This window comes from Thermobia domestica, chromosome 4, assembly GCF_964235325.1.
Source record: "Thermobia domestica chromosome 4, izTheDome1.hap1.1, whole genome shotgun sequence".
In the NCBI taxonomy this organism is placed as follows: Eukaryota; Metazoa; Arthropoda; class Insecta; order Zygentoma; family Lepismatidae; genus Thermobia; species Thermobia domestica.
Genome location: NC_137457.1, coordinates 52,731,479 through 52,803,567, shown reverse-complemented (window position 1 = coordinate 52,803,567; position 72,089 = coordinate 52,731,479).

The following is a 72,089-nucleotide window of genomic DNA, read 5'->3' as shown; positions in this document are numbered from 1 at the left end:
AGTTTCTATGAGCAAGAATTATTAAGAACTACATACACAGATGAGTTCCATTTTGTAAAAGTATCGCGTAAGAAAGGTAATAAAGTACTAAATATATGTTAAATGGCTAGGGTTTGCTGATTCGCAGAATAGTAGGATAGATGAAGATAATGTTGTAGATTAAGATTAGTATGTTTTATGATTATTATTCATAAACGGTTTCTAGGATTCTGTGGTAGGATATCTAGCAGAGGATGAACATCATTAAGATATTTTTCATTAGCAATTTAAAGAATGAGATGATAGTGAAAAAAGCGATGACCGGGATTCCCGCAACCGCTCCACTATAGGGGATTCCTACTACATCAACATATTTAGAAAAAGTAGTTATTTTGATTGTCAGGTGCCCCTTCTAAGAGCAAGACCCATAAAAATGGAATAAAACTACTTTCTTCATGAAAACTAGAAGCATTATGGATAACTCTTGACAGTTAAACAATATTTGCTACTAGGAGATTAAAAGTAATTTTTTGTATGTTTTATTTGGTGATTTTAAATAGATCATAGCTATGGAGACAAGATATTATAGTCCTATTAGTTTTTGCGAAGATGGTGGTAAAAGATTTGATCACCAGATAGAAAATAATCAATCTAATTAACTAATAGAATATTATAGTGAAAAAGCAATTTCGGGAATTCCAGAAAAAAACTCTATATTGAAATTAAAGAATCAAAGGACTTTGTAGAACATCATTCTGCAAACGAATAATCATTCTTTTGATGATAGGGATATCTCTATATACATCCTATAAGCAGACACAATTATAACAGGAACATGTGTAAGAAAGAAGTATTATTAATAATCTCATCTTGAATTTCCATTGATTTTTACGATACGTTTTATAAAGTATTGTAGATTATTTCACTCGAGACTTTAAACAATGTGAAGGAAACATTGAAAAGTTACAATTACACATAAAACATATCGTTCAATCAATGCATAAATTAAAAAATCAAAATGTGGAGTTAAAGAAAATAGTAGCACCATATATCAATGATATTTCAAAAGATAACTGTCTGATCATATACAAGAATCAAACTAAATGATCATATTCCCCATTATGCTATCCGATATCAAAAAAGAAATCTACATAAACCCTTACTAATGTATACGATAAATATCTAAACGTCGGAATAATATACGAGGAATATAGAGATTCTAACAGTGTTAAACTGTTGGAATGCAGCAAGAACCATATACTAGTAAAGGTAAGGGTAATGAGTTTTCGACACCACAATCAGAGTGAGACCTAGTTAAAGAAGTTGATTATTTGAGTGATTGGTATTTGTGTGTTTAAAAATTTTGTATAGGTGGTGGTTAGATTATTATAATTTAATGTTAGTTAGCCAGAATTCCTGCCAGCTAAATTCGTTATATTGTAACAATCCAAGAGGTACAACGAGAAAGACCTTTTAGCTTCCATCTACTAAGTTATGTGAAGACGTTGGTAAGAGATTTGCTCATTGGCTAGGAGTGAAAAGAGCTAATAGCATATATTTCAAGAGCCGGAATTCCGGACAATGAAATTTAAAACAAGTAAATAATGCAGGTAAAGGAAAAAGGATACTTTAGCGCTACTAAGTTGTGTCAAGATGGTGGTAAGAGATTTAAACATCGGTCAGAAAATAAACAATCGCAGGAATTATTGGAATACTGTAATAAAAAAGCGCTCACTGGAGATCCGGTCATCGCTCCACATACGTAAAAAGGAATTCAACTTTGAGCGAAACATATCTTGTTAGCAGATTTATACAATTAAGAGCAAACATATGTAGAAACAGAATGTATTTCCAGCATGGACATCGAGTTTCATGATGTTCCTAATGAAAATCAAACATGTTATGAATTATCTCATAAGAGTGAATATCACATTGTGTCTCTCAAAGTTGTTTGTTTAAAAGAATGTGGTGTTGTTCCTAGAATTATCATAAACAAATCTGCTGGCTATGATCTCTATTCTTCCGAGACTGTAAGAATAAGTACTGGGTATACTCATTTACTTAAAACCGGAATTAAGATGGACATAAGAAAAGGATACTTTGGGAAGGTTCTTTGTAGGTCAAGTTTGATTTAAGAAAAGACATAAATGTGTATGCTTGTGTTATAGATAGTGGAACTCACGTAGATGTTACGGTAGTAATTTAGAAAAGAACCTCGATAATATTCGTTCTATATGTGAACTATTTGGATTTAACCTTCCCTTTAACGCCATATTTTTTGACATTCTTTAACACATGGATTCCATTGTGGACTACCTTGGTCGGTAATTGCAATGACGTTTTTCTGGTATCCCTAGACACTAATAAAATAGAAACGGAATATATATCATACTTGTTTTAATGGAATACTACGAAATAAGCAGCTTGATTCCATTACAGCTTAGATTATATAATGTTAGATTTCATAATCAGTTCCCCTCATTGTTAATACTCATTATTCTGAAATTAATATTTTAACTGAAAATGGTCACCTTACAGCTGCAAGATTAACATCTAAATTGGCGTGACTCATGTGGATGTTCCTTGCAAATCCATTTCAAACAAGTGCTGACTGAATGTCTGGCTCTCTATATCCTTATCTTGTCTGTAAGCAGAATCGGTATCTTCCACTTTTCTTACCAGTACATGTGAAGATTTCTGAGTTGCAAATAAAGTAGCTCCTATTCCCAGACACGCAGCAGCAAGAAAGACGTGTTTCCGGCGACAAAGAGTGGTTTGAAGTCTTGTATTGATCCATGTTACTGCTAGTTTTGTAACTACCAGAATGATTTTTTCTCAAAATTCGGTTCCTTATCGTTACGTTGCTGTCTATGGCACGAAAATGCAAAAGCATTTAAAGCTGCTATATCAACATAGTTAACAAAAACGAAATGGTCTCCTTCTTGCAAATCTGGAACAAGAATAACTTCTAACCATTTTATCTACCAGAACAACACCCCCTGTCGTTTCTTTGTAATGTAATATAATTTCGGGCTTGTTATGAACTCATTCGTCTCCTTTTGCTTTATCATGATGCTATGTGGAAAGTAAGACGACTTTTTTATTTGGCTTTGGTATATATGAAACCATTGCGAATGGAAAGCTGAACAGAAGTAAAGAAGTATTCTTTACGTCCTTCATTTTTTTAGCAAATATTCTGGGATATCAAGCTTTTTAATCCCCATTGTTATAAAGAGGGTTATGCTTGGTTCCATAGGAAATAATGCAAGTTTACAATCCGGAAATAAATTGTCAACTGTAACCCTCGACCTATTCCGTGTAAAGCTAGCCTAAGGTCTTGCACCACTATGGGACCTGTCTTTTTTCATAAGTTTCACCACTCTTCCTAGTGTACACTTGTAGATTAAATGTATAAGGGTCTACTAGAAGCCACAAATTTTTGCAATATTTTCCAGGCTTTGATTTCATGAAAGCCCGAAAAAGACATTTCCCCTGTAGTCTACAAACAGCTCGCTAACTGTCACATTTTCGTGTGTGCAAAAAGCTTCTCTATAGTTAGGGAAAACATACCGGTTACATCCCTAATTCATTCAAGTTTATCAGTCTCTTTTCTTTGGTTCCACGCTATCTTGTCATCGAAACAACAGAGAAATAGAAACTCTGTAAATCAGCTTCGGAATGATGTGGTGTCAAATAAAGGGCAGAAATATGTCTGATCAGTAGAGTATATAAATCTGAAATGTGGACTTGACTCTGATGAAGAGCACCCATAGCAAGCAGCAATCCATACAAGCACGTATTTCGTTTGGTTGATCAGGATTCCTAACATCCCATTAAAGTGTTGCTGTTTGACCATCTTCATTTGTATGTTTCACTACAGTCTTCAAAATAGTGTCCGTAATAAATAACTCGAAACAATCTCGTTCAGGAGAAACACTAACACTGTACCCTGTGAGTCCTGGTTTGCTTGAAACAAGATTATATGCGCGATGCCGAGAAGGAACGGGTTGTTTTGTAAGTCCACACACAGCTGTTTTTGATAAGGATAATTATGTGTAACTTTAATCTCAAGAGCTTACATTAAATGCGGAATTACATTAGAAATAAATAACTTCTACTTCAACTTATAACCCAGTAGAGTTATAAGGTGAAGGGGAAATATCACAAAGAACATTAGTACTAATATACATTACACCACATATTTTAAACATTTTATCTGACGTAATTGGAAAGAAAGTAGTCAAGAGTATTGACGTTGGTATTGCAGAAGTAGCGAGAACAGGTACATAAATGCAGAATTCATAATTAATAAAAAATAATCTCTATTAATCAACATTATTCTTCATTTGTCTACATTAATCATTCAACCACCGTGTGTTCACTAATGGTGGAATATGAAATAATCTACAGGTATGTTACATATCTCATTCTAAACCTGAATAGGAAGGGGAATGTAAATCTCAGAAACCACAATAACTAGAAAAATGGAATAATAGTACTAATAGTTGAATAGTGGAAAAGTTCTAAGTTCACATAAAAAAAATCATAAATATTTCATACAATATAATAATTAATAACATAGAGAATAATCTTTATCAAAGAAGATTCAACAACACATCTCTCTCTTTATGGAACTATAAACTACAAGCACAAGTAATCAAAATATTTGTACCTTACAATGAGCAAATCCATTCAGTAAAACAGAGAATTCGGAAATGTTGCTGGGAACGTTTAGGCGTAAATGCATTAAGGGCTAGTGGGATACTCCTAAAACATTTGTACTTTGTTATGCTTCCCGTTGGTCCTTTAGTGGGCTCAACGAGAAGCTTCATGAAGAATATACGTAGGTAGCATATCCAACTAAATGTCGGGTTGCATTTTTCCCAAATATGGAACTACATTCACCATCTATTGTGTTATGCCTTACATAGTCTTACATACTCTGTACTAGGAATGCTGGTGAGGTGATTTCGTTGCTTTTTCCTTCAAGCTGAGGTTTTTGTATAAACTCGTATTAGAATCAAGTAACAATGCCTTCATGTTGTAGGATTTGAAATTCAGCCGATATATCTGATACTTTAAATGGAAAGAAATATCGGGCGACTGTAAGTATCAGAGATAAGTTTACTTGGAATGCGGTAGAAGTATATATTTGATTCTTCTTTCCTTTATTTAAACCTATACTGCCTGGAATGTGAATTGACTGAAAAAATTACTTTCCCAGTAAAACAGATTTATTATACACAAAAGAGTAAGGTTACCATAAGTATACTATAAGTTGCTGGTTACAAAATGATTTGAAATTGCATAATTAATTTTTAGTGCTAGCCAGAGGCTACCTATCCGCACGAAGGTTGTGCCATCTATGGGAAGATGATTTTTAGAAGAACGAGGGAGGAAAATAATAAGGGTTGGTCTATGGGATGGGATATTTTAATTCTGACTGTAAGGAAGAAATGGTAAAATAGGAAAGGAAAACTTGTGATTGACAGTTTTATTGATCCATTTATTTATTTTTATTTATTTATTTATTTATTTATTACGCACACTTGTAGGCAGGACATTGTGATCTTTGGATCACAATCATGAAGTAAAAGTGAAGGTTGATGAACATGATGCAGTGAAGTGCGAGACACAGCAGATATACGATGGCCATCCAGAAAGTGGCATGAAGCGCTGACGAATCGCGGAACTTCTGGGCAAGGTCAGACCGCGTCAGTGGCTTGTCTGACTGCTCTGTGTGAGATTGCGTGAAGCTAGCAGTGCCTGTGTTGTGTCTGTGCTCGTTTATAATGATTAAAGGAATTGAGAACCGCGCTAGTTGTGAATTGAGGGCCGTGATTAAGTTTCTCAATGCACGAAACGTTCGACCTTGTGAAATTCATCGCCAATTAAAAGAGTTGTATGGAGACAATGTGATGGACGAGTCGTCTGTTTGGCGCTTGTGTCGCAACTTCAATCTGGGGAGGGGGAGTACACACGACGAGGAGCGTTCAGGGAGACCATCTGTCATTAGAGACGAACTGCTGAGGTCAGTAAACGAATGCGTGAGGAGCGATCGGCACGTGACAATTGATGAACTCTGTGAACAGAACTCTGTGAACATTTTCCTAATGTTCCTCGAACAATTGTTCATGAAATTGTCAAAGACCATCTGCATTATTCAAAAATCTTTGCAAGGTGGGTTCCTCGCATGCTCATAGATAAGCACAAAAGCAAGCGTATGGCTGCAACACTGACGTTTCTGGGACGTTATTCCGATGAAGGAGACTCTTTTCTGAATCGCATCATTACAGAGGACGAAACATGGGTTCGTTATGCATCACCTGAGAGTAAACGACAGTCCATGGGGTGGCATCACGCTCATACACCAACCAAACCAAAAAGATATCAAGAGAGTTCCGTCCACCAGGAAACTAAAGGCAACCATATTCTGGGATCGACGAGGTGCACTGCTCATTGATTTTATGGCCCGTGGAGATACAATTAATGCTAATGCGTATTCTGAAACATTAAAGAAATTAAGGCGGGCAATACAAAATTGACGGAGAGGTCTGTTGTCTACAGGCGTAATTCTCCTTTATAACAGTGCCAGGTCCCATGTAGCTGCGAAAACACAACAACTTCTGCAGCAATTCAAGTGGGAAGCCTTCGACATCTCTTTACGAAGCTTAAAGACTTTCTGGCGGGAAAATGATTTGACAGCGATGAAGAACTTAAACGAGGCGTGACTACATATCTCAATACGCTGGGAGCGGAGGACTATGACGCTGGAATGCAAAAACTCGTCACACTGTATGACAAATGTCTCAATTTTCTTGGTGATTATGTGGAGATTGTAGTGTAAAGTATGCTCTTTCCAATAAAAATGAGTATATTTGTTAATATCTACTACTGTATCTTTATTGCACAAACGGGTACCACTTTCCGGATGGCTCCCGTAGCACAGGTAATGTTAGTAAACAGATGTAGATTATCTTCACGCTTGGGAGCTATTCCAAACATTGATGAAAAACAGTGGGAGGCCATATTAGTAACAGAGGTGTTACAGTGCAAAAGATGGATAGATGAAGGATGATATATTGTCGGTCTTCAATGAATTGGAAGAGAACAACTTCAATATAAATACTGAGAAAACTTACTAGCAGACTACTAAGGAAAACACAAGTCACGATAAGCATGAATTAAATAATAAAAAACGAAGCCCGACCATAACGCTGCCCCCCAAATTTTTGTAGGTAATAATTCATATCTGTGAAGAGTCTAGAAAATTTTCCCCTTTTGTCTCCTTTTTACTTCTACTTTCGCCTCCGCCTCTGCTTGACTACCTTCTTGGTCATTTGTGGTGAAATGGCCGGGGAACGAAAAACAGCTCCTCTTGAGTAAAAATTCAGCATCATGTATAGTATGCTTTCTATCACGTCCCAGAAAAGGGAAAAGTGAGGGACTATTTTGTATTATTAGCTTCCAACAACCAACAGTTTTAAAAAAAAAACAATACATTTACATAGTTTGTGGAATGCTAAATACTTTCCTTCTGTATTTTTCTTGCTTTATGCAGCGCTAATTATATTCACTTTGATACACGCAATATACATATTATTATTCCCTGTTCTGTGACTCATGGAAATAGCCAGGAAGCTAGGGGCACAATTTGACCAAACCAATCTTATTATTAGAGGAATATGATTGTTGAGTGTTTCTTTTTTATTTTATTATTTTTAATTCTACCTCCGTTTAGGTGCATCATCCAACATTCTGTTACCCGTTTTTCGACTGCAAGAAACGCTGCATTGCCCCAAATTCATCGTCCGATTGTACGGACTTAATCTGAAAGTGCAATTAGTAAGTGCTGTGAACGTTGATGAAGCTGTTGAATAAGGAACTGACAAATATTCACTTTTAACCCTGAAGTAGTTGTCTTGTGTTGTGACTGGTGACTGTGAGGAAAGTGGAACAGAATATTACTTTGAACTCACGTTGAAAAACGATAATCTTATGACATCAGTTTCTACAATCTTCCATAATGGTTTAACATGAGATTTTTCCGATTGCTTAGGTTATCGGTAACTGGGTTCCTACTGGTCTCCAAAATTACTCCCAGTTGTTCAGGAAGACAAACGGCGTGGCAGAGCTTTGACATACCTTAAGGCTACAATGTGGTGCGAGAGGACTTTTCAAACCAAATCGTGGGAAAACAGGTGTTTGCTATGTCTCCTTGGAATCGAAGCAACAATCAAGGGAGAGGAGGCACACATTATATCGCTCAAACCAAAAGTTTAAAACGATGTCACAAAAAAGCTCATATGAATAGTATTTTATACATGAAAGGCATTTTGATAATTGATTTCGTACCCACGGGTGAAACTATCAATGAAAAACGATACTGCGAGACTGTGAGAAACCGTTTTACTCTTCATAATAGAAAGAAAAAGAAAATGAAGTGAAATATTTATGTTTTAAATTCCACGGTTATGACGGTTAGGCTAAAGGAGACTGTGATAATCAGAAATGAATGAAAATTGTAGAATGAAGAAAGGAGTAAACTGGAGAACCCACGAGCACGGTGTTTGTCCACCACAAATTCTACAAGGAGCGAGTTTTCATCAAACCAGGAACCTCAAGCACCGGAGGTGAACGTTCTACCACTGAGACTCCGCGCCTCAACAAAACGAAAGGAGAGGAGTGTTTAGTAAAAGAGTTGTGTTCTTCAAAACAATGCTTGTAACCATTCTGCTGGTGCTACCCGAACGTTAATCTGACAGTTCGGTTGGGAGCAATTTGACCATATGGAGTACAACTCGGATTTGTCGTACTCCAACTATCATTTATACTTACACCTGGAGTCTGAGCTCGATGATAAGAGCCTTGAAAGTGATGACAACGTTTAAAACTGTAGAGTTATAGGTTTCTTCACTGGTGGGATGTTTATATGTGGCACTAATGAAGAAGTGGCTAACCTGCTATGACAAGTGCTATTAACCATTGGTGGAAACTATGGCGAAAGATAGTTTAAGATGTGATCTTAAGTAAACATAAATTTCTCTTGGACGAATAAGGGTGGGTACTTCTTTTCCAACGGCACTCTCTTTCCAGACACAACTTTTATATATATGCCTTTATAACTTTTTGAGATAGACGCATAATAATTGTCTGAAAGTTCTTTTGGCTTCGAACCAGAGTATACTACAAGTAATTTAAATTTATGTCATAAAACAGCTGTTTCTTCTGGACGACAGTCTGCAGTTGGAATTAACTCTTTACATCATACAAGTCGATTTTAAGCAAACGTTTAATGAAGATGAACGTAGAAATACCAATTTTAATTTCGGTGTTAGTATTACAAAGTTCTGGAGAATGACAGTCCTGCAGATTCAATAGTGACTCGGAGAATTTTCAACTGAACAATCATGGACTAGTGATGTGTGCAGATTGAACAATAAAAATTCCTGAGCAACAGCAGGTCATTGTCACTTATCTTCCGCAGTTCATTGCTGCCATCATTAATTTACAGGCATTCGTGTTAAGATAGAAGAGGCTTTAGATAAAGGACAGGCATCAGCAGGATTGTTTATTGACTTTCGCCAAGCCTTTGATACAGTTAACCATGACATTCTGCTTAACAAACTTAGTAATTTAGGAATTAGAGGAGTTGCATTGCAATGGTTGAATGATTATTTATATGGACGAAACCAATATGTTGAGGTAAACAGTTTCACAAGTGCAGAACAGACAATTACATGTGGGATACCATAAGGTTTCTGTTTGGGGCCTCTCCTATTTTAAATATATTTATAAATGATGTAGCAAATATAAAACTAAATGGTACGTTAGTATTATTCGCTGACCATATGTATGTATCATACTAGTGGAAAATAAAAATGCATTAGAAAATATAATACAGCAGGATCTAAATCTACAGCAGGATTGGTAGAATTCCAATAAAGTTTAACTAAATGTAGGAAAAAACATATAGAGAGTGGTAGGTAACGCCACCGACAAACTTTGGGAGGTGCTTCTTTATATGAAATGAAAGAAAAAATTATAATAAACATGGCGCGAAAAACATTTCCTTTCAGAGTTATGAACCGTCGAAAATCGAAAAATCACGTTTCAAACCACCCTGATTTAGAAGCTATAGGACCTATCCCAAGCGGTTTAGGGAATTACACACGAACTAGTATACACTCTATCTAAATATTCGTGTTCTACCGTTGTCCGTTATCGGCGAAACGAACTGTAAAAAGGAAGTGAAGTATTGAGATAGTCCTGTAAGAACTAATGACGCGTTTGTTTCGCCGATAACGGAGGATGTTAAAACGTGGATATTTAGATAGGTCGCATACAAGTTCCTGTTTAATGTCTTAAACCGCTTGGGATAGGTCCTATAGTTTCTAAGGCAAGGAATTTTGTAACATAATTTTCCTTATTTTCGGCGGTTCATAACTCTGAAATGAGACGTTTTTCGTCCTATATTTATCAGATTTTTTCTTTCATTTCATATAAGGAATCATCTCCCAAAGTTTGTCGGTGGAGTTACATACCACCCTGTATATAAGTTTCCATAAGAAACCATATATCCATGCAGACCATAATATAAATATTTATTTGCAAGGTCAACCAATAAGGAGATTCACTGAAACTAAATACCTAGGAATAATAATTAATAAGCATCTTGAATGGGGACCACACACAGCATTGTTGTATAAAAAGATCTTACCAATAATAGGAGTGCTTAATAGATTTAGAAATATATTATTGCCGAACCTTAAAAAATACTATGCTTATGCACACTCTCATCTAAATTATATGAACATATTATTGGGACGTTTGAACAAATGTGCACTACATCCATTACAAATTTTGCAGAATAGAGCATTACTACCCTCTACAATCTGCCACGCTTAAACCCAAGTGTAACTATCTGAAGCACCTCTAAAGTATTACCAATAGATTATTTAGCTAAAGAATCAGCTATGTATTACATGTTTAATGTTATGGATAATAATATACATCATAATATAATAGTAAATAAAAATAATCACTTTCATAATTATGAGACAAGATTTAAAGAACAAATACACGCGGCATCTTATTCCTCAAAAACATACGGAACAGGAGGGGTTAAGAACTATCTCATGAAATTAGCCAATGAAATTCCAACTCAATACAAACAGTTGAAATCAAAATCTGCATTCAAAAAACGGGTAAAAGAGCTATTATAGCAGAAACTGAGTATATGAAGTGTAATTATATAAGGAACAGCATTTAAAAGTAGCAAGTAAATGGAAGGATAAACTAAACAGATATTGCCTTACTAGTATTCTTGGTTATGTATATCTATTATGTATCAGCAATTTAAATTTGTATTTCAATATGTATAAGCAATGTAATTGTATTGTCCCTTAAAGTGAGTCCAAGACTCGCAGGGTACTGGAGTATGATATAAATAAATAAAAAATAAATAATACTTATTCTGAGAAAATCATATTTTTTGTTTATTGAAGAATAGTACAAGGTTTTAATTTCTATAACTATCATCAAGTCCGCATTTAGAAGTAATAAAAAATATTTATTTCATTCAACCTCAGATACGAGCACATACTTCATCAGCACATAATGAACTCTACATGAATTATGTTATTCTGTGTAATGATTTGGTGCGTCGCATAAATGTAGATACAAAGGGAAGTGACATAGCTAAGAGATCTCGTATGAAACATTTATTTGTGGTAATAATCTTCAATCTGGTTTATTTTATAGGCTATATTCGGAATTTTTCTCAAAGAAAATAGTTATTTGTTTACAATCACACACTGTTATGGCATATTACATCTCAAATAAAACGTTGCACTTACACTCAGTTACAACTGAAAATAGGAAATGAAAGCATCATAAAAATGTTCTAAATAAAATATTATATAGTATAATATAAGGTAATACAATAAATATAATGCAAGATGCACTCAATGTTATTGACAAAAGACATTAAAAATCCACTGAAGTCATCTCAGTTGCAGATACACATAGGGTTTCGTTGTTTGTTACGTGTTTTCTTTTTCTGAAGTGTCTCTATTCTCTTTATGCAGTTCCAAATTACCACCTTTTAATAATGAAGTCTATACAATTGTTCGTTTCGGAAACCTTATCTCATGGCATGCAAAACATAAGTAAAAACATAATTTTTTAACTGCATTAAGTTTTTTTAATAATTATTTCTAAGCAAACAACGCAAGAAACGTTAATATCTCAAAGCATTTACTGCACAAGTAACTTTGTAATGCCTGAAAGAAACTTTGGAAATCGTTTATAAACCAACAGTTGAAACGCAATGTTTTCCATTTTCAACGTTTACAATGGTCATTTATTCCAAGATATTTGAGAGATATTTTAATACTCGATATATTTTATACTTCATTCCACATTCGACTTCAGATAAGATTTCAAAATGTATTAAATCACAAAATACAACGGTTAACGGTAAAATAGATTTTTAAATGGTATAGCGCTAGACAGCAAATTAACTTGAAAGACATTTTATATCTCTAAAATATGTTATATTGAGTAAGCTTCACATTGTTGACTCTACTTTTATACTTGTTGCAAACATATTTTATTTTATACGGACAATTTTCCATATCTACTTTCATGTACAATGAAAAGATATTACTGTACAAAATTAAGAAATAAGGAAACAAACATAGCAATACATACCACTTGGTTGCAGTGGTTTTCAACTCCAATAAAAGGTACTAATAAGGAAAAATTTGTTTCAAAAATTATACCAGTGAAGATAGAATTATCTCATTGTTATGTGGCTAGCTTACGGATTTACGCAGAAGATCAGGTTTCGATTCCTCTGTGAGCTCATATGCTTCAATTCTCACAAACTATATGTTCAAAAGAAATATAGCATCGCATCGCAATTGATACTCATCAATCTCATCTCAGTAATGTTTTAGTCTATCTTAGGAAAAAAACAATATTGAACTTTAATCTCGAATATATATACATATAAATGGAACAATTACAAATCTAAAAGTCAAACGAACAACTGATACGTACAAATAAATAGATGCAGCCATGGAAATTGTTTCACTGACGGATAATAAAAGGCCATTCTTAGTAAGATAGTGAAATAGCCCATTGATACAAATTGGGTCGTTATTGACAAAAATCGTTAATTTTAACATAAAATCACACCAAAAAATGTCTCTAACCCTACCCCACCTCTTACCGAAATATCACATCATACATCCGCAAAACATTATTATTTTTAAATTAGGGTGAGATGTTCTGAATACATTTTTTTTAAAGTTTCGCAGATTGCAGACAACATGTAGGTGCAAACGTGAACGTTTTTCTACAACATTTGCTGCGTATTTTCTTGTTTTTTTTTTTTGTTTTGTTTTTTTTTGCAAGTGATAATTTTGAAAAAAATCGTAGAAAATATTTAGGAGCGTTAGGTCGCTGATTTTTTGCTGAAAGTATTGTAATATCATTAGGTACAACAAATATCCTTTTAAGTTTCTTAAAGTGATGGCAAAATTGTCAAGGTGAATAAAACTGAAATAAACTTTTTTTATCAGCTTCTTCTTTAGTTTTGGACCCTCAATATGAAAATGTCCAACATTTCTTTCCCAGAGTTCACGATTTCCCTGTTTTTTTCGTCACTTATTTAATTAACACACTCTCAAAGTTCAAAAAGACGGAGATTGAATGAACTCTCTTAATAAATTTATCCTTTCTTAAGAAACGTTATAATAAGTAACAAGCATACTTGGGGAACAATTTGGAAAATGAGGTTTGGTACCCAAAATTGGGAACAAGGAGCGATTCAAAGAACTCGTTTTAAATATGAAGTTTCATTTAAAATTTTGACAGCGATGTTTGCTAAATGGTAAAAAGACGGGAAAGAAAGAAGTTTTAGTTTCTTTGCAAATGTTAGCGTCACTTTCAGATCCCGGGAAAAACGTATTGTCCACCTAATTGTATTTTAATAGTTTGAAGAAAATATTCACAAAAATCAATGATGTCCCTTATTCATTATTTTCTACGATATTTTGAGGGAGGCGGTGCTCTTTTTGTTCGGTTCTCTAAACTACCATCTAATAATGCAGCGTTCATATACGTCATTGAAAAGAGAAAAAACAACAAAAAGAAAGGAAACTGAACCTAATGTCACCACTAAAGTGATTTGTAGCAGTAGCCTACCTCTAATATCATAATAGCTTTATGCGGGATAAGGTATGAAGAGGCTTTACTAATAGGAAGAAATTCAATTTATGCTATCTATATCTTAATAGCAATGTCGTAAACAAACATCTTCAGATCTAAATTGAAAGGGACTATGTTTGTGGCTCTTACTCTGTTGAAATGCTCTACGAGCGATCATTTTTGATTTAGAAGCAGCTCTGGCTTGGGAGTGTTTTTAGCTATTCACTTTGACTTTAGAAGTAAGGGATCGTGGGAGGAGGGGGAATTAAAGAAAAAATAAAACTCTTGAAGCAAATGACCAACCACGATCAAATTTCCAATATAGATGAAGTTTGATCCTGGGAAGTTTTTTTATTTGACTTTGATGTTAGAACTTACGGGGGGAATGCAGGAGGGTAAATATATGAAAATGAATAGAAGTTAAAAACTCTTGAACCACCTGGCCGAACTCCATCGTAATTTCAACACAAATAAGGTTCGGACTTGGAATGTTTTCATCAGTTTACTTTCACAGCAGAATGTGTGGGAGGGAAAGGGATACAATAAATTGGATGATTTCAAATATCTAGGATTGATATTAACAGGGGAAATCGTATTCACAAAGAAATTAAATGTTGGCAAAAAGCAGGGAATTTGTATTTATACGGTTTACCGAACATTGTTGTGATCATTAAGTGTAGGGGGCTGAGGTGGGCAGCTGATTTAGCTGGAATGGAAGAAGGTAGTCCAAAGTCTTGACTCGAAGCCCAATTAGAAAACGATCATTAGGAATACCAGGGCGTGGGAGGACAATATTAAGATGGATCTTGCAGAAATGCGAATCCAAAGTAGAAATTGGATACGGTTGACTAAGGATAGAAATCAGTAGAGAGCTCTTCTGAACGCGGCATTGAACCTTGGGGTTCCATAGGCCATAGCGTTACTTACTTATTATATCTTAACTAGAAATTATTTTGACTGGGAATTACTAGAAATTATATTTTAACGAGGCGAATATTCAATTCATAATTAATCTATCAGAAATATCGTAATAATTTATAACTCATATTTAAAAAATCAATATTTATAGTTATAGAGAAACTTCTATTTATGGATTAGGAGCATGTATTAGTAACTGGATTTTTTTCTTTTTTTCGTTCCTTTGAGTGTTGACATGTTGACTATTGAAAAAAATATGAGGACAGGAGAAGTCCATTTAAATACACGCTTAAGGAAAACTGTATCTTTAAAGCACCGACTTCTAAAATGAAACGTCACAGTAGTACTGAATTCCTCTGTTGCTATTTGTTTGGCTAAATACTTTACATTACTAGATCACTTGACAGATAAATTACATTTCGTTATGTTGTTACTGTGGTTACACAGCAGAGTACGGGTATATTATTGATATTGGTAGGCAATTTCATCTACACAAGAGATAAAAAGCTCTATTTATTGTTTTTTAATTTTCAACAGTTTGGGGAAAGTGACTCAAGGTTCGTGCCATTGATTTGCTATCCTTCTACTATTTTGAAACCAGCAGGCTTCAGGAGTGATTTTTCTTTCATTTGTGTGCGTGTGCAGAACAGTGCCTTCCTTGTGCAGACCATTATGAAAATTAAGTTTTTCGCATTTTCTCGCAGCACCAAAAAGTAACAAATCATCTGCACTTACTTTAAACTGATCAAAGCCCATTTCGGATTCGACAGTGTACCTTACCAGCCAATCGTAGACTTCACTTCTCGAGTATGTTTCCGACAGTCAATTGTCTGGACTGTGTTAAGGAAGACGTAAATCGTATCCGAGCAAAGAAGTAGTAGCATTATGACTTGCAAGTACTACAGCTGGAGTTTAGTTTTAACTTTGATTAGCAAAATGTATTTGCACGAAGCGACAATAGAAAACAAAGTAAAAGAGTTAAGTAATTCCATAGGAAGTGAAAATTAAAGCGGTGAACTATTATTTATTACCGGAAACCAATTCATAGACCTTATGTGAGGAAACTGACAATATAACAGCAAGTGTCCTCAAACAGTCTTTTTGGAAGCTACTGTCGTCGTGTCATTTTATTTCTAGAGATAAAAGGAAAGAAATAGCGTGTAGTATATAGAGCAATAAGTCAGCGAAGACGAGTAACTAAAATAATTGTATCACAAGGCCGTTAAGAATCTGTATGTTATATTTTATAGACATGTTTATCTTGTTTGCTTGCATTTTTTTTTATTTTAAACCTTGTGCATGAAAACTACTACTGTACGAAGGGTACGAAACCATGAAGTCTTAATCGAGTGTGGAAATATGACAATTTGAAATTTTCCTATTGTTTCACAAACCATTTTAATCATTGTTTACTTACCAAAAAGCCTCGTGCGAGAAATTACGTCACGGAGTTTATTTGTCAACTGAAATAGTTTATCACTTGCGCTATTAAGGAAAAGAGGGAGAGAGAGAGAAAACGAAATATCTGTAATTAGTGACATATAGGCTAGACTTAAGCAACCGCATTCCTACAAATCCTTGTTCAAATCTCCCAAGTTTGAATGACAATTGCCATTGTATGATATGTTTCATTGATATGCGAGATGATGGGAGATGATACGTTACTTGGATATGAGAACTTAATATAAAACGGCTCCGTTATGGTATAAAGGTGATGTTGACGTAACCTCTCAAACCAGCGAGAACATTATCGAGAGACCAATGGCACTTGACACATTGTAGAGTTTATCTGTGCAATTGTTATGTATATTAAGAATTGTTTAAAAAAATAACACCAGGATAATACCAATTAACTATTCACAGACAAGATTTATTTTGAATAAACATTTGGTACCATGATCAAGCCACCAGTAATTTAGTAGAATTACAATAAATACTCAAAGTTACGACTGATTGGAATGAGAATAGTAATTAGTTTATCTGCAAGATTTTTCTGTGCTTGACCCCTTGCAAGTATTGTTTCAAAAACCAATTATTACCTAAATTTTACTTTTATTATGCTGTAAAATATCGGTTTTACATTGCATTGACGCCATTTATATGTCTATATTACAATATAAAACTACAAATAAAAGAGTTTGAATTGTTAAAGCCTGAAATTCTACGTAGGTTTTCATACCGTATTATGACACTTTCTCGAAAATCATAAAAAAGAAAACAACCACTTTCCTGCAAATGAAGTATCAAATATTTTTCCCGGGGTTTCTGGGAAATAATTACATTTTTCGCAAGATTTTTTGAAAAAAATGGGCTTTGTTCTATAAAATTTGCATACCTTATTTTAAATGAACTCTTTAATTATTATTATTATTTTTTTTTTTTTTGTCATCTACCCGTTTAAAGGGTTGCGTCCTTTCTTCGGGGAAATTAAAAACGCTACAATAGCACTTAAAAGCGCCTAATCTTAAATCTATAACTTTTGGCTTTCAAATCTTTCATTTACGGTTAAGACAGAGACAAACATTTTAAGTATGTCTAATTCAAATAAATTAGTTAAATAGTTTTCTTAAAGTTTATGATATAAAATTATTGTCCAAAGCCCATGTTATGTTAATAAGTCTTGTCGAATATCATTGCACGTGAATTGTGCTTCCATCTTACGAGTTCGTTTAAACTATATGTTGTAGACGTTTATATGTTTATTGTCAATCTTATCGACAATGAGATCTCGGAAACTACAGACTCTAGAATGCGGACGTTTGGAAAATCTGCGTAGATTGTCAAGTTCTAATTGAATATATATTTTTTTAAAAAATATGGTCATTATTTCTTTTTTACATTTGCAGAATACACTGCAATCGTAGAAAATAAAAAAAAACTAAAGCGCCACATCCTACTTATTATGCATTCCAGCACCACACTGATGTATGCATGGGTCGCATATGTCTTAGGCGTTCGTTTCATCGCCAAATAGTAATGTAAAAGTAAGGATAATTTCACAAGTCTAACAAGTAAGATGAATCTTTATTGTTTGGAGTTTTTTTTGCCCAATGAACAACATATCACTGACATTATAATTAATTGTGTATGCAATATATTTGCTTATTACATACTGCATACAAGAAAGAAACGCTGGTCATGCATAAATTAGAAACTCCATCCAGAAGTAGGCCCAAATCTGACAATATAATTATTTGTGCATGTAATATATTTGCTTATTACATACTGCATGCAAGAAGAAAGAAAACACTGCTCATGCATGAATTAGAAACTCCAACCAGAAGTAGGGTCAAATATTGCAAACGGTGCGAGATATTGATAATCGATAAAATCGATAAAAATAATCGATAAAATTTCCCCTCTATGATACGAATTACCAAATTTTTTCTAAACTTCTTTCACTTGTGTCTGTAGAGAGGCATGTGCAGATGTTGTGAGAAATGGGAAGGATATTTATGCTCATATGCGAATGTTGCGCTGTATATAGGTTCAACTAGTGTTTATATAAAACACAACGTGGTTACTACGCCAAATAATTATTTTTAGAAAATATTAGTGATTACTTCTCCTAACACCGTGAAATTTAAGCTCCTTGGCTTTCAAATAATATAATTAAATATTCTGTAACTAATTTATATTAACATGAAAATTATTTTTAAAATATATATTTTTACAAAACTTGTAAGTGGTTATTATGTACCGTGCTTAGTGTTGCCATATTCATTTAGATTAATATATTAGCTTTTCGCCAAACGGATTTTTTTCTGTCAGGTGACAGTAGTGCATTTCACAATGTTGCACAATGGATATGGAAAAATTGAAGTTGTTTTAAAATTAGTATCTATAGTGAGGGTAACCAATTTTCGTAGACAGCATTTAAATGGCGTAATTGAATTAGAAAGAACTTAACAGTAAAGCACGGAAAGCTTCATCATCACCTGGTGGATTGGCGGAGAGGGAGGGGAGCGTTGGCTGAAAGAAGAACCCTGTGGACTCTGAGACAAAGTAAGGTACGCTATTGAATATAAATTACGCGGCTGTAAAAATTTTGCTAATGATTTTTTGGATAGAGTTTATTCTTCTGAGTCAGTTATTAGTAAAAGAAGATAGGCAATGGATATGGTAAATCTATTACAGAACCAGCTTATTTTTGTAGAATTTTATTGCTTGAATTCTGTCCGAGGAAAAGGAAGTGTCTTTATCCCTTTAATTTTAGTATTTTAGGAATATTTTAAAATAACGGAACATGAATAGAAGTGTGTGCCAGTCATCAAGCATGAACAAGTAGCATTCGGTCTTGCATTTCCCGGTAACGCTAACGATGTAATTTATTAAATATCTTTTAAGAAAATGGACGTTTTTTAAATCTTTTCAAAGTTTTGTATGTTTACGTTCTGTCGTTAAAAACCGTTAAAATAAATAAATACAATTACAAAAATGCGGAGTATTAAGGAATAAAAGCAATAAGCCTCCTAAAAAACTATTAACTGAGTGATTGGTGAGGGTGACCTGGAATTAGGAAATCCTGTTCTCAGAACCCTTAGTAAAACACCCTGAACAGTGACGTTTTAAGGATTTTGTTTCGGTGTGGCTATGCACAACACGGTGAAGCAGAGGGCAATTGCATACCTTAGTTTCAGAAATAGATATATTTTAATTGATTATCTACTGATATACTAAGAAAAAATGTATTTTTTTTGGTCCATGCAATTACGCTGAGTGAAATCTAAAATAACTCTTTTGCAAACACACGTTAATATTCGTAATTCATTATCAACTTAACTGGCTTCAATTTAGAAATATTGTAATATTCAATTTGTTTGCGCAAGTTTTACCTGAAAGAAAATGCTGAGATAAATTAAAGCTGAAATATACTGATTCTAGGTTTAATGCGAGAATTACAAACTGGTGAATATTATGAAATGTGATACACACAAAAAAATAACAGGGAATATTACATTGTATTGTATTCGTAGGAGAAAATGGAAGCATCCTCTTGGCCTATCAAACTTTCCGGTTATTTATTAACCCCTATTGATTTTTTTTAAATTCAAGCATTAACTTTTCTTTATAAATAAATGATGGAAATAATCCTTTGTTTTTAATAAAAAAAGTCTTGTTTTGATGATAGCCGTGCAGGTTAGTGTTGTGCCTCTTACTTTTGGTGTTACTGACGAAGGAAGACTTGACACACGACTAAGAATGATCGAAAATATGTTAGGTGAAACGAAAGAAAGTTACTACTATGAAATAGAAACAGGAAAACAGAATGGACTAAAGATAGACACATATTAATGGAGTTTTTACCTGAAATCCATTTTCGACAAATACAGTGTTCTTTCTGAAGAAAGGTCCTCAGAAAATGGAATGTCATTCAAAAACTTAAGAACGATGAAAACATTATTGGAATGCGAAAACAAAAAAATTTATTTCGAGAGTGCCCTGAGCCCGATAACCCTCCCTAAATACGATAAGCCTGAATCTGACTGAGGCTTTCAAGCTTTTCTCGCTCAATTCTACCAGGCGAATGCCAGAATAAAACTATAACTTACAGGGCCTAGCCACAAAATAGCATTTGCTTAGATTTTTGTCATGTTTGTTCTGTTTATTCCCACTTTCCTTCATCAAAAAACCTCATTCAGTCAATTTCATATTAACTTCTAGTATCCAGTATATAACAGTTTGACGTTGATTAAAGATATTTTCTACGGAAATACCTTGAAATTTTGAGATTAAAATTCTGATAATTTTTTACTAAATAATATGCATATATCACAAAATTAATGCCTAAAATGAAGAGGAAATTTACCACAAGTGACAACCCATCATCCCTCGGATAGAACCGAAGACTATAAGTCAAAAGGATTTAACCACCAAAGAAATGCAAGGAAGCATAATATTATAGTATGTATACTCCATGAGGTATGATCCTCATTCTATATAATTCTCGAACATACAAACCCAATCTTTCTAAGTCACGTCACACATTTTCAACCAAATATTAATATTTTACACTGCATCTTGTTATACACTCAGAAATTGGAACTTCCTTCATGCGTTTCCTTGCTATAATAAAGGAGCCCAGGTTTGACATAATTATCGCTCACTCCATAGGTGACAGTTTTATTTCGTGGAACTTTTCAATCAACAAGTCTTTCCTTTTTAATCCTCTCCAAGTCCAATTTTTACAACCTAGTGGCAGCGACTCTCTACCAAATGAAGAAACGGAACTACATATGCAAGACAAGTATAGGGACATCGTAACTGTCTTAGAAAGAAGAGAACAATGTTAACTTTCAGGAGTTCGTAAGGCTACATTTTTTTTTCGACATGGCATACCCTTCAGGAAACAGTACCATCCGGACTTTGTTCTTTTACTTATTTTATGTAACCCTAAGTCGCTTGCTAATTTGTGGTTCACAACTTTTCTTAAACATTCAACTGCATCACGTTTTGGTTTTACATTCGCTAGGATAGTCTAACTAAACTGTCCTAAGAAATTCTATATGCCAGATCACAAAAAAAATGTTTAACGCATAAAATAAAGACGAGCTTTTACTGTCTGAAGCTGAAAAAATATCTGAGAAGTACCAACCTGAACTATTGTATCATCGTACCGGAGAAATGCGTTCAGCTAGGGTGTTATATACTCCTGGTTTGTTTCCAAGTGAAAAAGGAGGCAATAAATATATCATACTAGTTACAGTACTTCCTACAGGCTAGGGTGCTTTAGATATCATGCCCAGAATATAAAAAACAATTTCTTACAGGGGGAATTCGAACATTCGAAGTTTTGTACCTAGACAATGTACATAAAGCAAGACACGACAATCATTCTGAATACAAAATATTTTTGATGCATATAATCATACATGAAATGGAATCATTGAACAGATAAATAAAGAAATAAAGGACAGTTGAAAACTCATCGTACAAAACCCTTATACTAAAGGGAATAAATGACTTTCACACGTTATATTTGCGACATAAAAATATATTTGCGACATATACATTCAATACGCTTTTAGATTTCTAATATTTGAGTACGAACCAAGGACACGTTGCGAATTTACATTCGCACTCAAATATACGATTCAAGTAGATATGGACAAATTAAAAGCAATAAGGAATAATGTATGACCAAAACCAAAAAAGGCGTACATCAATCTGAAGAAATTTGACAAGGCAGAAGCAAACATCTTATAATCCGGAGGACCTTGGTTTAGTCTATTATCGCACAGCCTGCATAAAAGAAAAGATACATTTGATATTTCCTCTCAAGGTTCTGCGTACATCCTAGAATAATTGAATCGAAATTAGTGTTGTAAATAGAAAAAAACGGATCGTATTTTTCAGAAATGTACGTTTTCTAGAAAAAAACATTGCTTCTTGTTTTTTTTTCTAAATTTTGTTTTTTTTTTTTCAAATAGTCATTTGTAATGCATCTTACGTCTATTTAAGTATGAAATATTTTTATGTAGCTGTAATCTCCGTAAAATGCAACATAAATTAAACGCTAGATACGCTACAAATACGCTACAAATATTTTACAATTTACATGAATACCATACTTATTAACAATTCGGGTTTCAGCAGTTTTCATCAATATCAACTAACAGTATAAAATTCACAAACAGTATAAAATTCAAATAAATTGTGTAAAGGTAAAAACTAATACTAATTTGCCTAATAGTATTTTTCTAAATATCATATATAAATAATTTCTAGACTAGATGTATATGATAGGCAGAGCCGGCTCTACCATATCTGTAACACGAGCATTTGCATGGAGCGGCAAGTTTGGAGGATCCGGCAAAATCTGTTATAAGTAATAGGCAGGCAAATAGGCACTTAAAATTTTAAAAAAATAAGCAGTAAAATAGGCACAGAAATGTAACTCGAAATAATGAAGGTAAATACTCAATACAATTTAAAAAATTGATTAGACATAAATAGTGTTCAAAGAATATAGCAACATACCTGTTTGTTAATGTCTTCTTTCATTCTATATGTAAAGAACGAAACTTGATATGTATTTCATATTATCTATCTATTTATCTATCTATCTATCTAAATATCTATCTATCTATCTATATATATATATATATATATATATATATATATATATATATATATATATATTGGGAGACAGAGCGAGAGAGAGAGAGAGAGAGAGAGAGATTGTAATGTACTGTGTGCTTGTGTTATTTACACTATATAAATTATATATATATTTCCCAATTAAATCTTATTTCAAAGAGAATATGAAATAAAATCTTTGAGTTTTGCGTCCCACGATTATGGCTAGGCTAAAGGAGACGGTGATGATGAGTAGTGAATGAGATAGTGGAATGAATAAAGTGGGAGGAACGGGAGAACCACGAGAAAACCCACGCACACGGTGTTTGTCCAACACAAAGTTTACTTGGCAGGGGCTGGGATTGAACCCGGGATCCCAAGCACCAGAGGTGAACCACTGAGCCACCGCGGCCCTAGAAAATGCATAGAATAAGCAACATTAGCACTAAAGCAATTATTTAGGCAGTGAGGGACGAAATAGGCAAAATAAAGTTGGCTGAAATCGAAACTATAATCCCCGATATAAACTTTAAAAAGTTATTTTTGATCATATCTTTAGCATTAAAGAATAGGAATTTTGCCTAACATCCTGTCTCTAGTTATAAGTATATTATTAAAATTAAATATTTCTTGTTGGAAACAGACTTCATGATCATGGTAGTTACATTTACTAAGCTGACCTATTTAAATACTACATTCATAAATTATGTTTAGGCTGCATTAGTTTAAGGTTACATGAACAATGCTAAAACAAATGGTCGAATCAATCCGAGCACAAATTGATTGTTTTCAAATGCAATAATTCAATTCTCGAATAGTAGCGAATATCTGTTCCATTTAGTAAGTTGTCACAGTTTTGATATGACAACTAATCCTGTATTTGTCAGAAACAAGCTCCTTATCATTGAAGATAGAAACAACTTTTTTAAATAATGTTAACAGATGTAGAAGAAAAATCAAGAAATAAAGATAAAAGAACTAGTTGCATTGGAATTGCAAACCGATACATTGAGATTGAAGCTCGCTATTGAATTTTATAAAAAGGATTACCATCTTTCTTCTGCAGATGTGTTTGCTTTATGTTTCACTAACATAATAGATTAATATTTAAAAGGGAAAAAAGCAGACACAACGGGACTGCATTTATAGTACTTAAGCTTTTCTGAGTGCAACTACACTTACCCCCCCCCCCCTTCGTTGTTCATGCTGGAGTAGCATACTCAAAATCATGACTTTTAAGATTTGTTCTTTCTAGAGAAAGGGGAAGGCGGCAAATTATGGCATTGCACGGGGTGACAAATCGCCTAGGGCCTGCTGTGTGTATGATGATGAAAGTTAGTAGTTGATAATAATGACACTAATTGTATATGTATATACAAGACATGAATATAGGATGACTGAATTTGAAGTAATGCAGGGTGTTTCAAAATTAATTTAAGATTTCGAAACTTTATAGTATAGTATCTCAACTCACACAGTTTGTACGCACGCATGTACGTGCATTGTTTCTTCTGTCTGCCGTTAGAAAGAGCAAGTAGCAAAGATGGAGACTAGAGAGCAGAAAGCTTTTTGTGTTTTAATAAAGACTGAATCTGTACAGTACAACAGTCTGTGTGAAGAATATTAAGGAGACGCTTGCAACTACGTCCTTATCGTTTGCAGTTGCTACAGGTCTAAAGCCTACAGACTACGGTTTACGTGCCAATTTCGCAAGTGAAATATTGCTGCATAACAATGAAGATTTTCTGGATCGTGTCGTCTCCAGTGATAAATCGACATTTCACCTAAGAGCTAATGTGAACACTCATAATGTTTGCATCTGGCCGTCAGCAAATCCTCAGGAGATAGTACAGTTTAAACGAAACTCCCCTAAATTGAATGTGTTTTGTGCCATATGGCGAAAGGTATATGGGCCTTTCTCGCCTATCGACTAAATGTTGTACCATGTGACGAATGAATCTCACATCGGACACTTGTAGCAAAGGCTATTTGAGATGCTCTTTTACTTGATGCATTGCTTATAATTGTACGTAAAATGTAATAAGTACTACGAAGACTTAAAACCCCGAATTTCATTTTGAAACACTCTGCATTTCTCACCAACAGTGTTGGAACTAAGGTCTAACAAGGAGAGAACATTTTCCTTATAAAGTTACTGTTTACAACAACGATATTATTATTAGTCGAGACTATAACTACGACAACAACACGGGTTAGTAGTCAAAAAAATGTAATCAAATGAACGCTAGGTGGCCAAAGTGGCACACACGGGTGTGTCACTTTTTTAATCCGCTCCTGTGTGGACACTAATTAAGATATCGGAATATTATTCTTGCCAAATATGGTTGGACCATAGTTTATCATATTAATTTCTTTTTCTTCTGGTATCGAATTTCCTTCTCAGATTTCACCCGTCAAAAATTCGAGAATTTTCTTATTTCGAATTTCCTTTACTCCTTTTTTCCTTTAGCTTCCTTCGTTGTAGAAAGACCTCCTTAAGACTTACCAGATAGATACCTCGGATGGATACCTAACTGTTGACATCAGTTGGACGGGCCTGCGCATAGTGTTTCCAATTAGGGAAAAAATTTTTCCTAAATTTGGGCAAAAAATTCGAGATTTTTGTTTATAAATCCGTACCTATACGTCCGAGTGCAAGTCAGCTTACGCCAATCGAACATTTGTCATTACATAACAAATGCAAGTACCGATCGTTACAATAGGGTAATTAGGGGACGCACGAAAAATTCGTATTTAGGTTCTAAACCTTGATTTTTCTAGTTTTTACCTTTTATGTTTTCCGTAATATATTTTTGGTAATTAGAAGCTTTGTTTCTAAAATATCGCCATAACACTTGTATGATATATTAGTGGTATACCAATGTTTAATTTAAGATCATTTGTGTCTGTCTGGTAGCACTGTTGCCAGCTATATGAATATTTTAATTCCAGATTTTAGGGAGAAATTTTGGGAAAATTATCAGTTTTGTCTCTTTTATTTCCCTCTTGTTGGCTACATCGGAACAAACGTACAAGTATCTGGAACTCTCGTGTTTTCCCTACACAACGCACTATAGAATGTTTCAGTAGGAAAATTAGGGGAAGTACAGTTGAGGTTTACAGTAGACCTTGTTCTCTTATTGGAAAGATAACTGTGATTTTTTTAAGGTAGAATGAGATATTTTTTATTGACATGCTTATTTTATTAGATATCGTCACAATACTTGTAGTATATATTAGGGGGATACCAAAGCTTATTTTAAGATTTTGCAAGCTACAGAAAAATTTAATTCCAGATTTTAAGGGCAAATTTTGGAAAAAATCCCTTTTTTGTTTCTATTCTTTCCTTCTTGTTAGCTACACTCGAAAAAACATACGTTTCTAAACGCTTCATCATTAGCCTAAACAGCGCACCATAAAAACTTTCACTAGAATAATTAGAAGAAGTACAGTTAAGGTTTATAATAAACCTTGTTCTGGAAATGGTAAGAAAATGGTGAATTTCTTAGGTAGAATGAGATACATTTCTTTTTAATTTCGTGCTCACTTTGTTAGATATCGCCATGATACTTGTAGAATGTATTCTTGGAATACCAAGGTTTATTTTCAGATAACTTTCGTCTGTCTGATGGCAGTATTTCCAGCCAAAACAATTAATTCCCGATTTTAGGTGGGAAATTCGGAAAATTTCCATTTCCCCTTCTATTATTACCCTCCCGCTGGCTACATTGAAACAAACGTACCACTACCTGAAAGCTTCCTCTTTGCCCTACAGAACGCACCATAAAAAGTTTCAATAGCATAATTAGAGAAAGTAAAAAGTGTCAAAATTTCATGTGTATGATGACAGAGAATTTTTTCTTTCCATCTTTGAATGAAAGCCAGCGACTTCAAGATTTCACTGTATCTTGTCAACACACCAAAGAATTTGTTTAGGCGACTTGAACTCATATAACAGCAGTGGTGCTAGATACAAAAAAATTGAAATTCGGTTAGGGATTTTTTTGTAAATTTTCACCCCTACATTTACCTCAATAATTTCCCACCGGTTGGGAACACTGCAATGCGACTGACACCAAAACATAGCCATATTCATTTTCTAAAAAACAAGGCCTTAACCATATCAATCGAATGAAGGGTTTTTGAGCAATAAGTCACTAACTGAAAATGTAGGAAAACGCCAAAAATGACCTGGGTCCAAAAGGAATAATCACACAATTTTGCTCGTATAGGTACAAAGAAACAAACGATTTGTAAGTTACGAGGGCTTCGACTCAAGTTCTGTTGATTATTTCAATAATCTGCAACATAAATCAATAAATAATAGTTGCCAGAAAAAAAACAGACAATTGAAAAAAACATGAAAAATAACAATGTTTTTATTGAAAAAAATGTTCACAGAATAAAAACGTTTTTTTACAACACTAATTCAAATTAATATCGTGTAGTACTCCCGAACTTTAGAAAAAACATTCGGAACATAGCTGTGAATCGTATTAAACAATTTTACACTGACCAAACAGAGTTAATAGCTAAACTTTTTACTCTCTGAGCAAGGGCACAATACAGAAAGAAAACAACACAACTTTAAAAAAAAACATGATATAGTAAATGTATTTGTGACTCATAATCTCCTGAACAACCCAGTCGATCTCCATAAAATTTTCCACTTAGATTATGTTCGGGCCTGGGATTGTTAAGGTCGTTTTATTTTGACGGCGGGGAGAAAATGAGTTACAAAAGTAAACAAATTTTAATAACACATGAACCAAAGACCGATCGCAATAAAAATTTTAACCAGGATAAGATTGAAGCCTGTTTTGTATTGCCTTGTTCATTTTGATGGTGCAAAAGTAAGGAAAAGGAGAAGTGGGAGACATATATATAAATAGAATTGAATATAAATAACAATAAAACTGTCTAGTGTAACGCCCCCATCCGTAGCCTAGCGGACAAGGTGGGAAAACCTAATCCAACCTGGCCGCAGAAGAGGCTTTACACGCACAAACACCCAGAAAGCTCAGCTCTTATTTCAATTTCGGAAATCCAGAGGGGTAATATTTCATAAATTAACATTAATTATATAAACAAATAACAATACAACAATTTCAGGAAAAAATATTTATTTACAATTAATTACAATAATCTGTGATTTCGCTGCCAAGTCAAAATCTGTATTCATCAATTATTTTTATTCATCAGTTTGAGAAGCGACAAAAATAATAAAAATTCCAGAAAGAATCGTCCGCTGTATCGTAAATCTTTACATTCTGAATAATAAACTATATTCTCCAGACTATTCACGAACCTCTCAAGTTTGCCGCAAATATATTCTAGGCGAGTCAAGGACATCTCTCACTTAACGCTAGTATTAATACTCCAGGCCAGTCTAGGACCTCTCTTGTTTAATACTAGTATATTCTTTCCTTAAATTAAGAAATTAATTCGTACCTTTAATCCTTATTGATTGAAGATTACCTTTTCTTTCAAATCAAAGGAAAAGTTTGCGTAGATTCTCATTTAAAAAATAAGGACTATTTTTACTAATTTAACGCAAACTAGCTTGAAAAGAAAATTTCACGACGAAAAGCAAATGCAAATGACTTTACTACATCCAATCAAATGCGTTGTAACATGGAAACAGTATCAAACACAAACCGGTCACACATCACTCCAAACAGCACGAACAAGTCAAACGATTTTTACTTTTAGAAAAAAGAATTTAATTTTACTTTCAGTTTTTTACTTTTCAAATCAGTATTAATAAGATATTCGAATTTTGTTCCTTGAATCAAAAACATGAAAAACAAACCTGTAATGAACATAGGGTAAATAGTACATTTCAAAGGTTTCGGGTACAATCCCTCCACCTTTGTTCCCCTGGATTTGCCGAGCTTACTCGAGATAATACTCTATATATTCCGCGAAATTCTAGCCAAATGGAAGCCAACAAGACAACCCACTGAAAACACAGAATGGACGCAGACAGACAATGTAATAGGAAAATTGAAAAATCACTCACCTCTGAAAATCCACGTTTTTACCTCTTATTTTGTAGTTTTTCTGCCCTCAACTGCCTTGGACTCACCTATCAAAACAAGAATAATCCATTGTATAGTGTGGTTATGCTCAGGGTTCAATTTAAACAATCCCAATTCAATCAGTAACTCAATTGAGTAAATGGGACGTAGATCCACAATTTCCCACATTCACAAATTTGAGAAAAAATTCAGAAACAATTATAATTATGTGATTCTGAGTATTACTAACGCACTTTTCTGTAATTTGCTTGCTAACAGAATCAGAGAGAGCTAAACCAAGCCTCCCTTTCAACACTTTTATCGACTTTTCAAACAACACTAATTTCACTATTTTTGCAAGAAAAAGCAAATACACATAATATTGCACTAAATGTAATATTACGATAATCATAATCCTCAATTATTATGGATATTCTTATTTCACTTCAATAACACACTCTTCTACAACGAAGACATCAAGACAAGAAAAAGCGAAGCAAACACGAAACGTCCATTTCGAATTCGTAATCCATTCGAACAACCAAAACCATCCAGATGTTGCATGTTCGGATATTTCAGCCCAAGTCAGCTTGCCGAGGCAAACTGCTTGCGGCCGCAATTCTGTGACCATGCGCAGTCGCCGACCAGCGCATAAGCCAAGACCTGGAAGCTCTTGATTACGAAAGGCAAAGGAAATCTTCTCACAAGCGTTATTATTACATTCAAATCTTTTTCTCCTATTTTTTTTAAAAAAATGATGATTTTTTTATATAAAGCTTAAGTCTCCTTCTATAACACATAATATTAAATAGATTAATATTATTTGACCATTTTCTTATCGTAGATTTACACTTTTATTTTTATAATTTCTTTTTTTTCCTGTGACTTGTAACGGGCACGTTACAAACTCGCCGCCCTAGAGAGAAAAATTCTTAATCCAAGAATTTTTCGACATCTTCTTCTTGGCAACCTACGGAAGACAAAATGATCATAAGACACAAATTTTAACAATACATATATAAACAACAACATACTTTAAAATAACTCTCAACTGAATAACAATATTACATGTATATAACAAACAACGTTAAACATTCTAAACCATTTCAAATTTTCAAAAAAATTTTAATTTAATATATATATATATAAAGTTATTTTACTGATATTTACAATTTTTTATTTCACTATGGCTATAGTAAAATCTATAGTTACAATAATAAGTAATAATTTAAATTTTAATAAAAATAGCAACAATAAACTGATAAATTTTCATATTTACTAACATATTTAATGAAATTGCAAATTCATTGAAACAATAATCTAGTAGCAAATTTTAAGGATAAAGCAAGGTCTTTCTAAGGAATTTTAATTTTCGTCCCCAACTCCATCTAGGTTTCTTCTATCTCTATATACCTTTACTTCTGAAACATGGGATCGGCGATAAGAATCTGGAATATCATTTTCGTCAGAAACAAGTATCGTATTTGGAGTTAAGAAACTCCTCACTACAAACGGACCATACCATTTATCTGCTAAGGACTTAGCTATTTTATCCTTCAACGAAGATTTAACGTGAGTTTTTAATGACACACTATCGCCAATACTGAAATTTACTGGGTTTTTTCTTCTCATCATCAACTTCCGTCGTTTACTCCATCTCTTTTCAATATTTTCAATTGCATTATTCCACAATTCAGCCGATGACTTACCACCATAGTCTGAACTGACGATGTTCCATTAATTTTCTAATGGTGTAGAATATGGACGTCCGTAAACCAATTCGATTGGACAAATCTTCAGTCCCTCATGCTCGCTAATATTCAGTGTAAACTGTAATTGAGGAATAAGATTGCTCCATAGATGTTGTTTCTTCGATATATAGGCACGTAACGCCGCCTTTAAGGTTTTTATGAATCTCTCTGCTGCCTTTCCTCCCGGGTGATAAGGACTGAGTCTTATATGACGGATCCCTAGTCCAAACAAGAAGGTTCTAAATTTCTCCGACACAAAGATGGAAGCATTGTCTGTCGATATGGCCTCCGGAAAACCTAACCGAATGAAAATCTCCATCATTTTATTTGCCACCACAGTTGAATTGATGGTCCTCAACTTTTCCAATACAACGAAGCGACTGGCGTTATCAACTCCAATCAAAATAAACTTATATCCCTGAGAGTTAGGGAGAACACCTACTGTATCGAACATCCAATGAGCGTTAATCCTTTTGCTGAATTCGGAAGCTAGCTGACCCATCTTCTTCTGATTAACTTCTTTTGATTTCTGACAAATATCACATGTAGAAACATAGTCTCTAACATCCTCTTTCATTTTTTCCCAAATAAATTTCCTCATCAGCTTTTTTAATGTCTTATAAGTACCAGAATGACTTCCCACTAATCTCTCGTCATGATGATATTCTATCAAAACCTTCCGTAGTTTTTTAGGAATTACTACCTTAAATGGATTCATAACAGATTTAGTCTTCTTCATGAGTATTTTATTATTAAGAAGGTATCCTGAAATACTTTCCCCACGCTCTAATTTCTCTATTATTTCCTTCAGCTCGATGTCTTCTCGCTGTAATTTATCTATCGAATCTTCTACTAAAGGAAGTTTCCACTTATTGGCTATTTCCATATTTTTCTTGAAAGCAGCTAGTCCTACAGGTCCTTCCATAATGTCGAACTCAAAAGGATCATAAATCCTGGTCAGAAAGTCCGCAACGGTATTGTCTGCTGATCTGACATGTTTTATCTTAAAATTAAACTGACAAAGTATTTCTACTAATCGATCATATTTCAGGAGTCTTTTGCTATTATTCAAAATCCAAGTTAACGCCTTGTTATCTGTGAGTACGTCAAATTCATTTATCAGATAATGTTTATAACGTGAAATAGTTTTAACTAGGCTGATAAACTCTATTTCATATATGCTTCGGTGCTTATCAGCCTCCGAAAGCCGTTTACTAAAGCAAGCAACAGGTTGAAAATTGCCCTTCTCATTTTCCTCTGAGACGCACCCAGCTACGCTCTTCCCAAAGCCGTCCACGTTTACAATGAACCTCTTGTTTAAATCCGGCGTTTCTAATACGACATTTTCAATTAAAATGTTCTTTAACCTATCTAGCAACATTTGATGCTCCTTCGTCCATTCAAACTTAACCTTAGGTGACTTCAAGGCACTCAACGGTCCCATTAATTCTTGGAATTAAGAGGCAAATCTTGAATAGTAATTAAATAAACCTAGTATTTTCATAAGGCCACGTCTGTTTCTAGGAGGAGGAATGGCTGGCACCCTACTAGGATCTATTTCCATTTGATTCCCTTCTATCACATATCCTAAATAGTTAATGCGTCTGTAAAAGAACATACATTTGTCTGGGGACACAGTAATACCATATTATTTAAATCGTTCGAATACTCTCTCAACCGTTTTCATATGTTCTTCGATGGAATGGGAAGCTATCAGGACATCATCGAAAAATAGTTTAACACCCTCTTCTCTCATATCTCCTAAGACCTTTTCCATCGCTCGAGACAACATATTACTTCCAGTCTTAATTCCTACTGGAAGACGAGTATACTGATAGCACTCTTTTAGAGTTACAATAGTTGTAATGTCTCGGGAACCTTTATCAAACTGGACTTGAAAGTACGCACGGCGTAAATCTATTTTCGTGTACACGCGCTTATCAGCTAACCCTGTTAGACATTCTTCTAAATTAGGAGACGGATATACGTCATTTACTATAAGAGAGTTAGCCTTAATGTAGTTCCCAACAATACGATGAGTATTGTTCTTATTCCGAACCAGAAAACAGCTACTGGCAAAGTTAGAATGATCAACTTCCTCTAGAATACCCTGATCCAATAACTCTTGAATTTGATCATAAAAAATCTTTTCTTTGCTTTTTGGAATAGGAAATGGTGTATCTTTAAATGGTTTATTATCCTTAAGATATCATCATAGGTATTCTGCCTTTATTGGCAGGTCACTTGCCGCAGCTGAGAAGCTTCCATGCTCCACGGTCCTCCGCTAACCTTTTCGTCTTCGCGTATGATCTTTCTGTTTTAATATCATCCATTAATTGTAGTCTTCTTCGCCCCCTCCCTCTCTTTCCCGCCACCATACCCTCTAGAACGTCCCTCATGATACAATCTCTTCTTAGGCAATGTCCCAACCAGTTTCTCTTCCTCTCCCTAATAATATCTAAAAGTGTTCTTTTCTCACCCACCATTTCTAACACTCTCTCATTCGTTTTCCGCTCTACCCAACTAATTCTTTCCATTCTTCTCCACAGCCACATTTCAAAGGCTTCCAGTCGATTTTCGTCACCTTTACTTAATGTCCACGTTTCCGCTCCATACAGTACCACACTCCACACGAAGCATTTTATGAGTCTTTTTCTCAACTCTTTATTCAAGGTCCCACAAAACAGACTTTTCTTCCTCCTAAAGGCTTCTTTCGCCATTCCTATCCTTGCTTTTATTTCACGTTCGCACTTCATGTTATTACTAAGAATACTACCCAGGTATCGAAAACTATTCACTTGTTCTATTTTCTCCCCTCCTACTTTTATATTTGACACAGACCCCTTCGTTCCAATCACCATGGCTTTTGTCTTTCTAACATTTATTTTCATCCCATATTCTTCAAAGCCCTTTCTCATTTTTTCTAACATTTTATTGATTTTCCTTTCAGATTCTGCAAGAAGCGCCATATCGTCTGCAAATCTTATGCATCTAATCATTCTACCTCCTACCGAAATGCCATCATCATCATGTAGGCTCTTTTTCACTATCTCTTCTAGATAGATATTAAATAGTGTTGGCGAGAGGCAGCATCCTTGTCGAACTCCCCTTCCAATTGCACTCTCTTCCGTCAGTTCTTCCCCTATCCTAACACTTACTTGTTGGTTCATGTATAAGTTTCTTATGAGTCTTCTATCTTTCCATTCCAACCCTATCTTTGTTAGAACTCCCAACAACAATTCCCAATTCACGCGGTCAAAAGCCTTTTCTAGATCAATAAATACAACATACACCTCTTTCCATTTTTCTATAAATCTTTCACCGATCGCCCTTAATAATCCAATAGCATCTCTTGTGCCCTTGCCTCTTCTGAACCCGAACTGCTCCTCCTCAACATCTTTATTTGTTCTTCCATATAACCTTCTATTCAGTATTCGTAGAAGAATTTTAGCTGCATGAGATATGAGACTAATAGTTCTATAATCCTCACATCTCTTTGGGTTCGATTTCTTAGCCATCGGTATCATGATCGTTTTCAGAAAGTCTTTTGACCATTCCCCTGTTTCATATATTTCATTGCATAGTCGCAACAATTCTTTCTTTCCCTTGTCTCCTATATTTTTAATGAATTCGATTGGTATGTTATCTATTCCGGTTGCCTTTCCATTCCTAATCTCGGATATAGCCTTTTCAAACTCATCCCGAAGAATACTAAATCCTTTATCATCCTCGCCTACTTCATTTTCTACTTCAACATTTAGGCTACACGGTCTATCCCTACTCTCATATAAGTCTTCAACGTATTCTTTCCACCTTCCTATGACCTCATTTCTCTCGCTGACTACCTTCCCATTCTTATTTTCTACTGCCATTATAATACTCCCTTGTTTCCTCCGAAATTCCATAGATTTCACCTCCTTGTACATTTCCTCATATTTCCCAACTCTTTCTAATTCTTCTATGTCCTCGCATTTTCTTTTGTAAAACTCTTCCCTCGCTCTGTCTGTTTCTCTTCGTAATTCATTATTTAACTTTCTGTACATCTTTCTGCCCTCTTTTGTATCAACCTGTTTCCACATCTTCCTCTCACTCATTTTCTGCAACATGTGCTCTGTAACCCATGGTTTTTTAGCAGTTTTGTGTTCGCGGTAACCTACTGCTTCTTCTGCAGCCTGCTTGTAACGTTGTATGCTCACACATACAACCGTGGTCCCGCGTTCAATTTGTCCACAGGTAAAAGTCAAACCTTGTTGAAAGATAAAGCCTTCGCCTCTAACTCGTACACATTTTTGCTCCAATCTGATGGTGGTATGGCCTTTGAAAACATATGTACCGGCATTAATTCGCCATCTTTATTATACTGAGATAATATCGCACTGTAGTTTTTCAAGGAAGAATCACAATGAATAACAAAACTTGAATTCATATCCGGGACCTTAAGGATTACCTCGTCACAAAACGCATCTTTAAGTTTTTGAAAAGCATCATCGTGTTCTTTAGTCCATTTAAATGGAACTTTAGCGGAACGCATCTCCTGTAAAGGTGCAATGAGTTCTGCAAAGTTATGTACAAATTTTGAAAAGAATTGGAAAAATGCACATACCCTATTCAAGCCTTTTCTATTCTTAGGTTTCGGTAGATTTTTAATAGTTTCAAGTCGGTCCTCATCTATGGTCATCGTTCCACGTTCAAATTGAAACCCTAGATATTTTATTCTGGTTTGAAACAAAAGAGTTTTGGAAGGTGATACAGTTAACCCAGCTTCCCTGAACCTACTTAGAACTTCCTCAACCAGTTTTTTGTGTGATTCTAAATCAGGCGTAAATATTAACACATCGTCATAAAATATTTCTAAGTTATCCCCAATTAAGCCGTCTAATATTTTTGACATCAAATAACTCAAAACATGAGGTGAAGTTGATAACCCCATTGGCAGACGTCGAAATTGATACATCTTATTTTTAGTTACAAAGGCGGTTACCTGTTTACTATCTTCAGTGAGCAAGCACTGGTAGAAGCTTTTCTTGAGGTCAATCTTTGAAAAGATATGGTTATTTGATATGCTAGAGATAACATTTTCAAGATTAGGTGACGGAAAATTCCGTGTAATTATCTTCTTGTTCACAGAGTCGTAAGCCACGACTAATCTCTTACTGTGGTCCCTATTCTGGACCAAAAAGCATGGACTGGAAAATGGAGAAGCATTAATCTCTTCTACCACCCTCTCTTTTACTAAATCTTGAATAAAATTATCTAATTCTTTTTGCTTATAGTTTGGTACACTATACGGTTGTAACTTAACTGGAGTTTTATCAATTAATTCAATTTGATAATAGAAATCCTTCACACATCCTAAACGATTTGAAATAACATCTGAAAAAGAAGTTACTAAATTATTTACATAATTTTGTAATTCAGGATCTTGAACTAAAAGTTCCGAAGAAACTTTATAATTACCTTCTGAAGGTGCTGCATTCTGCCCAGAATCAGTAACCTGAAGCACCTCATGATCCACATAGGTTTCCAATTCGGCAGCTAACTGTTGTTCTCCAAGCGCCTGCTGTTCTGATCTGCTAGTCTGATTTTGTAAGGTTCTAGGGAATCGAGCAGCCTCCTCAGCCCCCTTCGAGCATGCGGGAGTGGGATGAACCACGCTATCCCTAGAAGATAAAAAGTTTGTCCGAGGAGTAGACTGTTGCAGGTTAGATGGGGGATTTATAGGAATTATTAACTTCCTAGCTTGGATTTTGTAAAGTCTGTTGGACACATCTATCACTGCTTGATATTTTCGATGGAAACTATTTCCCAATAAGAGATCAAACTCTGTAGATGGAACTATATAAAAGTTTTCAGAAAACTGTTGAAAACCCATCCGAAAATATAAGCGAACTCGTGATTTAACTGTCACTTGTTGATCACCAAGACCTACAACTTGCAAACTAACATCTACTTCCCTGATTTTACACTGTTTTTGCAGATTTTTAAAGAATACTTCACTCACAAAGCAGGACTCGCTCCCTGTATCGAGGATTGTTTTTACTAATTTCCCTTTTATATATGCAGGCACAATCAGAAGATCTCTATTATGTTTATTAGGTTGTGAAGAATTTATAGTTTGGAAACCAGATTCATTCACCAATGACTTATGTTCAAAATTTCTACCAAAAGCACTGTTCCTTTTTCGAAAATGTTTGTTAGAACTCGAAGAACTATACACAATATTTCTCCTAATGGCACCTTTATTACCTTGATATTGTTCATTACCTGATGACGTATGAGTATTCTTACCAGAGACTATTACATTTTGATTTTGTTCAGGATTTCCGTCTAAACTTCTACCTTCTACCAAATTAACCGGTTTACTATTAACACTAGGTTGACTAATTACATTACAAATAGCCGTATTATTTGTTATTCCCTTATGGGGATTTTTATTTACACTACCCATTACTGGTCCGACAGCATTTCTCAGTTTGTAATAGTCGCTACTGTACCTATACATATTATCAAAATGTAAAGCTGCGTCCTCAAGCTGTTCAAAAGTCATCGGTACCCCCCTACATTTGAAAACCTTATGAACCATTGGACTAACCATATTACAGATTAAGTTACAAATCACTGGTTCTTCGAAATTCATATCTAAAACATGTATTAATGCTAATTTTTCTTCCACAAATTCATACAAGGTTTGATTTTCCCTCATAACTCGGTAAAACTCTAAACGCATAAACTGTGTTCTAGCCAAAGGTGAGATGAATTTAATGACAAGTTGTCTACAAATGTCTCCCCAAACTGAACCTGTACCAATCATTGACTGCAAAAGGTAATTAAATTCCCCTTTTGTCCGCGCTAAACTAGCTATTAAAATAACATCACACGGTAAATCTTTACTACGCACTATTTTGTCTAGTTTCAAAATGAATTGGAATGATAATTCTGTATTTGTACCGTCTACCAAAGGTAATTGATTAGTCTCGGCCAACAACAATTTATACACCCCTTCGGTTGCTAATTTATTAAAATCAAAATTCAAATGCTCAGTACGCATATTATGTCTGTGTACATTTCGTCTATCTAAGCCTGGAACAGAGGAAGAACGTATCCGTGGCCTCCCACGATTTGGTTCAACAAAGTTACTATCAAAATTTGACTCTGCATTATGAAAGCAAGGATTTTCAAAAGCTACATAACCTACAAATCCTTCTTCACTACTAAAACTACTACGATCAAAATTGTCAATATTTTCATAATTCTGCCTAGTATCCATCTTTCCTGTAGCCAGAATTAAAAATTATCTGTAAATTCTTCTCCTTTTACAAATAATAAGCAAATGCGCAACAACTCGTGCCAACTTGTGCTAGGTGCACCCTCAAAAATTTCTCCACACAAATTTATTTTCTTTTCATATATCTCCTGAATATTACCCTGCACTTTATTTTTAACATTAAATTCTAATCTAAACAAGTATATAGCCAAAACAAGTACCACTTGAAGATTGGAAAGTTGTAACGTTGTATGCTCACACATACAACCGTGGCCCCGCGTTCAATTTGTCCACAGGTAAAAGTCAAACCTTGCCCAATAAACAGACACAATTCCTTCCTTTACCTGCATAGAAATCAATCGCAAGCACACTAGTCGAGTTAGATTTCCCCGATTCTTGTTTTGGCAATTGCAGAGTAAAAACACTGAAAAATAATATGTTTTTTTTTTTCCTCGTAGCAATCAAGCTTGTTTTGACTAGGAGATATATGTAAACTCGAAAAATTCAACTTGAACAATTTATTATGAACAAAATATATATATAACAACAACAAGAAATTTCCAAACCCCGTAGAAAAACGATTAAATACTGAAATTACTTCAAAAAACTTCCAACAAATGACAATATGAACGGTTAACATTTAATTTTCCAAAGTTTACGAAAGTATCAAATTCTTTTAACATTAATTTATCAAAAAGAAACGTTAATAATTCCAAAAGATACAATTTTACCCGTATATATATTTACTTTTTCCATTCACTGAAGTTTACCACCCTTCCGGCACTCAGTGACAAACCGGATCCACGTGAATAATTAATTTTGCTTTTCTTTCCCCAAAACTTACAATGTTTCTTGATTAGGTTAGGAATTAACAGTAATACGTCTACTCGGGTTTTACGCGTTTGTTTCACATGAAAATTCCTACTCAAATATTCTCCCAGTAATAGTTCAAAAGTTGGCATAAATGTGCTATTTTGGGATCCGAACCCAGCATGCGCGATCCGAACCAATATGTAATATAATGGGATCCAAATCCAAGGATTGGGTTTCCCATGCACTGCTCTGAAAAATAACGCGAGGACGAATAAATTTCGAATCTCCTTCTACATCCAAAAAGAGGTTAAATAATTTGTCCTCACTTTATTCCCCAGGACAGTACTAAGTACAAACCCAATACTCAACTTCAATAGAAAATTAGCACTCTACTTACCAAAAAACACAAGAAATTCTTATACATACACTAATATTCAAAATATTCTGTTAACACACTAATTGAAGCAATTTTATTCATGTAGATTTTAGCCAACTATCACATAATTCCAAACCATGATGTTCGAAAGGGAATTTCAATGTTATAACATACCAAAAATGAATTTAACTTAATTTCCAAGAGTTTAAACCTAACCCTTACCCTTTCCAATCTTCAAGTGACCGAATTGCTGGGCAAACCCACCCAGCAGCTACAGCCACTAGTGCTGCCATCTCTTGAGATTCGAGGGAACTCCTCGTGACAAGCACTCATAAGTGAAGTGGAAGGGCATCTATTGAGTAGAAGCCGTATTACTTAACTCCTACCCTTTACATCCAAATATACAATTATAATTCCATCAGAAATCTTTTTTTTTTCTTCGACGGAAACGCTAATATACGTTACATGCTGTAAGCAACGTTTAATATGTTCCCACCGTGCGTTACTACCTGCGTCTATCCTTTCCTCGTTTGAACATTTTTCTTCGAATTTTTCAACGAAAAGATTCCTTAAGATATAGTCTACCAATAAAATTTTTAATACACCCTACTGTATCTGATATCACATCTTGATATTTAGCTTTTATAGAATCAATGAAAGAGATCATCATTGGTTCATTGAATTTCCATGAATCCCGATTATCACTGTGGTTTTCAACTGTGTGCATTCCGGATTTTTCACCTGCATGGTAGTCTGATCATTTAAACTATTTGATGTATGAGGCTCGTCCGAAATATTTTTTTTATTTCTCTTAATCAACTTTTGAAAGTTTTCAGCTAGATTGACATCAATATCTGATACCTCAGAGCCGCTACTACCATCTAATGAATTCAGCTTATCCACTTTATTCACTGGACCACTGCTATGTCTAAGCTCCACTTTCTTTTCAGCTAAGTTTTTATCCTGAGCTATCACTAAAATTTTATTCTCTGATCCTTTCTTCTTACGATTGCTGCGCTTGATTTTCTTTCCACTAGTATTAGCATCGGATTTCACAACACTATCACGATCCTTATCTGGCAACCTAGCATTGTTCGCCGAATGTTCACTTTGACCAAGTTCAATATTCCAAACTGCAGATGATAAACCAACAACAAAAGGTTGATTTGAGTTTTCTTTTGAACTATTTTTATTTCCTAATTTGTTCATTAACCTAGAATTCAGAATACACTGTCCCGAATTTTCCAAGTTAATTTTGGATATTTCATTTGCACCACTCTGAATTCCACGAAAACGATCAATCACCGAGACACAATTGCCCCTTGAAGATGAATCATTATACTGAGTCCCAACTGGATTTGTAACTACAGACCTTTCAATTGCACCACCCAGTGTTTTCCCAAAATTCGTACGACTTCCATCCTTCCACATGGATTCAATGGAATCTTCGATTTTACGAACGTCTCCAACTTCTGAATCAATCATAGATCTCAGATGATTCAGCTGGATAGCACTAGGCGCAGGAATTTCTAATAATTTGGATTCAAGATCTAAATAATCCAAATCACACTGAATACTCGCATCATTCTTTCGAAAATTAAATCTATCCTCACAAATAAAAATTGATGCCATAAAGTTCGAAACAGAAGAACTATCACGTTTATTAGAGTGATGATCAGTTAACATTTCATCCTTTTGGCCAGGCTCATCACCAGATTTAAACCACCTCAGATGTTTGTTATGTAGAATCATCTTCTTATATTTCAATCTAACCCGTTTCTTTCCACCGCGTAGAATCAAACAGTTTCTAGCATAATCTATAACTGAATTTGTTGATCGTAAGAAAGCCGTTCCCAGAAGACACATGCAAGGCAATTGTTCCACAATCTTAAATGTTATTCTCTCAAAATGACCTGAGAGATCCAAAGTCAATATTATCTCCCGGTTCGTTGAAAAATTTAACCCGGAAGGAGCATTTACCACCTTTTCCGGAGCCAAACTAATAATTTTTTCTAGTCCGCAAAGCCGCACTAAGTCCAGTCGAACAATGTTAAAACTTGGACCTCCTTCCACACAAATGTCAGTTAAATAATTATGAGTCTTACCAACCACAAAGGAAGCGACGGTATTATCCATTTCACTAGGAATAATTTTAACTGAAGCATTAGGCGCATTAAATTGATCAGACCAGTCATTCGGAACCTTGTTTTTTCTATGAACCTGAGATTCTACTTTCAAAGCATTCTTTACATTAGTAGGGTAAGGTATATATAATCCTTTATTCAAAGAAATATTTTTAACACCCACTGGAAATTCTCGATTTTTAAAACCTTGGTCAGGGTTTAACATTACTATATTAGTCTTTTTCCGAGAAGAACCCATCTCCGTATTATATTCCAACTGATTTCTAAAATTTAATTCATGTTTTTCAGCAATATCCATTAACTCAGATCGGGTAGCTGGGATGTAATAATTCAACATTTTATATCTATGATTTGGATTCATGCCGCCTATTATGATATTTACCATGTCTGACTCACTATCCATAAAATTCAATACATTCATAGCAATTACTATAGATCTCACATACTGATTAACTGATTCAGACATACGTTGACGTTTATAAATTCTATCAGAAATAAGTGAATGCAATGCAACAGGCGTAATAAAATTGTTAACAAGCCTAGATTTTAACTCATTCCAAGATATTTGATGATTTAATGCAAACAAAATTTCTTTCAATAACGAACCTTCACATTTCCCGACAAGAACAGACAGAATCATGCTCAAAGAGTAGCTAGTATCCATTAGAGTTTCCTCAATTTTAGCTAATATCTCAAAAACTAGCAAACTTTTACTGCCATCTTTTGTTTTAAATTCCTTAAATTTTGACTCTAGAAAATCATTAGTTCTTTTAAATGTATACTTCATCAGGAGATTATGCTCAACATTTGAAGATTCATTAGTACTAGGCAAAGTTGGCAACCCTGTTAATACATTGTCACCCATTTGAGTTCTCTTGGGTGGAGCACAATACCGCGGATGTAACGAAGTCTTGGGCTCATTAAAAGTAACTTGCCTCTGATCTCGAAAAGATTCATTCAAACTCCCAATATTAACAAATCTACTAAAATTGTATTCATCCGCAGGTGACTGCAAACTACCCCACATTCCAAACTATTAGCTCTTATAGCTGGATGTCTAATATGAAAACTCCCTTGAGTTTGCGGAGTCAGTGACATAATCAACTGTCCAAAATCAGATCTAGTACCTGTTTCAAGATTACCGGTTCTATCTACCGTTATCAATTCTGAATATTGCTCCGGAATAACAATACTCACATACTAGATCGGATTACACATAAGTAATATTATCGAACAATACAGATATAAATACAACATAAATAATGTAACTATAATACATAAAAATACAATACTAACTACGAACACTACTGCGACCCAGAATTTTTGACCAAATGGAAATAACCCTAATAATTCCTTGCTTCGCCTTAAATTCAATCTATCAAAGATACCATTAATTCATAAATGAACAATTAATTTCAATAGCAATCACGAATTAAATTCAGAATGCAAAAAGCAATTTGCGAAATTCCAAAAATAACGAGTCTAAATACTTAGATCAAAAAGTAACAAACGGACTTGAAATACTTACAACAAAAAGTTAAATAACGGACTTGAAATACTTACAACAAAAAATTAAATAACGGACGAACTTGAAATACTTACAACAAAAACATTAAATAACATGGACTTGGGCTGAAACCAATTTGTAACGCCCCCATCCGTAGCCTAGCGGACAAGGTGGGAAAACCTAATCCAACCTGGCCGCAGAAGAGGCTTTACAAACACAAACACCCAGAAAGCTCAGCTCTTATTTCAATTTCGGAAATCCAGAGGGGTAATAATTCATAAATTAACATTAATTATATAAACAAATAACAAAACAACAATTTCAGGAAAAATATTTATTTACAATTAATTACAATAATCTGTGATTTCGCTGCCAAGTCCAAATCTGTATTCATCAATTATTTTTATTCATCAGTTTGAGAAGCGACAAAAATAATAAAAATTCCAGAAAGAATCGTCCGCTGTATCGTAAATCTTTACATTCTGAATAATAAACTATATTCTCCAGACTATTCACGAACCTCTCAAGTTTGCCGCAAATATATTCTAGGCGAGTCAAGGACATCTCTCACTTAACGCTAGTATCAATACTCCAGGCCAGTCTAGGACCTCTCTTGTTTAACTTCTTTCCTTAAATTAAGAAATTAATTCGTACCTTTAATCCTTATTGAGTGAAGATTACCTTTTCTTTCAAATCAAAGGAAAAGTTTGCGTAGATTCTCATTAAAAAATGATTATTTTTACTAATTTAACGCAAACTAGCTTGGAAAGAAAATTTCACGGCGAAAAGCAACTGCAAATGACTTTACTACATCCAATCAAATGCGTTGTAACATGGAAACAGTACCAAACATAAACCGGTCAAACATCACTCCAAACAGCACGAACAAGTCAAACGATTTATACTTTTTAGAAAAAAGAATTTAATTTTACTTTCAGTTTTTTAGTTTTCAAATCAGTATTAAGATGTTCGAATTTTGTTCATTCAATCAAAAACATGAAATTCAAACCTGTAATGAACATAGGGTAAATAGTACATTTCAAGGGTTTCGGGTACAATCCCTCCACCTTTGTTCCCCTGGATTTGCCGAGCTTACTCGCGATAATTCTCTATATATTCCGCGAAAATCTAGCCAAATGGAAGCCAACAAGACAACCCACTGAAAACACAGAATGGACGCAGACAGACAATGTAATAGGAAAATTGAAAAATCACTCACCTCTAAAAATCCACGTTTTTACCTCTTATTTTGTAGTTTTTCTGCCCTCAACTGCCTTGGACTCACTTATCAAAACAAGAATAGTCCACTGTATAGTGAGGTTATGCTCAGGGTTCAATTTAAACAATCCCAATTCAATCAGTAACTCAATTGAGTAAATGGGACGTAGATCCACAATTTCCCACATTCACAAATTTGAGAAAAAATTCAGAAACAATTATAATTATGTGATTCTGAGTATTACTAACGCACTTTTCTGTAATTTGCTTGCTAACAGAATCAGAGAGAGCTAAATAAAGCCTCCCTTTCAACACTTTTATTGACTTTTCAAACAACACTAATTTCACCATTTTTGCAAGAAAAATCAAATACACGTAATATTGCACTAAATGTAATATTACGATAATCATAATCCTCAATTATTATGGATATTCTTATTTCACTTCAATAACACACTCTTCTACAACGAAGACATCAAGACAAGAAAAAGCGAAGCAAACACGAAACGTCCATTTCGAATTCGTAATCCATTCGAACAACCAAAACCATCCAGATGTTGCATGTTCGGACATTTCAGCCCAAGTCAGCTTGCCGAGGCAAGCTGCTTGCGGCCGCAATGCTGTGACCACGCGCAGTCGCCGACCAGCGCATAAGCCAAGACCTTGAAGCTCTTGATTACGAAAGGCAAAGGAAATCTTCTCAGAAGCGTTATCATTACATTCAAATCTTTTTCTCCTATTTTAAAAAAATGATGATTTTTTTATATAAAGCAGTAGATAGTCAACCTCACTACTGGCGCACTTCCCCTTCCACCCCTAGCTGTCAAAACAATTATGAACCCACCACTAACCATTACACTTTAACACAGAGGGATACCCCAAAGTGAGATTGAATATGCTTTTATGACATTTAAAATCATAAAAACTTACATCTAAAATATTATAATGGAATCCTACACAGAATATATTTATTGCATCTTAATCTTCAGTTTATAAGCTTTTATTTGACACTTGAATCATGAAAATCCGTTAATAATTATCTTTAAAAACTCAATGAGAAAGAATACATACAAATACTATATCTACTTCGGAAAAGGTGATCTGTCACTGATTCATTTGAACGATTCCAGTACCAGGACAGAACCGTCCAATCCGATTCTCTTTCCTTCTGTTCACGCCAACATACATATATAGACATTAGCCTCTTCCTTCAACAGAACTTTTTAGCTAGCACTCGTAGATGGGAACTGTATACCGATGACGTCGTATAATAGCTGTGAGACTAAGTCACATATACATATTCAAGCACTCTTTTTGTTTTCAACAGAGGGAGCTGTATACCGATGACGTTGTATAATAGCTGTTAGACTATGTCATATAAGGGTTGCCAACTCAATATATTTTTTCGGAACGTTCCAGGATTTTAATTTTTCAAGATATCGCTTTAAAACATATAGGGATGAATTCACCCCATTACTATTAAATATGATAATTGTTAAAAGTGAGTTGGCAACACTTGCAGTCCCACCCCCAAATAACGTTATTATTTAATAACTCGGTCCCTAATTATCCGATTTCAGAAATTCAAACGGCAAATGAATACTAATAACAAAACCAATTTTCTAAAATGCATAAATGGTTACATAACCCACAGGATACTTTCCCCTTTTTCAATATCTCCACAAAATTTCAACAAATCGAAAAAATAAAAATATTACCATAAGTCAAATAAAATTCTAAGACTTTTTAAAGAATAACATTTTCCCGAAAACTCAAACATAAACCCGTAAAAAATTATTGAAATTTTAAACTTGCTATAAAATCGTCAAATAATAACCGATTTTCAAAATTCAAACGACAATCAATAGACAAATAAATTTCCTATCTATTGAATGTCTTCTAAATTGAATAACTCTAAGGATATAATTACAAAAAACTCAAAAAAATCCCTTACTTATATATGTATCTTTAAAATTTAAATGACATTATGTTCTATATATCCAAAGGTCTTAGTTTTTATAGTCTGATACTATAAAAAACACTTATACACTTAAAACTACAAGTTTGGATATTGATAATGAAATCATAAAAACACTTATACATTTAAAATTACATGTTTTATTTTTTTGGATTCATTTCTAAAGTAAAACTGATGTATTTTATAACCATTGTCTAAATCTTTCAAACAATCATACTTAACAAACAGCTTATACTTTTTCAAATCTTTCAATACTTGCTCAGTTTCATCATTATATCTTTGTGGTAATAACGTCTTATATTTCTCATCTAAATGTACTAAAACTCTTTGACCATAACGCTGTGTTTGAATCAATTTCCATAATGTTCTCTCGTACGCTTTACCTTTTTCTAACTCATATATGCGAAGGAATCTCAATGCTTTAACGTCATTTTTTTATTCAAATAATTAGCCATAGTTTATTTATTATAAGGAAAATGCTCGTTTTATGAGAAATTCTTAAAACCAATCCTCATTTACATACAGAACTCAACAGTTGGATAATTATCTTTTAAACCAGTGTATTTGATTTTTATTCCATCTTTAACGATCTCATCAATCGTTTTATCTGTTAAGTGTTTTGTAAATCATAGGTGGAAGAAAGAACTTAAACTCCTCACACTCAGCTAAAATGCTCTTCCCAAACTTAGTTTTAATCTTTTCCATTTTCACAATCTTATATTCTGTATTTAATTCTAATTCTCTTAATCCAATAACTTGTTTTTGTTCAAGAATTTCAAGTTTATTTAAAAGCTCAATATGACTTGACATCGTATTTATTATATAGAAAATCAATGAACACTCTTCAATTTTTATCTTCACCAAAAAATATTTAATCATTTTTTATCAATTCCGTTTATGGAAAAACTTTAATACAAACATACATTTAACTATCTAAAACTCTTCTACTACTTTCTCATTCTTAGGGTCATATGTAAAGTTCTTTTTTCCAATTAAAATCGCATAACATATAGTATTAGCAGCCACAGCTTCTGCAAAGTCTACTACAATCTTTATGTTTGTTCTGTCATTTACCGATACATTCTTCCTCTTACTACAATTAATCACATGCATTGTTCTGTTATCTATAAACTCTTTAGGATCATAGTACATTTCGATATTGCCACATGTTATTCTCTTAAATGCAGTATAATCTTCGTACATCTTAGAATAATCCTTGTGAGCAATATCTAAGCTTCTTGATTCTTTTGGAAATACCTCATTCCTTCCATTCTTAAGATAGATATTCTTTACCTTACAATGATCAAACTTACTTTCATCTGCTGTTTGTTTGCCACTTCTATCAGTTTGGAACATTACAACTACGAAATCAGGCATATCAAATTGTCTAGAATTAAATTGAGTAGTAACATCAAACTCCAAGAAAGAACCTACAACAGTCTTTTGAACACATTGATAAGTATGGAATGAAAACATGATTTTAGGTTCTTTAAGAATATTCAACTTTAACTTGTTTTCATAATTAGATTCGTATTCAACAATAGGCATTCTTATCTCCATACTTTTTATTATTTTTCCATCATGAGGAGCTGCTGCACCTGCTCCTGATCCAGTCCATTTATACAAGACATCGTTATTGTTATTAGCTTTTGTAAATGTTATTCTCAATCCACCTTTCCACATAACCTCTTTATAATCATTTAAAAAGCCAGGAATTAATCTTAATGGATATAAAACACTAAAGTCCTTTCTTAGACCAAGTTTATCATCGGTTTCAAATCCTACTTGTTTTAGATATTCAACTTCTGGTTTGGAAATCTTTTAATGTTCCGATAGCTGTTGATGTTATTCCTGGTAGCTCAATCTTATCTATAACAACACCATGCTTTCTAACCTCAATTTTAGAAAAGAAGAATGGTAAGAAGTTATAAACAAGTTTTATAGTATCATTTGCACCAAATGTTCCTCCGATTGATGCACCAACAACTTCAAAAGTCATAAGACAATCTGCTTTGTGTGGATGTATAAACCCATCCCCCACATCGAAATCAAACTCAATATCTTTGTTAGCTTCATTCAAATTATTAAATGTTCTTGTGTTAGCTTTAAAGCTTTGTAACTCGTAACTCTCAACACTATCCATTTATTATAAAGAAAATCTTGAAACAACGCTTTTATGATATATACCCATAAAAGAATCATACATAATAACAATTAAAAACTTATAATCCCCATCCTAACTTAACCTTAGCATTCATAGCAGTACCAACCCCAAAAGCAGCTAATCGTTCACCAATTGACGCATCACTACTAAATGCTCTTTTCCATGCTTTACTTTCTAGTTCCTTATCTGCAATATGTCTTGACTCTGTATCTTTATTATTTCTGTAGTATATATCATGTTCTTTACAAGCCTCATCTAATGAGTTAATACCTTTATCACCTCTTTCTAATCTTTCTTGTAGCTTAGTTCCCGGACCACAATACGAAAATCCTGGAATATGTAATTCAAATGGGAGTTTATTAATCAAATCATTACTAATCCTTTTACAAGCTTCTTATCATTCCAGAATCGTGGTGGTAATGTATTTAAGATCTTAGTCAAATAACCTATACCTTTTGGATCATTAGGAATAAATTGTGAAAGCTTATTATTAATCATACTCACTATACCTACTTTCTCATTATAAAAGTTTTTATTACCAACCTTTTCTTCTCCATCTATAGCTATTAACCAATCAATTAACTTTCTCACATCATCCATCCATATATATTCTTTAGGTATCTCTGTATATTGTTTAATTCCTTCACCAGTCCTTTTAGGAGTTGGAGGTAAAGATGGTTTAATATAATTATCCCAAATAGGCTTGATAATATTAATGTACTTAGAACCTCTACTAGATGCTACTTTTTTATCTCGACTATATTTTTGGAAGGCAGCATCTGATTCTATTATCATTTCCTTGTACTGTTCAAAATCATCATCATAATCTTCAATGGTTTTATTAGTATTCATCGTTAACAATTCCCATAGACCTTCTGTTCCCTTATAAGTTTTACCATTAATTATCAAATCATCACCATTCACTTTAACTTCAGAATTTCCTATCTTATTTATTATTTTTCCATCTTCTTCTACAGTTCTTATTCCAAACACACTATCATTTCTTTTACTATAATATTTTGTTGCAATCTTACCAAATGATTGTGCTGTTGTTAAAGGCTCTACTCCTTCAACTTTGTCTTTAATTTGTTTTCTCATTTGTTTTATTTCTCCCGTTATAGGCGTATCACTACTACTTGGGAAACTATCATAAGTTATCTTTTTAGGTGTTTCTAGTAGACTAGGATCTATTGAAACCGTCTTATGTACAACTGGAACAAGTTCAGTTATTAGATTTTTATTTTGTTCTGCTACTTCTTTGATCTCACGTTAAGTTTTGAATAGCATCAATTACAGGTTGCTCTTGTGTTTTAAATTTATCATATATACCTGCTCTTTCTTTCTTCCAAGATTTGAAGCCCTTTATCAAGAACTCCTTTAACTTGATATTCTTATTAATATCTTTCTCATCCATTTATTATATAGAAAACGAACAAACGTCAATAAACGTCAAAGAACATAAATAAACGTGAAAAATGTCAAACGTTTAAGAAGTGTATCTTCTTCCTATACTTACCATTGTTTACCTTCCTTGTCATATCAATTACTATAAAACCATAATCATCTTGCCAACATTTTGAACATATCTCTTTAAATTTATCATAAGACATATCCCCTCCAACCAACTCATTATACACATGTTTAAGATTAGTATCATCTTGTCTGAATATGCATAGGAAGTTAACGTTATCTCTCTTAAGCTCTTTAGGTACTTTTGAATATGTTTGTGCAAGATAGAAACAGTCTAAATGTCTATGCCTAATTCTTGTAAAGTAATTTCTAACAGTATCTTGATTTTCCAAAATGTAATCGTCAAAGACTACTACAGAGTATTTTTCACATTCATCAATAGGTACAATAGAATCATTACCGCTTAAGAACGTTGCTATTTGTTTCGTAAACTTTAGTTCTACCTTTTCAAATCGATCTTTTAACTGCTCATACTTTGGCTGATTCATGCTTTTAGAATATATGTAGAAGTAATTATTGTTTAACCAACCTGGCTGTAATAAGAAGTTAAATAACAAAAACGTCTTACCAGACCCAGACGGACCCACTATAAGGCATCGAACATCATCAGGTATAAGCTCTTCATTTCTTTTCTTAACTGTTGTTTCTTTTATCATCTCTTTTACATCCCAATTAATAGTTTTCTTACTCATTTATTACGGAGAAAATCGACTTTTTGTGATCTTATATCTTTAAGTTGTTCTCTGATCTTAAGCAACGTATCTTTTATATATTCGTTATCCATTTCACCATTTAATGTTATTATCATCTTTAACTGTTCTTTAAATGAGTTAATACAAGTGACAATGGTCTTATATTCGTCTTTTCTTTTGCTTATGTTTAACTTAGAAGACAAACCTGTTATTATAGCACTTCCAGTTGCAAGAGACGTTGTTAATATTGAGTAAATTGCTACAGGTATAAAAATATTAATAAATCCAGTTGTTGCAGAAAGTATGACTGATAACTTGATCAAAGTGTAGTATGTATATTTAACAATTCGTAGTTTTCTCTTTTTCTTCTTTAAACTGTATTCCAACTTTTGAATAACATCTTCTATTAACTTGATTACTTTCTTGGAATATCTCTACGTAAATCAAACTCATTCATTTATTATATAATAAATGGCTAAGGTATTTAAGTTAACGAGTGATACTTCTGTTTTAAAGAAGAAACTCCATTACGAATTAGACAACAGTAGCAACTATTTAAGTATAGGACTAGTTGGGTTTTACAGTACATATCTAACTCCAAACATAACAACAGAAAAAAACAGTTTCCTATATGGTAATAGACAAGTTTTTATACCAGAAGAGCAATATAATTTAAAATCACTTAATGAATATTTAAAATCTCAATCCATCAACATAACATTATCAGAAGATCATTTAAGAAATAGAGTTAAAATTGAAACTGATAGTAATGATGTTACAATTGGGAGTATAGGTACTGTCCTCGGGTTTAATGTTTTTGAAGTTTTAGAAAAGAACAAAAGACATATTGGAAGTAAGTTGCCAAAGTTTCATCCGTTTGATACGATAAATGTTCACTGTAATATAGCAGATGGCATGTTTGTTAAAGATACAGAATATACACATAGGGAAACAGGAATTTTAGCATCATTCAAAACAGATGCTGAGTTCAAACATAGTATTATTTACGAGCCTACTTATCCATTATTTTTCCCTATATCCAAAGACAAGGTTGACAATTTTGAGATAAGGATAAAAGATGAGAATGATTCCTTAATTGATTTTGGTGGAGCAACAACAACTGTATTTTTACAAACTAAGATTTTCTCTTAAATAAATAGGAAGATGTGTTCTATTAAAGGCTGTATGTTTAGTGTTCCTTATAACGAACTAAAGGATTTAAATATTGATCATGTATTAACAAAAAAACAACTTAACGATAAAGCCAAGAAAATTAAAGAAGGTAGAGGAATGGATTTAACTTTAACTACTGCACAAATGAAAAAGATTAAGAAAGAGAATATGGGTGGTTTTATCTTTACAATTCCAGTCATTTTAGCAGCTTTAGGAGCAGTTGGCTCATTAGCAGGTGGTGCAGCAGCGATTACTAAAACTGTACTGGATGCTAAGAAGAATAAACAAGAACTTGAAGAACAAAAGAGACACAATATGGCTATGGAAGAAAAGCAGGGAGCAGGCAAACCAAAGAAGTCAAAAAACTAAAACCATTGACCAACTTCGATATAGAGAGGTTGGTTAAATAATTAAAGATAAAACAATTTAGAGGTGTATTTATGAGTGATGAACTTCCACAAAAACCCTATATAAATGAATGTGGAATTAAGTTTATATAAGTACTTTCTAGAGATATATTTGGGTGATACTTTGATTGAAACTTTACCTTTTAACTTTAACAAGAACGATATAATTACAATTAAACCAAATAAAAATTAAGCTATGGAAGAAGGGCAATTATTGTTTGTTGTAATGTACATAGAAAGAGAACTTTCCTAAAGACGTATTATTTTAGGTAATGATAGAATTTATTATTTTTTTCGTTGATTTTCTATACAATAAATAATATTGATGTATTGTGTTAAGTGTAAGAAATTGACAGATACGGAGAAAGATACTATTAGAATAGAACAAACGAAGAATGGAAGATATCTAAAGAAAGGTATTTGTTCTGTATGTGGTGTTACTAAAACTCAATTCGTTAAAAAGCCCGATTGACTAGAAGAAGGTAAAGGTGTTAGAGATGACATTATAGAAGAAATTCACAAACCATCTAGAAAAAACTTTGACAGATTAAGTGTAGTTATAAAAGGTATCAATGATCTTTGGCAAGCTGATTTCGTTGAAATGGAAAGTGGAGTATTAAAAGGTGTTTCCAAATTAAATAAAGGATATAAGTATCTGCTAACGATTATAGATGTGTTCTCGAAATATGCGTTTGCTGTTCCTGTTAAAGATAAAAGTGGTAAGAATGTTACAGAAGCATTCGAATCCATATTAAAAACGAGAAAACCTAGTAACTTACAAACTGATCTAGGTAAAGAGTTTTATAATAAAGAATTTAAGAAGTTAATGGAGGAAAATAAGATTAATCATTACTCAACCTATAGTGGTAAGAAAGCTTCTGTTGTTGAGAGATTTAAAAGAACACTTAAGCAGAACATGTGGAAAAGGTTCACAACACAAGGAAATTATAAATGGATAGAGATATTACCAACATTGGTTAGTGAGTATAATAATAGAGTACATAGAACAATTTGTTTAAAGCCTATAGAAGTTAATAAGAAGAATGAGCGAACAATATTGGAGAAAGTGTATCAAAAAGAATATAAGCGTGTTAAGCCCAAATACAAATTAGGTGATCATGTTCGTATAAGTAAATCGAAAGGGTTATTTGAGAAAGGATATACACCTAATTGGTCAACAGAAGTATTTGTTATTAGCGAAGTTATTCCATCCAATCCGCCTACATATAGAATTAAAGATTTAGAAGAAGAGGATGTGCAAGGTAGATTTTACGAACCAGAACTATTAAAGACGAAACATAAAGATGAATACTTGGTGGAGAAAGTGTTGAGAAAGAAAGGTGACAAAGTATATGTTAAATGGTTAGGATTTGATGATTCACATAATAGTTGGATAGATAAAAGTAATGTTGTAGTGTAAATATAAATGTTTGTCTTTTATGTTTATTATTCCATAAAAGACGAATATAGGCTAATTCAATGCTACTAAGCTATGTCAAGATCGTGATGCTCCGGCAAAAAAAATAAAAAAATAAAGATTTTCTATATAATAAATATAAATACTATGGATAGTTATCTTAGTTTAAACGATATTTGCTATGAACAGATTAAAGATGATTACTGGTATGGTCTGTTTGGTGATTTCAAGTTGATTATAGACAAATCAACAGGATATTTCAACGCTACTAAGTTGTGTCAAGACGGAGGAAAGAAATTTTATAAACGGTTAGAAAATAAACAATCTAAAGAGTTAATAAAAAAATTAAAAGAAAAGTATCAGTCTAAAAAATATATTACGCGGTTAGTGGAGGAAGAATAACAATAATCAGGGGTACATATGTTCATCCGGACTTGTTCCAATAAATAAAAAGATGGTCTCAATTGAAAAAAGATAATGATAAGTCAGGTTTTGTTTATATAGCAACTACCAAACAGCACCAAAAGAAGAATATATATAAAGTGGGTTATACAAAAAACCTTGAACAACGCCTAGGTCAGGTTAATGAGTTTAGACTTGACTTCGAGCTATTTCATTATGAAGAAACCTATAAGACAAATGATGCTAAAAAGTTAGAGTCACTTGTACATAAACAATTAGATGAATTTAAATATAAAAGTGAATTTTTCAAGTGTGAACTCAACACGATCAAAGAAGTTATAGAAGAAATTCAAGATGATGAAGTAATCGAAAAATTAAAAGGATTGGAGTTAAAAGATGAATAGGTGTAAAAAGGTAAAGGCAATGAGTTTTGGACATCACTATCAGAAGAAGAATTGATTAAAGAAATTGATTGTTTATATGATAGGTTATTATATGATAATTAAGGTTAATATTAGATAGTTAAAGTTACAACTTTTATGATATAATAATCATAAAAGATAATTAAGGTTAATATCTAATAATTAAGGTTACGACTTTTATGATATAATAGTCGAAAAAGGTAATTAGTTAAACATTAAACAAACCATCTGTTGTAACATCGAATGCTAAATTCAATATACTACCTAAATCGGGATTATTATGATATTTTCTTATTATGACTCTCCAATCTACGTAATGTCTAAATAAATATATAAACTCTATAGAGAGGCGTTGATAAATTGAAATGCCAATGAACTTTGTCTTTGAACTCTGCAATAAATCCTTCTGTTAAATTTTGAAACAATGAAATTATTTCCCAATCTACTTTGTCAGCGTAATCTCTTATAAGGTTTTCTGATAATTGATGAGTTCCAGATAAGCGCCACCAAGAAACTTTATCTGCATGTTCTCGTATAAAGGCTTCAGAGAGTTTGCTTCCATAAGATATAGCATCAAAATCAACTTTATCTATAAACTCATTAATAAATTCTTCAGATAGGTTTTGATTATACGATACTTCCTTCCAATCAACTCTATCTGCAAATTGTGGGAGACCCGGGTTCGATTCCCGGCGGGAGCTCATGTGGTTCGGATTCCACGTTAATCAGTAGGTCCACGTCTCATATAGCCTCGCTGCTGAACGGGACGCTAAACTAAAATCAACTCAACTCTATCTGCAAATTCTCTTATAAAGTCTTCTGATAAGTCTTGGCTTCCTCAAATAATCTCCCAATCAACTTTATCAGCTAATTCTCTTATAAACTCTTCCGATAACTTTTTCCATAAACATATTTCGCTCAAATTAACTTTCTGCAGATATTTGCGTATGAAGCCTTCTGTAATGTGATCATAGTTATATTCCTCTTCATAATCATCATAACCTATAGATAACCATTGTTCATTAGTCAGTGAATCTAATATCTAATCAGACAAATTCATAACATTTGCATAGAGAATGTTTTGTATAAGAAATGAGTTGTTTTCTTTAGTGGCTTTCTTGAACAAATGATCTAACATACCTATGGACACGCTAAAATTTATTTTGTCTTCATCATTATAACCACCAATATCTGAATGTTTACATACACAATCAAATACAGGTTTGTAAGATAATATTTCCTTAGCACTAGTCATGTTTGTTTTTATTCTTAGATTTTAAATTTATTTCATTTTTTGTTGGTTTTCTATATAACAAATATGGAAGCACATTTTGATTTATTACATAATAGACTTAAACTAACTCATCATGATCTTAAACTCTTAGCAGCACTAGTAGAGAAGCAAATACTGTTGAAGGAAAAAGAATTATTAATAATGCAACAAAAAACATCTGATTTGAATAGTGATGATGAATATAAATATGGCAGTGATGATTATGATGATGATGATGATGAGTAAGTTTACAAAAATAATTTAATTTTAATATATGTATATGTGACTTTGATGGGTTATTCCCATGAAAGTCGTGTTCTAATACAACGCGTAATATGTAGACAATGGCAGGAGTATACAATGTTAAGCGTTGTATTAGGATATATGGAACTAAAAATAGTACAAAAAATGAACAGAAATAATCCGGCGAAGATAAAAGTTGAGTAGTAGAATTTTCTATATAATAAACAAGATGAGTGATTATAGTAAATTTACTGTAATAGAGTTAAGACGACAATGTAAAGAAAAGGGAATCAAAAGATATTCCCGATTAAGAAAAGCAGAACTAATAAACCTTCTTAAACAATATGATGATGAACAAAGCAGAAGACAGATTAGAGATATAAATATATTCCCATTTAAAGGAAAAGTATTTGAAGAACCAAAAATCAAAGTTGAATCAGTACCAATTGATGTAAAACTTAAAGAAACGACAATGAAATCAAGATTAGAAACATGGGAATTTACAACAGATTACAAACCACAAGATCCACTTGAACAATATATTACTGCAACATCTAAAGCTATATTAAACAGATTACAAATTAGCTTAAGTAAACATAGTTCATTGAAAGCTAATCTTTATATAAGTTGTACATATAAGAAAGGTAAAGAAACTCAAAACTTCTATTTTAACACTGAAAACCAAGAAATATATCAATCAAGTAATTTAAAAGAAGAAATAACTAAGATGAAACAAAGATTAAGAACAAGAATGGATGAGTTCCAAGCTAGAGGTTCTGGCTGGGCTCTTATAAACATTAACTTTTTACAACTAGCAATCGTCAAATATACACCATATATAGGATCAACATACATAGATTTACCTGATAAAATTAAAAATAAACAAGCAGTCATAAATGTAAAGAATGAAGACGAAAAATGTTTCTTATATTCAATTTGTTTTGCACTATACCCAGTTAATAAAGATTCACAGCGACCTTCCAAGTACAAGCAAGCTGTTAAATACTTAGAAGAAAAATTAAAAAATATTCATTTTCCTGTAAAACTATGTGATATTCCAAGAGCTGAAAAATTACTTAATATTTCTATAAATGTTTATGCATATGATAAAGACTATTCAATCTATATACTACATCACACACAAAACAAGCAAGAAAATCATGTCAATTTATCATATATAAAAGAACAAAATGAAGACCAAGTTAAATGAAATGAAATGAAATGAAATTTTTGAGTTTTACGTCCCACGTTTATGCCGGTTAGGCTAAAGGAGACAGTGAAGATGAGAGATGAATGAAATGGTGGAATGAAGAAAGTGGGAGGAAACGGGAGAACCCCGAGAAAACCCACGCACACGGTGTTTGTCCACCACAAAGTTCACTTGGCGGGAGCAGGGTTTGAACCCGAGACCCCTAGCACCAGAGGTGAACGCTCTACCACTGAGCCACCGCGGCCCCAAGACCAAGTTAAAACACACTATTGTTGGATTAAGGATTTAAGCAGACTAGTATGTGCACAGTTAACTAAATGGAGAGCTCGAAAATATTTATGTGATAGATGTTTGTTATAATTTTACTCACAAGACGCTTTAAATAAACATGAGCAAGATTGTTCGTTAAATGAACCAGTAAAAATAATAATGCCTGAAGAAGGTAAATGTGTTGAATTTAAAAACTACCAATACACAATGAAAATGCCATTTGTGATTTATGCTGATTTTGAATGTCTGTTACATAAAGTTATGGGCTGTGAAGAATGTTATCCAGATAACGAACCATATACGAAAAAATATCAACAACATAAACCATCTGGATTTTGTTATTATGTAGTAAAGAGTGATGGAAGTAAAACCAATCCAGTTTTGTATAGAGGTAAGAACGCTGCTAAGGAATTTATAAGACTATTAACAAAAGAAGCCAAACACATATCGAACATATACAAACAAAATAACGAATTACCATTAACAAAAAGTCAGAGAAAAGAGTTCAATGAATCTAAATGTTGTTATTACTGTAAGCAGGAGTATACTAAAGGAAATCATAAAGTTAAGCATCACGATCATATAACAGGAAAATTTATAGCACCACTATGTAATAGCTGCAATTTAAAAGTTAAAGTACCAAAGTTTGTACCAGTGATCATACATAACTTGACAGGATATGACTCACACTTGTTACAAAAGAGCTTGGATGTAATAAAAAAGAAATAGATCTAATACCCAATAATGAAGAAAGATACATATCATTCAGTAAAAAGGTTGGGACTATTAAATTGAAATTTGTAGATTCATTTAGATTTATGGCTTCTAGTTTAGACAAATTGTCATCGAACTTGAAACCTCAGCAAATGATACATACCCAACACTTTTATCCTAATCAAGAACAGTTTCAACTTGTAATAAGAAAAGGTGTTTACCCATATGATTATGTTAACAATTGGGATAGGTTTAGAGAAAGAAAATTACCGTTAAAGGAAGCATTCTTCAACAAGCTTATGAACGCACATATAGGTGATGAAGATTATTAACACGCAAAGAAAGTATGGGAAACATTTGACATTAAGAATCTCGGACAATACCATGATTTATATTTAAAGACAGATGTATTATTGTTAGCAGATGTGTTTGAGAACTTTAGAGAAACATGTCTTAAAGCTTATGATCTTGATCCAGCTTGGTATATGACAGCACCAGGTTTAACTTGGGATGCAATGTTAAAGATGACAAATATAAAATTAGAATTGTTGTGGGATTATGATATGGTATTAATGGTAGAGAAAGGTATAAGAGGTGGGATTAGTCAATGCTCAAAAGATATGTAAAATCAAACATTAAGTATATGGAAGATTATGATAAGAATAAAGAAGATTCTTACTTAATGTATCTAGATGCCAATAACTTGTATGGGTGGGCAATGAGTCAATATCTACCGTATAAGGGATTTAGATGGTTAAGCGAAGATGAGATAAGAGAAATAGATTTTACAAGTATAACTGATAATTCTGATACTGGTTATATATTAGAAGGTAATCTTGAATATCCTAAAGAATTACATGACTATCACAAAGACTATCCATTAGCTCCTGAAAATATATGTCCGCCTGGTTCAAAACAATCGAAGCTATTAACAACCCTATATAACAAAGAAAAATATGTAGTTCACTATCGAAACCTAAAACAACGTCTTTCACTTGGATTGATATTTAAGAAGATACATCGAGTAATAGAGTTCGAACAATCAGACTGGTTAAATAAATATATTGATTTAAACACACAGATGAGAACAAAAGCAACAAATGATTTTGAAAAAGACTTCTATAAGCTCATGAATAATTCAGTATTTGGGAGGACTATGGAAAATATTAGAAAGAGAGTTAATATCAAACTTGTAAGTGATGAGAAAAAATACGAGAAGCTTGTAGCAAAACCGAATTATAAGAGTACTACAGTTTTTACGGAAAATTTAGTAGCAGTTCACATGAACAAGGTTAAAGTGCAATTTAACAAACCGATTTACGTTAGTATGTCAGTTCTAGTTTTGTCAAAATATTTAATGTACGATTTCCATTATAATGTGATGAAACCAAAATATCAAGACAAAATAGAAGTATGTTATACAGATACCGATAGTTATATATACCATATCCAAACAGAAGATGTGTACGAGGACATGAAAAATTACATTGATTATTTCGACACGAGTAATTACCCTAAAAATAACAAATATAAGATACCACAAATCAATAAGAAAATACTTGGTAAGATGAAGGATGAAATTAAAGGCACAATCATAGAAGAGTTCGTGGGTTTAAGAAGTAAGATGTACAGTATAAAAGCACCTCAAATAGATTTAGCAGATAAAGACTTTAAAGGTAAGTTCGATAAAGGAAAGTGTTGTAAGAAAGCTAAAGGTGTTAAGAAGAGTGTCGTGTATAAAGAACTTACATTTAACGAATATAAGGACTGTTTGATTAGCCAAAGAGAATATTATAAGAAGATGAATTTGATTAGAAGTTATAAGCACGATTTGTACAGTATAGAAGTAAATAAGTTAGCTTTAAGTTGTGTGGATGATAAGAGATGTGTTTTAAAGGATGGGATCAGTACCCTACCATGGGGACATTATAAGTAAGAAGAAAAATGAAATATATATAAACAATTCATTTATATAATAAATGCCTAAACAAAACATAATAAAATTAGACTATTTTCGATATTATTACACAACATGTAAATCAATTGCAACGCGAACTAAAAAAGAATGTACAAGTGACTTCTGTAGCTTTGGAAGATGTAGTAGATGTGAAAATTATGGATATGATTATATTTGTAAATGCGTAGAATAATTTAGTTGTAGTTTTAGATGTAAGTTTTTATGATTTTAAATGTCATAAAAGCATATTCAATCTCACTCTGGGGTATCCCTCTGTGTTAAAGTGTAATGGTTAGTGGTGGGTTCATATTTTTTTTTGACAGCTAGGGGTGGAAGGGGAAGTGCGCCAGTAGTGAGGTTGACTATCTACTTAAAGCTTAAGTCTCCTTCTATAACACATAATATTAAATACATTAATATTATTTGACCATTTTCTTATCGTAGATTTACATTTTTATTTTTATAATTTCTTTTTTTTCCCGTGACTTGTAACGGGCACGTTACACTAGGTTAGTGACATAATACTTTTTGAACCATCCGACAGATATCAAATTTTCAACGTAGAAGAGGTTCCGGCTTGTGACGATTTCCATCATTTTACTTTAGTCAAACACTTCTGTTGTTGTTTACGAAACTCGGAGGTGGCGAGGTAGACATATATTAAAATGATCGAAAACAGAGAAACTTGTCATGCCGTGCCTCCCAACATAGAGGATATATATATATATATATATATATATATATATATATATATATATATATATATATATATATATATATATATATATATATTTGTATATAAGAAAGGTGCCGCTAATACGCCATCTTAAGAGCTTATGTTTCTTGGGACTTCTTGGGGGTTTCTTGGGGACTATTATCATGAAATAGTACAACAAGACATGTGCTTTGCAGAGTAGACCTTATTTTTCTTAGCTGGGACTATTTCATGATAATCGGTAAATCTTCGATAAGTTAGTTAGGCGGAAAATTTATATCGCGATGTAGGAAAGTAGAAAATTTACTATTTATAGACATTAAACAAACTTAGAGTGATTGTATTTAAGAAATCTTCAAAGAGTTTTGTGAATATTTATTCATATTATTTGTAATTAGTCGTTTTTATATATTAAAGTATTATACGAACATATTTTGCTTTAGACTTATTTTTTTTCTCCTTTCGTTGCAGGTCCACAAATATGAATCTACTAATTTTAATAAAGATCATGACAGTACAACAAACACTAGCACAAACCAGGCCAGTAGCCAGCCCAAAAATGTAGGGGGGCCGGTAGAAATTAGGGGGGCCTATCCAACCATATTGTAGTTCGTCACTATATTATGGTTTATTTTCAAGCCAATCGTAAAAATTTTAGGGGCTGGTGAAAATTTAGGAGGGATCGGCCCCCCTTTCCCCCGGGATACGGGCCTGGCACAAACGAACCCATTGACACAGAAATCGCAATTCACCATTCGAAATCTGGGCAAAACATTAGCACAGCGGGGACTTAGGATTTATTTCTCCCAATATATCTATCAACTGTTGCGCTTTCACTTTGATTTACAGTTCGGCACAGTCAAAAAGAATTCATGCACGTGAACCTAGACACTTATTTTTCATCTGGGTTGCTAAACTTGAGACGAGCGTTTGTGGCTATGAGTTACTTTTATTTGTAGCTAACGTCGCACAGAAAGGAAGAAAGAGGGAGGAAAAGAAAAAATATCTGTCGCCGATGCTACTCTCTTTCTTACTATTATGGGTCAGTAAGCGCAACGCTATCTATTCCCAGGTTCTTGCACAGCAATGTTGTCATCGTTACCATAAGGAGAGAGGAAAGAAAAAAATCCATGAACATTACCAAAATAACACCATATGATATGCGTATTATATTTATTTTAACATCTTTTAGTGAACAGCTGACGGTTTCAACAAATTACATAACATTGGCAGTTATGAGGTTTCAGCTAGACTCGAATAACCATAGCCGAAAAAAAATATTGGACATACGTGTCTCAGTCTCCCAAAGTCTTAGAGAACTTCTTCCACCAACGCCATTGAAGCTACATTGTAGTAAATGGAAAGAAGAAAAACATAAAGAGAGGTGTATTACTACTTAGAAGAACATATCATTACAGAGGGAGTAGTTATGCGGCTGAGTCGACCATCCTCCTTCCCAAAGCACATGACGTTTCCACTTTCTTTTCGCATCCAACTCTTTTAAGAGGGCGCCACACGTCAACTCGGCTTACAATTTAAACAGCGGAGGGGAGAGAATATATCAGTAGTAGAAACATTTACAGGAGGTAGTATACCAGCCAGCAACCTAAACGTCACGCCTAACACCACCACATTTCGGCGTGAACAACAGTAGCAATACCCACTGTCTCCGACGAGGATTGATTTGAATCTTGAAGGATTAATTTCAATCTTTAACTGCGTGGCAAATTCATATCACAGATCATAAACTAAAGGTTATATAGTAAACAATACGGAGTGCCCACTAATGGGTCGAACATGGGCCAGCTGTCACTAACCTTTCAACTCTACCAAATCATGACAACTATAAAGTTAACAATACGAAGTGTCCGCTAGTGGGTCGAAAACAGAAACTAGCAGTAAAATAAAATTTATATTTAACCATCTGCTCGACTAATGAAATTGTAATGCGAGAAAGAAACTGCATTGACATCGGACTACCTCGCCGGTGAGTGCATTGTCTTACTGGATGCAGAGCTCACTTTTGCTTTAGACTGTCATGTTAAACACGAAATACATAGTGCTAAACAATAACCCAGACATCGTAAAAGAATGTAAAATAAGTGAAATACACAATATTGGTAATTTGTGAATGATGAACCTTATAAATGGAGACAGTATCAATTTCACTCTAATTACTTGGATTAATAATATTGAATAATCCGGATACGAATATTAATTCCTGAAACAAAGTCACGTAAGAAATTTCAACATTGAAAGAGGTTACCTGGATATTGATGATTAAGGTCAGCCCAGCAGCTACTCACAGAATTCCCAACTGATAGGATAGGATTAACACTACAGAAACCAGTCTGAAGTGCGCAATCGCAGCAGGATACGTGACCAACGGATTAGTCTTCAAAAACGCCCTCCAGGCCTCACTTAACATGATGCAGGAGGGTACTGCAAAATCAGGGTGAAGAATCACTATAGGGGCACCAAGCCAGGATAAGTAGATACAGGACAGATTGCAGCAAGAATTCTTATTCAGCTTTTACAGCAACAGAATACAAGTTGACGACAATTGCTAAGGTCACTACATGGAAGAACGGACCACACTGGCAAAGTCACAGGTAGAATGGCATTATGAAGTCACTTACACCATGTGGTAGGTCCTAGCGGCAGGATTGACCTGCAACGGGGTCAGATTCAAACCGAAGGAGGAAGACCATTTCTGATATTATCGCAGAGAATATCAGACCCCACAGGCGGGACTACAGGAGAACAGCTTCGTCTTCATTTCAGGTGCTGGAGAAGGATAGGAAATTAAGTTGAAAACCTCAGCCAGTAGAATTCGCCAAGAGGAGCAAGCTGCAGAATGCAGTTTGATACGTTCTCCAGTTTACGAACTTTATTGACACTTCACAATAACGTAACACTTCTCTCCTCCAACCACTACTCGGATTCCAAGTAATTCCATGATCCCGTTCAAAATGTCGTTATCGTTTTCTTTCTGTCAATTCGGAAGACAAACATTAAGCCTCTCCTCGTAGCCATTTTTCGTTGCGATGCGGGAAGGGAAACAGAAAACGCTCTCACACAATCCTCCTTGCATCCTGATTGGCTGCTATTAATTGCGCAGTATATAACAAAACTAAACGGAAATTATTACATAGAATTTAATATTACCATTTAATCAATATATTCAAAAACAAAATATTCAATATAAATAAAAATGCAAACACTTCGGTTTAAACACTAGCGCCATCTCGCAAAAAGCGAGAATCAAACTCGATGCAGACCATAGACTAACAAAGAAAAATAGTATAATTCAGTTAAACAAACCAGCCCAATTGTCGAACATATTGAATCCATCAAAGAGTTCGAGGATTGTGGGAAAAGGAGAAAAAATAACACTTAGATAAGAGCTAATTAAGTAATCATATTAAATAATCTCTTTGGGAAAGTGTAACGGTCAGAGAGGATCGTTACACACGTGATTCCACAAATATTTAGAATCAACTAAAGAAACAGATACCGAATTTAGACAAAATATATGAAATTTAAACGCTCGTGATTTTATTATTTCGGAAAATAATTCTGTTACTTACCAGTCTAAAACAAAGAAACAATTTTTATTTGCTTCTTTACTAGGACTAAGAAGCTTGACCTTTTCTTCTATAACACTTATCAATTACATCGTCTAAATAACGTAATGGGTAATGTTGAACGTTACGACAAAATCATTGAATTCGAACTTCAGCAAATGGAAACCAATTTTAATAAAGCTCTTTCAATTCAACACAACGTTATTCTTGCCATTCAAGGATTTTATGAATCTTTGAAACTGGTAGCGACCACACAATATTGTTATTTTAACCCACGAAAAAAGTCTAAAGCCTTTTTTGACTACATACCAGCTTCATGGGGGAATTCTTCAAACTTTTGCATGTGCTTATCAAAATATTCTTTCCTTTCGGCTAGTACATACGGACCATGCGAAGCAAATAATTGAACAGAGCACACACTATTGAAACATACTATTTTCAAACAGGAACTAGCTTTCTTGTATTCGACTACTCTTACGATAATTCTAGAATATAATATGGATTTGCAAGTTCTAACATTACTTTAAAAAATATCCATTATTTTAGCTACAGATGTACGTCCCTTATTCCAGATTTCAAATCTAGGCTATTTGCATCAGGACCAACATATTAACTTAGAACTCCAAATGTGGCCTATTAGAATGAAAAACTTTATCCTCATTCTCATGAAAAATTCATTTGGAAAACTATCTCTTCCTATGTGATACACCTCAAATATCAACTACACCAATTTCCAAATGTTTAACTGATCTGGTGTTAAGCAACATGACGCAATCTTGTACCGTAAGAGCATTTGAAACGAACTCCAAATTTATTTATCTACACGCCCTCATAGACAAAATGGCGAAGTGGTTTGTTTTCAACATTAACACCTGTTCATGTTGTCTCTAGAGATGTCCAAACACATCTTTATTAAAATTATTCAGACGATCAACACAATGTTCAAATTATTCGGCTTATTTCTTATCTTACAATGCACTCGATTCAGTGATAGTAAATCAAATAATCTTAGATAGTAGACATACCGTAGAAGTTACATATGATCACGTAGAGGTACCTACTAATCTTTCATTTTAACAATGAGATGTAGGAAACCAATTTAACTTGGATAAATTACAGAACCTTTCTTCTCAACTATCTAATTTGACAGTGAACCTTAATACTCCAATCTGGGCTCACTTTGATAGTCACATTACTTATAGGGGGCCACGGTGGCTCAGTGGCAGAGTGTTCACCTCTGGTCCTTGGGGTCCCGGGTTCGATCCCAGCCCCCGCCAAGTGAATTTTGTGGTGGACAAACACCGTGTGTGTAAGGATTTTCTCGGGATTTTCCCGTTTCCTCCCACTTTCTTCATTCCACCATTTCATTCATTACTCATCCTCACCGTCTCCTTTAGCCTAACCGGCATAATCGGGGACGTAAAACTCAAAGATTTCATTTCGTTTTTTTACATTACTTATAGCATTGGAATTATTTTTAAACTAGTATGATTTGTGTTACTAATTCTTATTGTAGCTGCAGTTATTAAAATGTGCAACCTGAATAAGATAGTACCTTAAATAAATAATCATATTCACAAGCCTGAGAATGATTAAAGAAATAAATAATGAAATAAAATGTTAAGTTATTGAAACGTGAGTAGGCTATGAATATACATTTTGGAAAGCAAATTTTCAAATAGAGTCTATTTCACAGCAGATTAAGTAGGCAATAGGAATGCAAAACATCCTTCAAAGAAACTAATTAATTAAAAAAAAAGAATATTTGGTTCCTACTAAAATTATACCAAGCATATTTCATACAAGAATAACCAAGTAACAACTACATTTTCTGAATCGTTTTTTCTCTTCCCTTTCTAGGTACGCTCTACAACGCAATCATATTATAGTTTCGTCATCCCTATAATTACTATCTTAGTAATCATTTTAATAGTTTTTTCATTTATAATATACAAACTATTCAACATTAAATCAAAACCAAATAATGTTTCAAAGTCACACATTCAATGTCAAATATGCTTTTTTCGAAAACAAATTCCAACATAAAACCAAATTGTTCTTCGGTACACCGCTATGATGATACATTAAATGAACATCTAACAACTAAGCCTTCAACGTCTACTATAGATATTAATGGTATATCAATGTCCAACATTAACGAGGGACTCACTTCACTACTTCTCAGTAATGGTGCCGACTCAACAATTGTGCTTGTCATAATATCTGTAAATGAATGTAATTACTATACGCATAAAAAACACTAAATGATCACGCCTACATAACAACGTGTCAAAATCATCAAGAGGAGAAAAACAGCAGCAGTAGCAGTTTCCTATAGATGCCTTATTTAAAATGTCAGATATCAACAATGGACCATGTGGACTGAGCCGAACAACACGATCCTGAGGAATCTATGCTTGCAGAGTATTAAGTACTATTACCAGTTATCGAAGTGATGACTTCAGCGATACTGACAATTAAATACATACGACAGTATACACACTTCCAAGTAACATGTATTGCTGCATAGCAATGAAGAGACTACAGAAGACACAATCTCGTACATAACTAGGGAAAATAGCGCAGTGTTTTGCTTTATTCAGAGTGTTTTGTGGCAATGTTTTTTCTTCCTTTCTCACAGACAGGATGCAGTGACATTAACCTTAATTTATTGTTATATTACTCATGTGATACAAAGAACATAAATTCATATTATTGGTGACGGTCAATGCTGGTGGTGGAACTTGTATACATACACACGAGTAAAAAGAAAACATTACGTGTAGAGAGTGTTCAAACATTAATGGAAGAATTTAATTATTATTTTCTTTCCATGTATATGCAGGTGGACAGTAATCCTTTTTTGCTTTGTCACATAGCATCGTGCTCAAATTTTGAGGCAGGGGTAATGTAAAGTGCCAAAAATCCTCATATATATTTTGTAAATTTATTTTCTTTATTGTAAAACAAGGAAGCGATATTCAAACTATTTAGGAAAATAAAAACAGATAACATAGGTATAACACCAGAATTATAGGAAGTTTTCCTATACGCAAATAACAAAGTGAGGCATTTCATAAGGAGACCTGAGCTAAGCTCTACGCTACAACCAAAAAGCATCTGAATCCCGGAAAGTGATTGTGCTGGTTGAGTACGGAGAGTAGACTGAGAAGTAGGAATTAAGATCGCAATAAAAAGACATTTATTAGAGATTTTCAAAGCTGGACTACCTGTGAGTATTAAATCTATGTACGATGTTGAATAGTCATAATGGTTACGTTTCTGTACCATTACAATTTAGTAGATTTTTATAGTTAAAACCATTTCGAACCCTGATAGCTTGTGGTGTGATGTCAAAAATATCCAAATGGAATTGATTATTTCATTTCTTATCTTAAGAAGCTTAGTTAAATTCATTCTTGAGTTATCTAAATACACGGTGTTACAAATTTCAGATGAGCTACGCTCTGCCCCCAAGTATAAAATGTTTCTAAAATACTAAGTCATTCCAGTTAGAAATTTGTAGCACGCGTTAATATTGTGATTCTTTCTACACAGAATGGGACTTTGCTCTCAGCTTAACAAGGAAGTATTATGGCAGTTAAGTTATCTCGCAAGAAACCGGAAAGAAAAACTAACGTGTATTGAAATGTTATCTCGTAAACGGAACACATATTTTTTGTTACACTAAAGGAATAAGTAAGTCCCTGGGACCCAGCATAAATTATGTATATTTAGCATAATACACATACATTCAAAAATGATTTTAACATTTGTGCATGCACATGTGACATTAATGAAATACAAAATTTTCAGTTAAATACTCTATAACCTTCTGTTAATACTCGAAGGGATACATAATAAAATTAAGATTGATTTTGGCACCATAATTTTATATTAAGATTTATAAAATTATTATTATTTTGGACTCGACAGTACTTTACCTTATCTTACTGCTATAGTTTGATTGAGTTCTTAATACAGCAAGAAAGTGCAATTTGCTCGGGAAGCAAATTTAAATGCAGCATTTGTAAGGGAAATGGCAACTTCGAATTTGATATTTACTGTGCTTTTCCTATTAAGCCAGGTAAATGGCATTTCATTATATTATGTTGTGGTGCTCTACACCGGATTAAAGCCATATTTGTCCAATTTTATCGATTAGTTTCATACAAAAATATGTGAGTCAATGACCACTTGACCATCACTTTCGTTTGCACTTGATTCAGACTCAGTTCCAGGTTCACTGCACTCAAGCTCAATTTTAGATCCGCTAATGTCTCCATCGCTACTTGACACTTCACGAAGTACACGTTCTACTTTTTCTTCTGCAATAAACAGTACAAGCCAGTAATCTCAACTTCTGAAGCACTTAAAATGTGTTACACTAAATGAAATATTGATTTCCAGGACCCGAAAAAATCCAGTTCACAAAGCCGCAGACACAACCAGTACCTACATACTATCTGACCGAGAATTGCAACGTATACAAGTACTGCGGTAATTACTGCAGTATTGCCAAATACAAACGGAAACAGAGGCAAGATAAAATTGGCTTGGGTCCCCGGGACCCATGTATTCCGGTTACGGGCTAATCTACCACTAAGTAACCCAACTCACCACAATCCAGAAATACGACCAAAGAAGGTAGCACATAAGCCTCAAACATAATCGCTGAGTATATATAATCTGTGTACATTACAAACCAGCATACAAGCAGCTAGAAAAATGTTAATGTCCACTACGAATTGACACTCAAACTTTTATGTTGATATATTAGCATGTTTGGAGAAAATGGAGGGAGTGATATTAAAATAAGGAGATAGGTAGAACAAGAAAGAGTAAGGATTTGAAGGAAATTCATTTGAAGTTAGTTAATTGAGAGTAAACGAAAACTGCGAGTAGTTCTTGTAAAAAAGGTCTTTGCAACTGTTTTAAATGCCAAATACATTTTTCCAAAATATGCCAGAATGAACGTAGACAATTTTTCAGATCGTAGCCCTTGTTAATCCTCAAAAGTTACATAAGTTTCTGGAGATGAAGAACAAGTAAGAAATATCTCGGCTTAATATTACCAGACCAAAATCATATCCACAAGGAAATTAAATGTCGACTGAAATAAGGAAATTCGTGTTATTATTCAGTTCAAGATATTCAACAATTCCTTTTATGCGTGTATCAATATTCAAAATCTTAGCCTTTGGTGAAACTAAATTTTCTCTAGTTATTGATATTTGTGAAGCAGAATCTAACACAGCGTGAGCATTCTTATCTTCTATCAGTATTGACATTAAAATCATATTGTTTTGAGTGGTAATGGAGGATTTTACAACATGACACTTTTTCCCGAATACTGCGTTATATGTAAATGTACCTCCCACGTTTACAGACATTACGCGTTTAAAGACTGTTTCCGCAATAAACATGTATCCTCTGTGTGAAATCCATGACCACAAACAGAACAAATGGGATGTGTTTGTGCCTGAGTCGGATAATGTTGAAAATTACTACCATACATAGGTGTTTGGAACTGGTAATTATGAAAATTACCTCTAGGATAAAATTGATTTCTCGATTGGCCTCTAAAATTCCTATAGTTAAAACGGAATCGACCTCTAAAATTTCCTCTTTGACTAGAGTTATGACTCTGATTTCCTCTATTTTGTCTGAAAAAGTTATTCCCTTTTCCTTGAAAATTCTGTCTGTTTTTATTACCATTGTTGTTATTACTACTATTACTGTTATTCTGATCAGATTGTTGCTGACTAATTGATCCTACATACATCATTATATTCTTCCATAAATAAACGTATATCATCACCACTTTTGACATCGAACCTCGGAATAGGCAACAAATCTCGAGCAATCTCAACCTTAATGAATTTTTTGCCGGAGTTTCTGTTTTCGTTCCCTGATTCATTTTGCTATTTAGCCTAGTATTATATTTATGTGGAAATCTTGTTTGCGTTTGCGCTGACTTTTTTTTAAATTTCACTACATGTAAATGTATGTCACCTAACAATTGTGTTAACTCATCAATCTGCATGAACAAAATAAAGCAAGGAAAATAATCTTTTAACTTAAATAACTAATAAAACATTGTAATCTATGTAATATAACCTTAAATTCCTAAACCACCTTAAATACAACCTTAGCACTTAAATTCTAAAACGTTTAAATACACTTTGAAATATGATTGCACACTCCCGCGCTTGGAGAAACATTACGATACCGAAATCAATTTGAACAGTGAATTTCAACATACAAAATAGCTTATAGCACTATCCAAAAGACCGCGCACTCCACCATGCTAAAACCTGAAAAATAGGTTGGCAATCTACCTTAAACGTGACCGGTTTTATGACGTAAAAGGCAGTTAGAAACTTCTGGAGGCATGTCGAACGGAGACATCTTGTCTGGGTCGCAAACCCCAAACAATTCTCATACATGAAAACTACTGAATGGCCTTAACATCCACCCAGTTCCTCCAAGAAGTAATTTAAACTAATGCAAGTCTTAGGGGCGTAGATAGCGTAGCTCAGAATTAGAAACATGGGAGTAGAATTTCAAAGATAAAATTCGACAACACAGAAATAATTTAGAATAAGAATTTAATGAACTGATCTTGAATGACTGAATAACTACAGAGCATGATGTGGACTGGTATGACTTAAAGACTAGATAAGACAATGCATAATCACTTACTTTTGGTGACGATGACGAGCAGAACCTCTGATGGACAGAATGACGGAGTGACAAAAACTAATTATGAATAATTTGACTCGCAGAGTTTCGACGTCAAAATAGAACTTCTCCTACCCGGAAGAGAATCCGGTAGTATTTATATGATTTTTCCGTCATGTCAACATTCTTGCACATTCTTTCTGAGTCTTCCTAGTTCTAGAAGTCATAGCCGGTCATTTGCATTGTAGGAGTCAAGGCACTCTAAATTTTCCATTGGATTATGAATCCTAAAGAATATTCAAACTGCCTCCACTTCATACATTGCCTGTTTTATACACATTTTAAAATTCAATTAAATATTTTGTTTCATTACATTGTGGTACACAATAATATTTTGTCGTCGCGAATTCTGTCAAGGAATTTAAAGCTTAAAATGTATAAAACAATAGTCATGCCTGTTGTTCCGTATGGTTGTGAAACATGGTCGCTTGCGATGAAGAAAGAACGCAGCCTAAAGTATTTGAAAATTAAATCCTTAGATGAATTTTCGGACACAAGAGGAACGGGAAAAGGGGAAACTTCATAAAGAAGAACTACATAATTTATACGATTTGCTAAACATCGGTCCGGTCGTCAAGGCTAGGAGGCCCAGGTTGTCAAGTAACGCAGCCGCAATGGAATAAGGTAGGAACGCTTTCAAACTTTTAACTGGAATTTCACTCGGGAAACGTCCATTAGGAACACCTAAGAGCAGATGGGAGGACAATATTAAGACAGATCTCGCAGAAAAGAAATACAAAGTAAAAACTGGTTCCAGTCGACTATGGATAGAAGTCAGCGGAGAACTTTTGTGAACGCGGTATTGAACTTTCGGATTCCGTAAGCCATAGAGAGAGTGAATATATTTAAGTTAAGCACAACTACGCAACAACCATGAGTAAGTGGTTAGTTTTTGCACTTCTATCGGGAAGTCCGGGATTCAACCCACCATTTTGACAAAAGTTTTCCTTAATTCCATCTGTGAA